The sequence below is a fragment of the Sander vitreus genome, chromosome 1 (assembly GCF_031162955.1).
Source record: "Sander vitreus isolate 19-12246 chromosome 1, sanVit1, whole genome shotgun sequence".
Classification (NCBI taxonomy): Eukaryota; Metazoa; Chordata; class Actinopteri; order Perciformes; family Percidae; genus Sander; species Sander vitreus.
This window is the reverse complement of record NC_135855.1, coordinates 14,179,364-14,251,452: the sequence shown is the minus strand read 5'-3', so window position 1 is coordinate 14,251,452 and position 72,089 is coordinate 14,179,364. Positions and strand designations below refer to the sequence as shown.

General features: G+C 42.2%; 1 protein-coding gene across 12 annotated transcripts; it reads left to right on the top strand.

The window, feature by feature from the left end:
- Nucleotides 1-36,745: 36,745 nt before the first annotated feature.
- Nucleotides 36,746-68,488, top strand: tle3b (TLE family member 3, transcriptional corepressor b). 12 transcript variants are annotated; one of them, XM_078274607.1, is made up of 21 exons: nucleotides 36,746-36,870; nucleotides 37,485-37,585; nucleotides 37,824-37,887; nucleotides 40,488-40,532; nucleotides 48,277-48,339; nucleotides 49,094-49,168; nucleotides 53,345-53,380; nucleotides 55,748-55,953; nucleotides 56,356-56,413; nucleotides 59,086-59,208; nucleotides 59,980-60,030; nucleotides 60,371-60,526; nucleotides 61,397-61,532; nucleotides 62,458-62,630; nucleotides 63,219-63,295; nucleotides 63,398-63,647; nucleotides 64,577-64,824; nucleotides 65,046-65,193; nucleotides 65,902-66,052; nucleotides 67,118-67,194; nucleotides 67,640-68,488. In XM_078274607.1, exons 1-21 carry the CDS (start codon nucleotides 36,847-36,849, stop codon nucleotides 67,745-67,747), a joined length of 2,370 nt encoding a protein of 789 aa, XP_078130733.1. In that variant the 5' UTR covers nucleotides 36,746-36,846; the 3' UTR covers nucleotides 67,748-68,488. The 12 variants fall into 12 exon arrangements, with proteins under 12 accessions (XP_078130733.1, XP_078130652.1, XP_078130571.1 ...); XM_078274526.1 differs by having other exon boundaries at nucleotides 53,342-53,380; XM_078274445.1 differs by having other exon boundaries at nucleotides 49,094-49,198; nucleotides 53,342-53,380; nucleotides 55,751-55,953.
- The last annotated feature ends 3,601 nt before the right edge of the window (nucleotides 68,489-72,089 follow it).

Here is a 72,089-nt window from a genome sequence, read left to right as displayed (position 1 = left end):
AAATGATGATCATTATAGAGTTTCAAGGGGGCTCTAAATCAAGCACAACTAAGCCACACAGCCAACGGACTGGACGCAGTGCTCCACAAAATAAACAAAATATTGCATGCTTATCGTGACACTTCCGATTATTATATTATCACGTTGCGAATATTGCGCAACGTAATATAACAATATTGAGTCGAGGTGATATAACGATATTGAGTCGATATACTGTATCATGCACCCCTACTGTGCAAACACACAAAGACACCGCTCACAATTAACAATGTATTCACACATGATTATTATGTACGTGTACACAAAGGAAAAACACAGACATACACAAATACACACTGGCAGAAACACACCCACACACCTGCTGCTCGTCCTCCTCCACAGTCCCTTGTGTTAATGGATGGGAGTCTAATTACTACTCTCACACTGGGACTATTTTCTCCACACTTGTCTCCCAGGACATGTGTGCATGTTAGTGTGTGTGCATGTGTGAGTGTGTTCGGGAGTGGTGGGGTTAGCTACTGTCAGCACAGAGCTCACACACACTGCTCATTAGCAGACTTTCTCTCTTTTCCTCTCCTTTTTGCTTACTGCTCGACACGTTCGCACAGAAAGACACTCGGCTTCATATAAAACACCGTTAAACACAGTGCGGTGTTCAGATGAACATCTAAACAGGTAGTAGCAGCTTAGCTTTGCTTATACATTATATTCTAAGATATAGTTTATTTCCTTTCTCTCTGTCTGCCTTTTTCTCTCACAGAGATAGCTTGAGAAAGAAATGATTGGTGCGCCTTAAGCAAGACACAACCAGACACTCACTTCCCCATTCAACTAGCACAGTTCTGGTTAAAAATAACGACGAGGAACTGTGAGCTACTGACTCCTCCTTTCACAGTACTAATGCACACATCTGCATGCACCATCACACTCACACACACACACACACACACGCGCACACACACACATGCAAACAACACTGGTGGTGGCTGAGGTATTCTGAGTCTGTGTTTTGACACGGCCTCGTCTGTGACGCAGTCTGTGTTGTACCATAAACTGTCTCTGTACTGGAGTGACCTCCCCCACCACTTCCTCTGTTGTCTGTGTGTGTTTCTTCTCCCCTGTGGCTTTCAGACTCGAGGTCTAAGTGGAGCACAGAGGAGCAGCAGGTCTTCAGAGAAAAGATTACTGTTGAGAAACGTCTTCAGCTCACAAACAAAGGCCACCTGGCTCCTAGCAGCAGGACGGAAATGTGCTCTCCTCGGTGCTACAGCGACAAGTGTGTGCTAATCACAGGGTCCACACTCTTGAGGCCTAATTAGCCCTTCAAATAATGTGGTGATAATCATTCATAAATGCTGAATAGACTTTGATGTTTATGTTTTCAGTAATTGAGTCTGTTCTCAATTGTCTGACCCGTGTGTGTTTTCCATCTGGATTATAGCATGGTAGAGGATAGAGTGGACATTTGTGTAGATTATTGCTACTCTAGTGTGTGTCCTGTTTAATGTGGTATTAATGTGGTATTAATGGTTGTGGTATTGTTGTGGTAATGGCAAACTTGATTCTGAATGCCCCAGTTAAATATGTTTGTTTGTGAGCTTGAAATTTAGGCAAAAAAGCCACAGCACTATATCTCACCTTTTGCAGTATACTGAGTTAGTGCCCACTTTAAAGAACGACCGGTGTCTGTTTTTAATGATGTGATTATTTTTTGTTAATTCATCTTTTGAACTTTTGGCTCAATCAGTTATATTTCTGACCTTAAATATAACGGTCATTAATGTACACAATAGAAGAGAATGCATTATAGAAGAAATGTGGAACTCGATTGAATTTAAAAAGACAATTCTGATTTCCTGCTCCATTTGGAAAACATTACTATGTAAATAAATCTTTACCAGCATCGCGGACAAGTTAGTGGTTGTCTGTTGTGAAGCTACAGTATTGATACGTACGGCGCAGGTTTTGAGGATTTGCTACCGCTGTGCAATTGTTGTCTTCAATCCTTACATTCACCGCGGTGAGCATGAAGATGGCTTTGCTAGATGTGTGTTTGGCTCAAACACAAACAGCCCAAGCTGACCAATCACAGTTGTTGCATTCCCCATTTGGTATCGCTGTTGCCGCTGTAGCCCCGATGAGTAGTTACATTTCTGAGGAGGTGAACGTTAGCTACAACACACCTTCAATGGCTATGTGTATATGCTCCTATCTGTAAATCCAACTTTATTGATTTAATAATGATAGCAGCTTCTGGGGATGGTGGAGTGGAGGTTTGGTGGTTGGATGACACTTTTGTTTATATTTGTATGACTGTGCCTTTAAATGCTTCACATTCATATCTTCTTTGTATTACACTTTGTTTTCTATTCGCTGCACTGTTGGTAGAGCTGCAGCTGTTGTACTTACAACAGTGTTCTTAAAGCACCACATCATCTCTTAAGTGTCCATCAAGTGAACATCAACTGCCAATGTTACAACCTCTGGATAAAATTGTTGCTCAAAGCAATAGTGTTTGGTCTGCAGATAAAAGATGAAAAACAGGAATTGAGTCTTTCAGGCTGCCGTGCAAGCGGAGTATGGATTTATCTCTCTGGCTGACCTCATCGGCTGCTCGCTGTTGACCGGCGATGCAGAAGGAGGGGCAGATGGAGGGTGGGCAGAGACCAGCACCCGAGTGGACCCCAAAGCCGCTCGATTGCTCAGCCAAGTCGAAAATGTGTTCTCAGATCTTTGCCTGACATGCTGTCCTGAGGGGTTAGGCCTCTGCGTGTGTTTGGTTGTGCTTGTGTACATCAGGGAGGAGAGGAAGTACCGTTTGGCAGAAATTCACACTGATCAGCCTTGACTTGACGTGTGTGTGTGTGTGTGTGTGTGTGTGTGTGTGTGTGTGTGTGTGTGTGGTTTAAAGGGCACAGAGGTGTGTTTTAAACAGGCCTGCTACAAATATGACACAGATCACAGGGTCATGTGTGAGCGTCATATGTCATCTGTTTGGAGGTGATGTTGGAGGTATGTTCATATTGCAGGAACATTATTGGTTACACATCAGAAGTGTGTGAAGCATTGAACGTGTATTTGATATGCGCGTGACGTGTATGTTTGCTTGCTGAAGTTTAACCACACCAAGTACACTTCAGACAATTGCAGAAATAGAGGCCTATCTGACTGTATGTAAAAAAGGAGTGTGTCTGAATTGGTGTATTTTAAAAATAAACTTCAGGTATGTGTGTGTGTGTGTGTGTGTGTGTGTGTGTGTGTATATGTGTGTTTCATGTTGTAGTGGAGGCAGTGAAGCCATAATGCCTCCCTGGGCCTATTTCCAACAGGAACACTTTGTCAGATTTAGCGACCTTCGGCTGACAGGCCAAGGAGTTCACTGAACCGTGTTTGTCTGTGCATGCAGCACAGTCTGGGATTGTATGGTCATGCATGTGTGCAATTGTGTGTATTAATATGGGTGAATGCACGCATGTGTGACCGTGTCTGTACGTTTGTGTGTTACACATCCATTGTTTGCGTGTGTCTGCAAATCTCCCAGTGTAGCAATCCATCTTGACAGTCTGTGTAGCCCCATCACATCACTGTCACGCCACTATCTCACTCGGACGAGTGATGGAAGGACTCCGGGGGGTGGGGGGGGGAGAGAGAATGACAAAGAAAACGACAGATCACATCGGACTCATCAGGAAAAAGTGCTGTGACACACACTCTTCTGCATGAAGAGAGGAGGGCTGAGAAAAACAAAACAAACAGAGTCAACTTCCCTCTGATCCATGGATATTGGCCTAATTGGAAGTCTCCACTCATTTGGTTTCCTCAGAGGTAAACAGCTTGCAGCTTGAATTTCCACACTTTTCAATGCTGACACAAGATTTACTTGGGCATGGAAGTGATGACAGCCTCCCTTTTTCTGCAGACACAAAACAAGTATTAGAGACCACAGTCTTCATGTCCTCCAAGGAAACAGTATACGAAATGCTATAGCTCCTTTATGTTACATTTGGTATGGCGAGGAAACCGTTTATGCAATATTGCAATTGTTATTTTTACTGATAGTTCTGCTGACTGGAAAGTTAGCTTCAGGCTAAGGATATATAATTCATACTGAAATATCATGGATTTGTCTGTATTGTAAGACAACATATACAGTTTCATAGAAGGATGTTCTGTCCATGAATATGTTTTGAAATTACATTTCAGTTTTACTGATAATATACACTCAGAAAAAAAGAAAACCGAAGACTTCTACAGTGCTACGTTGAATCACGTGATAGCAGCTGTTCCCTCAAAATGGGACCTGTAATGTGTTAAAACTGACCATGCAGATATCAATCTTAAATGCAACTGCCCAAGCTGATGAGTGAAAACTCCTCTCTGAAGATGCTGTTTTTTTAAATGAATCCCAAACATGCTAAATGGGATTACTATTAGAAGATTATGGTAGCCAGGTCATTAAGTCCATGGGCTCCGATGTTCAACGACCTTCCTTAAACTTGTCATCTTTAAGGCCATTTTTCCATTGCCTGTTCACGTGCAACTGTACCCTCTTTGGCTTTGTTTGTTTTTACACTGAACCAAACAACACCGGCATAATGCTGCTCCAGTGATTTTAGATAACATGTCATACTGGAAGCAAAAGACGCCTGACGTGTATCACAACGGCATCGGCGTCTTGTGTGTGTGTGTGTGTGTGTGTGTGTGTGTGTGTATATCCTTTTCGTCCCACCATGCCAGCTGTCCCTTTTACACATACGTTGTATGTTCAGTTACTTCAACCACTGCCAGCTTAACGGCGGGAAAACTCTGTCCACCCCATTCTGTGTTCATACCTTTCATACAGAACGGCGAGGCAGAATAACAGCATTCCTGCCTTGAACAGGCTGTGTGAAAGGGGCTTGTGATGAGCAATGGGTTGAGTCAGATGAGTGTATTCTTGTTCTAAACAGAATTTTTGAATTGAACCTATAGTGAAAGTCGCTTTCAAACAATTCTTTTGTGATCTGAAGTAGAACATCTGGAACCAAGACAATAACCGATACCGTTAGTAAGCTTACCAAGGTCATTAAAGAGTTATTTGGCCTGTTGGTACTGAGGGGGGGGGGGGAGTATTAATAGTAGTGTATGGGTTCCTGATGTGCTATAGATGTATTGATGCTGAAAATCAAATGTGTTCTACCAAGCCGAGTGACTTGACATCATTAAGCTTTCCTACGATTCAGTATACAAACATGTTAGAATTTTGTCCCATGTGTTTTTTTTTTAGGGCTGTCAGCATTAACGCGTTAATCACGATGCGATTAAGGGCCGAGCATAATGCGTTAATTTTTTTTAATCACATGCCGCCATTTATTAATTTATTTTCACTTCACTCGGCTTTGCATCATGCCTAACAGGCTACTATTTTGCCGTACTTCCTCGTAACACATCCTGCTGCTGCAGGAATAGCAACGCGCATTTCGGTGCCTCATTCTGGTGCCACTGATATGCCTGCACTTCTCTCTGATGCTCTGAAACAGACGTTACAGGCAACAGAAACATTGCTGCACGTGATGCTAGTTAACACTATACTCGACAGCAGCTAACGTTAGCCTACCGCTAGCTAGTAGCTGGATTAAACACGGTTACAATGCTGACAGCTAACGCTAAACGGTGTAAAGTTTGTCTGTATTTCACTGTAGAGGATTCCGACACTGGGATGTAACAAACTGCAGCTGCTGTTGTCGGAAAAACAGACGGTGTGTTCAATGAAACTGGTAATTTACAGCCCGTGGTGCATTCAGAGTTGTTGTTAAATGCCCTTTTCCCATCTGGTAGTTGTTTTTGTCATTCAACAGCTATTTACTAGTGAAATAAGTTATTGTTATAGTGATTACATTATTATTAAACATTTCATTTTGACGATATGGCCTTAGCAATAAACGAGCTGTTCTTTAATGTCGCCAACTGCTTAGTACCCTCCTTTTTTTTTCTTTTTTTTTTTTTTTTTTTTTTTTACTTTCTTAAAAAGTATCGGTTCAGGCACGTTAAGGCACCAATACCGTTTTAAAAGTACCGCTGTGTGACTAGATTAAATATATAATAAACAAATACAAATCTTAAAATCAAGTTCATAAAGTAACTTTCTTTGCATTAATTTGATTCCCAATCAAGATACACTGGTAAGAATTGCTTTCCATTGTTAATATGTACTTAAAAACTGTTCTGAAATGCAAAATTATTGAATTTTAATCATGTGATAAAACATGCGATTAATAGAAATAGATATAGAAATGAATAGAAATTCAACGATTAATCGCGATTAAGAAAATGTAATCGTTTGACAGCCCTAGGTTTTTTCATGCCTAATATAGAACTTTACATATGTGTTTGTGTTTACATGTATCTGCCTTTAACGTGCTCCAAATACATTAGTATCAGTCATACTTATTTTTAATATCTTTGAATAAACGGTGAAAGCTAGAGACGATAAAGTGACAGTGACAGACCATGATATATCTTATTAAAGTAAATATCGACAACTGACCTTTAATGATCGACTTATGCCAGAGGAATTCAAATTGAGTTGGCTCTTAAAGGATCCACTCATGCGAAACACACATAGAGAGCAGACTGGCATTGAGCTGAATACTCAATTTGTGGCAGCGATGAAGCTTATGATATCCTGCTATTTTGTCATTTGTTAGAGATAGGCTTTAGCTATTTACAAGGAGTGAATAGCTTGTCCTTTTGAAATGGCATGAAATTGGTCTCAGCATAATTCTTGAAGACTATTCAAGAGTAATGGATAATTTCCTCCTAACGAGAGATGAATAAATATAAAACTGCAATGTCCCAGTGTTGAAAGATTGTCCGCCAAATAGTCTGAAGTTATGGTGATTAGGAAGCATCTCATTTTTTATGTAAGGACTGCTTTTTGTGGTATTTCTGCTTTATTGGCTAGTTAACATTTTAAAGAGTAAAGATAAGAGATTGTGAGCAGGAGATGTATGTTTGTATTTTTCACATCTTTATGTTTTATTGCTTTTTAGCCACATTAGCGGCTGGACTCTAGGGATGAAAATGTTGGTTGGTTGACTGGTCGAAACTAAAGTATTTCAACGCCCTCATATCCCGTCAGCCTCAGCTGTTCTTTGTGTTGACTGCTAATTAGCAAATGTTAGCATACTATGCTTTGCACTTAAAATTAGGTTGGCAAACATGGTGAGCATTATACTTACACGCTAAACATCAGCATGTTAGCATGCTGGCATTAGCATTTAGCTCTGCCTTGATACAGCTTCACAGAGCAGCGTGCATGGCTGTAGACTTGTTAATACTTCAAGTGGTCATTCAGAATTCAATTTAACCTCAGTCGGTTCAGGTCATGGAGATACATATAGAGAATGTGAAACTAGGGTTCGGCAATGTCTCCTAAATTGGCAGTTGACGATGTTTACAGTAAAACATTGTGATGGATGATGAAAAAGTAGCTTCCACTTAAGGGGCCCTATCTTTCATCCTGCGCAGCACAGCGCAAAGCCCGACGCAAGTGTCTTTGCTAGTTTAAGACCGACGCAGTTGTCAATTTCCCGTCTAGCGGCCACGACTACGATTAGGGTGTCTGACAGGGTGGGGGGCGTGGCATCACGATGGTGGCTCTCCATCGTGATGTCGGTCAGCCATCACCGTCCATCGGCACAACCCTATGTGAAAGAGAGTACAAAGTGGACGCATCCCCTAAGCCTTCATTTTACTTCAAGCAGGATTCGGCCTATTGTTTAGTGAAATATTTGTGCTGTTTTTTCCACTTCTGTGCATTGTCTTGTTATGTAGGAGCCTCCAGACAGCTGTGAAACTATGGTGACACCTGTGCAGATCTCATTAAGATGTCCAGCAGGGAAGCTGCTCACTCAGCCTTGGCAACAGGGCTAAGTACTGCAGCTCTCAAAGGGAACCAAATTATAGTATTGGTGAGTACATCTGAAGGGAAGTTAGCAACCTGCACTGCTTCAGCTCTCACAAGCCTAAGCATTTCTGCCATGCTGAGATTGTTTTCTCATCATTACTTGGGACTTTCTGTCTCATCCATAAACTGCACAATCATTTGACGAAATCCAGCCGCACGCTAATATGAATTCCTTGTATTGTAGATTTAAGTTTATATTTCCCAAATGTGATGTTTGGCTTGGCCCACTCAGCTTATAGCCAGCAAATGTGATTTTAGTCCTCGTTTCAGAGTAATAATTTACAAAATTGCACAGGGTAAACTTTCATGACTTCATTTCCTCTCCTGGTGCGTTGTCACTCAGCTGTAAATGTAATCAGTTGCTTGTCCAATTATGTTCAAACCCAGCCTATGAGTGCTGTTTTGAAAAGCAGGACTGCGGTTAACTGAAACAGTGAGAAGACTCTTGGCTTGTTCGCCTTGTCAGCTGCTGCTTTTAATCAAACTATCTTCTGAATAATATCCAGATTGTGCCTGCACTTCTTCATCCAATCCTTTTATGTGTTGGCTGCTTGAAGCGCGCAAGGAAAATCTCCTTGATACTCATGGCTTTTTCAACCTTTGCTCAAAATGTGGAGCACAGATGGTAAGTGTTGGCTGAGAACCAGGTTTGAAAGGTTGTTGAAGTTTTTTTTAAGACTCAGGATGGTCCAGAAGTTTAATTGACATGCAATAAGTTGAATCAATAAAAGCAAACGTGTGAACATAGCGTGATGTCTGCTGAGTGAGTCTTCATATCTAGTAAATTAATCTTATTAGCCAAAGGACTAAATGTAAGTATTGTTTCCAGCTTTCTTTTCATCATAATTGCTTTTGTTTGTTTGGTGTGTGGCAGCGTCGTAGTGGGGTTGTTTTACAGAAATCTCACGGCACGAGCACATAATTAAAGCATTTTAGGGAAAGTGTTATTTGAGATCTTCATCAGCATAGACAAGCGAGAAAATTGCCATCGCATGCAGTGATTTATTAGTTTCATTAATTTATGTTGATTTGCTTAATCACTCTGAGTGTGTCAGCCTCAGATCACATCAAGATGTTTACAGCCCTGGCACTCAGCAAAGAGAGGTGTTATAATACTGAAGTCAGATAATTAAACTGGAGTGCTGGATGTGTAATAGGGTTAAATCAATTTTTATCAGTCAGGAATTGGTAGAGAATGCGTTGTGTATGATCCTAATGCACGATATACCATAATTGTCTTTTGACTGTTTATGTGGGTGTGAGCAGGACTTGAGGAAAGTGACCTCGTCCTACTCCAGGTTGAATCCCACATTTACTATTGATTAAATGTATTGAGTGTTAATGTATTTATCGTATTTTAATCATTCTTTCCCCCCATCTGTTTGCCCTTTCTACTCGTTTTTGTCAATATAGTGGCTGAAAACTAGATGCATGCTGGTAAAGAAGCAATGGTATTTTTAACAAGGCTCCCTGTGTCAGTTGCCAAGCATTGAAGGGCTCGTATGAAGTCTTGTGCCTGGAGGGACTTTTGGTTGTATCTTTGTGTGGCAATAACAAGTAGAGGAACATCGGAGAAGCCAAAGGGGGATTCTTTTTCCCCAGCAAGGTTGTGGAACTGACACTTAGAAATGTATCACAGGAGGGCCTCCAGAGACAGATAGCCTTTTGTTTTTTGCACTATAGGCAGATGTGGCATGAATCAGCATAGACATACTGCTGCTGTAACTACTCACAGGGGTGCCACCAGGAGTTTTTGGCCCCTTGACAACAGCTCAACAACAGCTCTGACATAATAAATATCTGTGGTCCCTGGTATGTTCCAGCTCTCCTCTCCAGCTCCGGGTTTCCTTAAACCTTTAAGGTTTCATCTGGCCAGAAAGGATATCTATAAAAGGTTAGAGGGAAAATATTTGTTCACATTTTCAATCTGAAGTAGGGCTGCAACCAGTGATTATTTTCATTATCATATTAATCCATTGCCGAATGCACTGTTTGTTAATTGATTAATTCACTTCAGAAAATAGTGGAAAAGCCCTGTCACGATTTTTTTCCTGAGGGGAATGCCAAATGCCAAAGGGAATGGCTTTAAATGAATTGTTTAATCTCAAGTGTTTCAGTATAGAACATCTTTACATTTTAGAAACCCTGAAACCATGTTTTAAAAAAAAATGTCTTTCATGTAATCAAATAAAGCTATGTTTCCATAAACAGATTAAAATAAATATATATATGTATAATCCGTACCGGATTCCATTTTACAGAAAACACAGTAATCCCCCTATTTATACTCATAACCTGATAAAATAGACGACCTAAATAAATGCCCTTGACAAATCTTTCATTATATCCTATGACTAATTGGGACATCTGCATTTTCACTCCTGATTCTCTTATTTGACAATAGTGGAGCACCCCTCCCCCCCGCCCCCCCACACACACACACACACACACACACACACACACACACACGCTGATTCTCTTCTTACTCTGAGCCAGTACAGGGTGTCTTCAGCTCTATCCGCCTACTTCAGCTGCCTACTCACAGCATGATCGCAGTTCTTTAATCTCATTAACTGCTATCTTTGGGAGAACATCTAAATGACTTTAAGGCAGATGATGTGGTTTAGTGCAGTTTTAATTGTTGACCAAGGCTATTGTAACTGCTATCTTACGGTTTTAAACAGCTTGGCATTGAGGCTGAATCTCTCCTCTCCAACTGCCAACTATTTATTCAGTCTGTGACCTTTGGTATGTGTCACCATATAAATATAAACGTGTTTTATGAGGGTCTTTATGAGACACTTTTAGCCACACCAGCTGCCTAGCTATTTGAATGGTAATCTCAGTCAGTCAGTAGACCCACCACTTTGGTCCAGATTGAAATATCTCAACAACTGTTAAATGGATTTTGGTGATGCCCTGACTTTTCCTGTAGCGCCATCAGCAGGTTGACATTTTTTACATTTAGTGAAATGTCTTGACAACTATTGGTTGCCATGACAGCTATCTAGCACCATCATCAGATCAAACTTTCCATCCATCTTCGTCTGCTTATCTGGTATCGGGTCGCGGGGGTAGCAGCTCCAGCAGGGAACCCCAAACTTCCCTTTCCCGAGCCACATTAACCAGCTCTGAGTGGGGGATCCTGAGGCGTTCCCAGGCCAGGTTGGAGATATAATCCCTCCACCTAGTCCTGGGTCTTCCCCGAGGCCTCCTCCCAGCTGGACGTGCCTGGAACACCTCCCTAGGGAGGCGCCCAGGGGGCATCCTTACCAGATGCCCGAACCACCTCAACTGGCTCCTTTTGACGCGAAGGAGCAGTGGCTCTACTCTAGCTCCTCACGGATGTCTGTGCTTCTCATCCTATCTCTAAGGGAGACGCCAGCCACCCTCCTGAGGAAACCCATTTCGGCCGCTTGTACACTGGATCTTGTTCTTTCGGTCATGACCCAGCCTTCATGACCATAGGTGTGGGTAGGAACGAAAACTGACCGGTAGATTGAGAGCTTTGCCTTCTGGCTCAGCTCTCTTTTCATCACAACGGTGTGATAAATGTAATACCGCACCTGCTGCGCCGATTCTCTGACCAATCTCTCGCTCCATTGTCCCCTCACTCGCGAACAAGACCCCAAGGTACTTGAACTCCTTCACTTGGGGTAAGGACTCATTCCCTATCTGGAGAAGGCACTCCATCGGTTTCCTGCTGAGAACCATGGCCTCAGATTTAGAGGTGCTGATCTTCATCCCAGCCGCTTCACATTCGACTGCGAACCGATCCAGTGAGTGCTGAAGGTCAAAGGCCGATGATGCCATCAGGGCCACATCATCTGCAAAAAGCAGCGATGAGATCCCCAGCCCACCAAACTCCAACCCCTCCCTACCCCGACTACGCCTCGATATCCTGTCCATAAATACTACAAACAGGATTGGTGACAAAGCGCAGCCCTGGCAGAGGCCAACCCTCACCTGAAACGAGTCTGACTTACTGCCGAGGACCCGGACACAGCTCTCGCTTTGGTCGTACAGAGATTGGATGGCCCTGAGAAGGGACCCCCTCACCCCATACTCCCACAGCACCTCCCACAGTATCTCCCGGGGGACCCGGTCATACGCCTTCTCCAGATCCACAAAGCACATGTAGACCGGTTGGGCATACTCCCAGGCTCCCTCCAGGATCCTTGCGAGGGTCTGATCCATTGTTCCACGACCAGGACGGAGTCTGCATTGTTCGGCCGAACCCTCCTTTCCAGCACCTTGGAGTAGACTTTACCGGGGAGGCTGAGAAGTGTGATACCCCTGTAATTGGCACACATCCTCTGGTCCCCCTTTTTGAACAGGGGAACCACCACCCCGGTCTGCCACTCCTTAGGCACCGTCCCAGACTTCCACGCAATGTTGAAGAGGCGTGTCAACCAAGACAACCCCTCCACACCCAGAGCTTTAAGCATTTCTGGACGGATCTCATCAATCCCTGGGGCTTTGCCACTGTGGAGTTGTTTAACTACCTCAGCGACTTCCACCAGGGAAATTGACGACAATCCCCCATCATCCTCCAGCTCTGCCTCTACCATAGAGGGCGTATTAGCTGGATTTAGGAGTTCCTCAAAGTGCTCCTTCCACCGCCCTATTACCTCCTCAGTTGAGGTCAACAGCGTCCCATCCTTACTGTACACAGCTTGGATGGTTCACCGCTTCCCCCTCCTGAGGTGGCGAATGGTTTTCCAGAAGCACCTTGGTGCCGACTAGAGATGGTCCGATACCATTTTTTGCTTCCCGATACCGATTCCGATACCTGAACTTGCGTATCGGCCGATACCGAGTACCGATCCGATACCAGTGTGTCATATATTTCATTATGTTTTAACAGCTGTATACTACTATCTCTGTATGGATGATATGATGTGTAACAGCTGTATACTACTATCCCTGTATGGATGTGATATTATTTCTATCTTTGTTGTCAGTCTGGCTCAGGTTAAACTCTATCTGAAACATGAACAATGAACGCCACAGAACCTTCTTTTATTCTGCAGTTTGACAATCAGTTCTAACGGAAAAATAACATAAATAAACTACTTTAACGTAGATTTTCTTTAGGGCTTTATTATGTGGTATCGGATCGGTGTATAATCTCCAGTACTTCCCGATACCAGCGTTTTAGGCAGTATCGGAGCCGATACTGGTATCGGTATCGGAACATCTCTAGTGCCGACCGAAAGTCCTTCTCCATTTCTTCTCCGAACTTCTCCCACACCCATTGCTTTGCCTCTTTCACGGCAGAGGCTGCAGCCCTTTGGGCCCTTCAGTACCTTGCAACTGCCTCCGGAGTCCTCTGGGATAACCTATCCCGGAAGGACGGCTTCCCTGACCACCGGTGTCCACCATGGTGTTCGAGGGTTACCACCCCTTGAGGCACCTAAGACCACAGCTCCCCTCTTCAGCAATGGAAACTTTGAATATTGTCCACTCAGGTTCAATGCCCCCAGCCTCCACAGGGATGCACGAAAAGCTCCACCGGAGGTGTGATTTGAAAGTCTGTCAGACAGGGGCCTCTTCCAGACGTTCCCAATTTACCCGCACTACCCGTTTGGGCTTACCAGGTCTGTCCAGAGTCTTCCCCCACCCCCTGACCCAACTCACCACCAGATGGTAATCGGTTGACAGCTCCGCCCCCCTCTTCACCCGAAGATACGGCCTCAGATCAGATGAAACGATTATAAAATCGATCATTGACCTTTGGCCTAGGGTGCTCTGGTACCAGGTACACTTATGAGCATCCCTATGTTCGAACATGGTGTTTGTTATAGACAATCCATGACTAGCAGAGAAGTCCAACAACAGACAACCACTCTGGTTTAGATCAGGGAGCCCGTTCTTCCCAATCACGCCTCTCCATGTATCTCCATCATTGCCCACGTGCGCCTTGAAGTCCCCCAGCAGAACTATGGAGTCCCCCACTTGAGCCCCATACAGGACTCCATTCAAGGTCTCCAAGAAGGCCGAATACTCCGAATTCCTGTTTGGTGCATATGCACAAACAACAGTCAAAGTTTCCCCCCCCACAACCCGCAGGCGTAGGGAGGCGACCCTCTCGTCCACCAGGGTAAACTCCAACGTAGCGGCACTCAGCCGGGGGCTTGTGAGTATCCCCACACCCACCCAGCGCCTCACACCCTGGGCAACTCCGGAGAAGAAAAGAGTCCAACCCCTATCCAGGAGTATGGTTCCAGAACCGAGACTGTGCGTAGAGGTAAGCCCCACCAGATCCAACTGGTAGTACTCCTGTCGCCTGGGTCTGGTCTGTCGAGGCCCCTGACCTTCACCGCCACCCATGTGGCAGCGCACCCAACCCCAGCGCTTCCTCCCACAGGTGGTGGGCCCATGGGATGGAGAGAGAGGTGCCACGTAGCTTTTTCGGGCTGTGCCTGGCCAGGCTCCGTGGCAAACCCGGCCACCAGGCGCTCGCTGATGGGCCCTCCATCTGGCCCTGGCTCCAGACAGGGGCCCCGGGCTTCCTCTGGGCAGGGTCACTCTATCTCTTCCTCGTTTATCCATAGGGTTTTTTAACCATTCTTTGTCTGGCCCCTCACCTGAGACCACTTTGCCATGGGAGACCCTACCAGGAGCACAACGCTCCAGACAACACAGCCCTCAGGTTTATAGGGACACACAAACCTCTCCACCACGATAAGGTGATGGTTCCCGGAGATCAAACTTACAATTTCTTTAATACTTTGGTTTATGACCATAATACCGCTGCAAATTGAATCATATTCGGCCTCAGATGAACTTTGTGTTTAGTGCTAATTAGCAAATGTTAGCATGCTGTGCTAAACACGACTACACGACAACTAATACGGTGAACATGATAAACAATACATACCTGTAAACCATCGGCATGCTAACACTGGCATTGTGAGCATGTTGCCATGCTGCCGTTAGCATTAAGCACAACGTACCGCTGTGTCGAAATACAGGCTCACAGAGCCGCTAGCATGGCTCTTAGTCTTGTTATAAAGACACTATATCCTTCTACAGTACTCATCTTCTGCACATTATGAAGACATCAGCTGCCAAAGCCACTTAAAAACAGCGCGACCCTGGACAAGGTGTGTGTGGCTCTTTGAATGAGAGAACTGTCTGTTGTTTGAGAGGCACTTCAGTCAGTTTCTAAGGGCGTTTTCACACTTGTAGTTCATTTGATTTGGTCCGAATCAGTTGGTGTGTTAGTAAACTTGGAGCGATTTGCCCTCGGTCGGTTTGGTTTGGTTTCACACCGGGGCGGGAGCGAGAAAGTAAATACAGGAAGAAGGTCCTGTGTTCTGGTCTAGTGGTCAAACCAGCTAATTTCATTAAAATTATCAGACATTGTTTCGCAAGAGACGTGACTACGTCTGCTCTGTTCACCGAGACTTCGCACTGCTCTGCCGGTGTCTGTCTCCAATTTTAGCGGCAGCTGCTTGACTGCAGTCTATTTCTGTGATAGAAACACTGCAAGCTACTACAGTTTGCTGCCCTTCTGCATCGCAGATTGCTAAACACACCTAACTACAGAAGACATTAGCTCAGACTTGCAGAGTACATATAGTTGGTGCGGTTCGAGTACAGATCACGTTCTCATCACAAACGAACCGCTCCAGAGTTTCGAATGAAAGCGTACCTAGACCACCTCTTCAAGCAGGTCTTGGTACGCTTGTCTGGTCTGCTTTTGATGCGCACCAGAGTTCGATTGCCGTGTTCTCACCTGCCCAAACGAACTGCACCAGCGGGGCAAACAAGCTCTAGTTCAATTCAACCGAACTAAAGGCTGTCGGTGTGAAAACGACCTTAAACACATTTGTGAGTGCTGCTACAAAGAGCATGAACTAAAGTACATACTCCTGTAGGTGCTAAAGCACCACATTGTGACCCCTGAGAGGCTGTTGATCACGTTTCGTAACAATCTCATCTTCTCAGGCCTGGAGGATGGAATGGCTCAAGGAGTTGCTCCGTCGTTCTCTAACAACCACTTGAACCTCGCTACCAAGGAGACCCAGGTTCTCCCCATATCCCAATTAATGAGAGAAAGGCTTACAGAGGGTGTTCTTGACTCTGGCTGTGACAGTTTCATTGTAATTTTGGCGAGGCCCCTCTGGCAACAATCTATTCTACTTGACAGCTCTGTGCTCCTGATTGAACTGAAAGCCCTCTTTTGCATATTCATGTAGTTACAACTGAATACAGTTTAGTGGAGGAACATATGTCCACTGAGAGGATGTGTGCAGGCTACGCAGTTGTGTATTTGTAAGCAAGAAGCCATTATGTATCTTTTCAACATGCATCCACGATGGATAATTAAAATGAATGTGTTCATACAGATGACAATGACATAAATGCAATGCTGTGTTTAAGTCAAATCTGATTAGTCCTCTGGAATATATCACTGCTTTATAACCATGTCTTTTATTTGTCAGGTAAAGTGCTAATAATGGCACACTAAGACATAATCCACTTTAAAAATAAGGGAGGACCTTTGGTATCTGTATCCATTGCTGTTAGAGCTATGAGGAAAGCTTTTAAAGTTTACCATTTAATTACTAAAGCCTACAAGTATCCATTTGCTTTTCTCTTATATTAATTCTTTTAAACTATTTCATCACGACTGCAAATAAAAAAATTACTTATAATTATGAACCAATTGAAATTCAACCACTCAAAACAGATATATTCATTTAAGTAAAGCAAATACTCTTTAAAACAAATGCTGTCTGCTCGAGAAGACTTACAGATTGTTTAGTTAGGACACAACTATCCCGCTCTGTCTCTCTCTCTCATATCTTATTTTAGCTTATCTGCTGATACTGAGTACTTATCTGATATCGATGTTACCTTTTCCCCAAATTTAAGAAACAGTTTACATCACTGCGTAGAACTTATTGAAAGCCTTTATATGTAAAGTAAGATGAGGCCAGTGAATGCTGTGGCGCTTAAAGCTGTGACTGAATGAATATATCGGAACGGTGCATCTCTATTGCTTATTCTATCTTAATTGACATTAACACACTGTGACAAGTTAAAATATCAATTAAATGAGTTGAACTAATTAACTAGAAAAATATTAACTAGAAATTCCTGTTTCACACATCAGCCATTCCACTGTAGATATGTAAATAAGACACCTTTTTTCACTATGGATATATACATGCATTGAGATTTCTCCGAATAAATGGGTCTTAACTCTTGAATTGACTACTTGTAAGACATCTGCTGATGTTGGCAGGGAACATGTTCCAAAGAGAGGGAGCCCTGTCGCAGAAGTCTGTGCCCCAAGCTGTTTGCTGCTGAACGTGGGAAGTGATTGAGTAATAATACTTCCTGTGTGAAGAGGGTTTAAGTAGGTTTATATGGAGTGCATAAATCAGTGGTTGTAGTAAGGTCATGTAATGCTTTGTGAGACTGACTTCAATCAATTCATACATTCACTGGGAGTCTATAGTGATGTCAATATGTATTCTGGTTCACCTGGATATTCAACTTTATTGTTGTAAACTTGGATGCTTCTCATTGGATATGTGAAGCTGGGTTAAATGCAATGCTGCTGGGTATTGAATGTGCATGAATAGTTGTAGTGTGTACGTAAATGTGGCGTGAGTATGAGCAGCATGTTCTACGTAGTGGCAGATTGGCTTTCACTTTGTGTCATATATAGTATTTGTCTACAGGGAACTACTGACAGAACTGCAACTTCGTCAAGCAAATATTTCGTATTTATAATATTTATTTCATTATTGGATGCAGTTGTGTCATTTTCTTAAATCTTTTGTTACCTACATGGTTTTCTTTTTATTACTTGACTAAATGTAAACATTCAGAGAGCTGTGAACAACAACAACTCATTGACAAATAATTTTGCTGCTATCTCTACAAGCTGGTGGTGCATTTTGAACATATTTAGCGTGTGTCAGCTTTAGGGGTGGCACGGTTCACAAAACCCACGGTTCGGTTCGTATCACGGTTTTAGGGTCACAGTTTTCGGTTCTGTACGGTTCTTGTTATTTTTTCTTTTAATCTTTAACACTCCAGAAATTTACTTCAGCATATTATATATATATATATAGCTTAATTATCCACAATGTAGGATACATTATTAAATAATTATATAGTTATATCATGTAATCATGCACAAACTGAATTTGACTTGACTTTAAGCACATTATCTCTGAGGAAAGCTAGCTGAGATTTTGATACAGCAAGAGGGAAGACATTGATGATTTCAACAAGCTTTTCATTTATTTGGCAAAAAAAGGAGAATGTGTATTGCCATCTACAGGAACTTATGTGCCTTTTTAGCACATGAAGATTGAAATATTACAGAATATCAATTGAAATAACTTGCATTTATCAAACCGCCAACTTCAGTGTAGCTCTTACAAAAATGTATCCTTTAAAAGAAAAAGAGAGGAACTCTTAAAGCTCCATCTTTTGAATAAGTCAGAATACGTTAAACATAAAAACAGTTTACATTGTTAGTTAATTTCCTATCCTGGCCTGGGCTGGGACACACAGTCATACGGTTTGATAAAGTACTTATTGGACTTATCATTGCACTTACAATAACGAGCGTAGCTGTCAGGTCCTCCTGTATACGTCTCATCTCCGTTTTTTCCTGCATCCACCGTGTGTGTTTGTGTGTGCGTTTGTGTGTGTGTTTGTGTGCGCACGCGTCAGTCGCGGGGAGAACTGAGCAGCCCCACCCGCTGCAGAGACCCGACATGATCTAAACTGCAGCTGCTTCAGCGACTTTAGAGTGAAAAAACGTTACAGTACATTGATGTTGAAATGTTTACAGGTTGGCAAGACGATCTCAAATGTCAGCTAAATGTCTTTAGCTGTACGTTTTGTTGGTACTTGTCCACACCTCTTCTTTCGCGCGAAAGGGAAACACACTGTCTGAGGTCACATACGGGCACCTGACGGGCACGAGGCTACATTGCGCATGTTTCGAACCGTGCAGCACACACGCTCCGAACCGAGACAAGCAGACCGAGCGGTTCAGATGTTTTTTCATGAAACGTGCCACCCCTAGTCAGCTTTTATCATACCTTTCGTTTGTGTTATTTATCTGTGGCTGATGGTGCACAAACTACTTTGCTGCCACAGTATAGTGGAGTTTCACCTAGTAGACACACATGTTTGTAGTTTGTAGCTGGGACTACGTCCTTGGTAGAATGTGGATTAATTATCTTGAGTAACTGGGACATTGGTCCTTAAATGACATGTTGCTGCTGAGTTTTTCAAATGTATTTATTAAATGTTTTAAACAGCACAAACGTATCTCCATTCACCTTCCTTGTGTATATCTCAAATGCAAAATTACTTTATATTGTTGCTCCAGTATTAAGGTCTTCATTGTGGGAGATCTAAGCATCATTATGCATGAAAGACTGTTCCTGCATTAGCATTGCTGCTGTTGCTCAGATGAGCATAGTGTGGATAGCTTGGTGCAGCATCCCTGACTTCAGATCAGATCAGCCCAGATGGGCCATTACCATCAAATGATGCATACAGGAGCAAAAAGGCAGCAAGGTGCATTAACAGTAGTATTTTTTTTGTAGGCACATATGCTTCCTTTTAGGAAGTGCACTATAACTCCTACAATTCCTTTTCCTTATTAACATAATATTAGCTTTGAAAAGACTGGCACTAAATGCATTTTTCTGCATGAATAATGCAAGTAAGAGACATGTCGTCTTCCACGTTTCTTTTCCATGCATTGTGCAGCTCTTCCTTTTCTGAAGTAGATGTCCCTAAAAGCCTTCCCTGGGAGAGTGCAGTGAGGTGGACAGCAAAGCAGAACAAAAGGTTATTTTGTTGAAAGAGGCAGAGTGGTGACAAATTATGAACAACTCATTACACTGAGGTGGCACTTTGTAGAGCAGTGAAACACAATCAAACATTGAGGATGGATCTCTGGGGGAATGTTGGAAGGTGCTAATAGCTCTCTGTCAGTGACAAAATGAATTACATTAAATTTCCCCAAAGACCAAAATCTCATTAATACTTTAGTGCATTTCATCTTTTAGGATAATTTTTTTCTGGTGTTTCTGCTCTGTTAGATACAGTACTTCACAACTTAAAAACCTTTCAAAAATTAAAAAAAATACAGAAAGTGATAAGGGAATCAGAAGGGGTGTGTGTGTGTTTTGATTTTATTTTATTTTTTTTACTAACTTGTCTGTAAATGTATATGCTACTTAATGTTTTTCACCTGTTCTCGTACGTAATTTCCGGTCCTTAAAGGTCCAGTGTGTAACGTGTTTAGTTGTTCATTATCAAAATCTGTGTTGCCCGTTGACAAACTTGTCCTTTTTCATGAATATTTACCACCACCATCAATTCCAAGTATTCTTTTTGGCTTGAAATGTTACATTTGCATTCGCATGAACTGGGGTAGACGCTCCATATTCATGCGCCATCTTGAAATACGTTAGCCGGTAAGGGACATACAGGACATACTGCTCCGCCTTTCGTGTTTTCGCTGTCACATGATAAACTCACAGGTGCTGCTAATGCTGCTAATGGGTATCGTAGCTTCCCGGCACCGGCAAGTTTGAAGAAGGAAACATGGAGGACCACATGTATTCAAAATCCAAATTTCAGGAACAGGAGTCTTCTTCTTCACCCAGAAAAAAGGATATTGAAAAGAGCAAGAGACCGGCTTTTTGAAGCGTGAAGGCTACCGTAGCTGTAGTACGTACTTTGAACTGCGTGGACCTTTAAAAAAAACAAAAAAAAATTCCACCGGAGACCATGGTTCGCTTTTCTGCATCCCACATGTGGTTTGGGCTACTAAAACACTTTGGTTGAGGTTATGGACAGATCGTGGTTGGAGTTATATATTTAAAATGTAAACACGTCCTGTCTTGTGTCACCATGGACTTTTTCAATATTTAACCAAGACTAACATCAATCAACCTCAATCAAGTGCCTCTCGTTAAGTTTTTTAAAACATTTGCAATTGCAAATTAGGATAAAATTAAAGGGATTTTAGTAGTTTTGTGCATTTATTTGCGTTAAAATGTATTGATTGAATAACAGAGAAGCCAAAATAGTTATAGTAGTATAGTTTGACATTTTGGGAATTTCTCTTATTTGCTTTCTTGCCAGGAGTTAAACGAGAAGTATAAAAGGGTCTAAAAGGCTCAGTGGAAGTATTTCAATTTACTGAGTAATTGGACATGCAGTGACAGAGAAAATGCAAACAAATCAATAAATGTGGTTTCAAGTTTCCTACCCCTAACACTGAGGAACTTGATTAGTAAGATATGATTAAGTATAATTAAGCAGCAGTTACAGTAGCAACATAAAATTAGCAGTTTTGGTATCGCACTTAGATCCAAAGCACTTCCCTTTGCTGTGGTGGGAGTAACAGAGGAAAGATGAAAACTAGCAAAGAAAACAATAAAAAGACAATATCATGGAGGAGTGCTGTCTAGGGCTGCACAATATATTGATTTTTTTATCGTCATCGCAATATTAACTGCCGCAGTATACATATTGCAAAAGACACTCAGAGATTTTATTTTTTTCTGTTTTTTTTCTGTTTTCCATTTTAAAATGTAACTTGTATTCTTTTTTTAGTGCTGCCTTTTATATTCAAATTAATGTTCAATTTGTTCAATAAAAGAATGGAAATGATTTCCTTTCAGTTGTTTTAAATTCAACAGGCAATTGCTGTATTTTAGCAGAATACTGAAAGCAGCAGAAAGGCAGAACTGAGTACACTTTAATATCTGTTGATTTATCGCAAGTAATATTGTTATCGCGATATTCAACAACGTTATCGCATATTTTCCTCATATCGTGCAGCCCTAGTGCAAGTCTAGTCTCTACAGTATTGTCACAGAGCTTCATCATTTGGTTTCCTCTTGCAGGGCGGTGGGGTGAAGCAATGTACCCCTCCTCTAGTCTCTTGGATAGAGTTATCAGCTGTTTGGATGCTATGGTGTTAAAGAGTGCCCCTGTGTGGGCCAGCACATGTTTCCCTGGTGGCATCATCAAATCCACTCGGCTGGACTCCCCACTTTGCTTAATATCACTTGTCAACAACTGCTTTAGTTCAGTTCTCGCCTCTGGTATTCTAATCAGTCACTATTATGGGCTAAACAGCTACACTGGCCCCGAGGCCAGCTGCTGGAAATGTTTAGATGTGTTTGGATATGTGCCTGCTTTGCAATGGCCTGCCAGCACCGGGGGCAGCACAGTTTGATAGACCTGTGATGAACACACACACACACACACACACACACACACACACACACAGACATGACTGTGGGTAAAAACAATGACACACTTATTTGTAACAAGAGGCAGCCCGAAATAAAAATGTATTAATATTATGTTGGCTTTCAGGGCATGACGAGTGATGACACATAGGAGCGGCTGGCCTTAATAAGGTCCCCCAAACACACACACAAGAATGCTCGCATGCACCTGCAAATACACACTTCTTTCTTATGATAATTCTGGGCGGTTGGTAAGGCCAGGCGCTATTATTGATATAAACTTTGATATACTATACTTATAAGTTACATTGCTTGACAACTTAGTGACACCCAATCCCATCGCAGTGCTTTTGGAATAGACAGCCCCTTTCCCAAAATAGGCACAGGGGAGTTAGCTTGAGTTAGCTAACTCTAAGTTTTTGGCCAAGTAAATGAGACAGTCCCAAATAGGCTACGCTTCTTGAAGTCTGACACTGAACGATTTGGTGATGTAAAACTGTTAACTAAATCCAAAATCTGTGTTGACAAAGATGGGAAGTATCACAAAGTTAATCGCCTGAAGCATCACCATCTAATAAAAGCGTGCAAAGTGCAAGCACACACCAGGAATTAGACCCATCACCTGGTACAAGTAGCAAGGCTTTCAGAGAAATTCCCAACAACGAAAATACCATCACTGTGTACTTTCCCCGTGTTAATAGACATGGTGCCGATAACTAATTAATTGTTGCTGATCCGAGACGTGAGCTCCAATGCTGTCAACATTTAACATTGTGTGATTTATAAGGATTCAAGTCTGACATGTTTTTTGTTCATTTCTATATAATTTATTTAATGCAGCTTATAAAACGCTTGATAATTTTTCAGACTGTGTATCTACTTATTGGGAATTTAAGCTTAAAGGAACTTAAGTTGTAGGAGTTCTGAGAGAGAGCGGTTTCCTCCATCTGAACGAGAGAATGATAGACATAAAGTGATGGGGAGTGGGCAGCGTGCCAGCCTCGGTGATAAGTGGACCACTGCAGAGCTATGATTGTGGAGAAACCTGATATCAGGATGGCAGCACTCAGCATGTTAGAGGTGAGAGACAGAGGGAGGGAGGGAGGGCATAACACTAACAACAGCATTGCTTTTAAGTGGACGGCTTGAAGATATTAACACGAGATGCTGTTTGGCTGTGTGTGAGTTAATGTCACGTCAGGCAGAAGTGGTGCTGAGAGGAACTCTAACTAGACCTGTGAGTGAAGATGAAACCCTGTCACATACTTCCTTTTTGCACCGTGTGAGCTTATTTGTTTCAAATCCGGTGAAGTCTCTGAGAAAACACAAACCATGTTTGCAACTGACAGTTGGCATTTTTGTGAGCGGTGTGTTTATGACAGTTACTTTCTGTTCTAAGTCATAACCCACGCAGCTTCTATACAACCACATGTTGCTTTGATTGACAAGAGTTTTGAAACAGCCTGTGTTGCTTCCTTAATAGGTGTGTTTAGCTGCTAGCTCCCATTCTCACGTTAACAAACATACACAGCAGTGGCAGAATCTCAGCCCTATTCCAGCAGTCCTGACCTCAACCCCATTGAACACTTTTGGGATCAGCTTGGGCGTGCTGTTCGTGTCAGAGTGACCAACACAACCACGTTGGCTGACTTGCGACAAATACTGGTTGAAGAATGGGATGCCATCCCACAGCAGTGTGTGACCAGGCTGGTGACCAGCATGAGGAGGAGGTGCCGGGCTGTTGTGGCTGTGTATGGTTCTTCCACACGCTACTGACGCTCCTGTTTGTGAAATGAATAAATTGTTCAATGGCCAATATGTCTTGTTTCTTCAAACTTCAATCATCCAATCCACCAAACACCAAACAAGTCAATGGCAGAATAAGCTGTTTGGCATTGGCAGAGAAGATTTGGCAAATTTTTCATGGGTGCAAACCACATACTCAGCGCTGCTGCTCATCCCACAAATGCATGTTCCTTACAAATGGGGCACCATTTGAAAGGGAACTAAACAGGCTTTCTAACGGTATAAGATTTATTGCCAAAAAGCATTGTTACCACAGAGAAATAATCTACCAAACACAAATGTCCTTACTTTTTGTGCTAAGTTTATTATTTTCCTGTATTAAGATCTGGTTAAATAACAACAACACATCCTCATATCTAAACAACAGTATAGGTTGATTTACTTATACCATGTCACCTCACTTCCTCGTTTCTCTCGCATTGATTATTACAGCTACGAGAGGGCCCGGCCTAACAAGAAGCGTTTTCTGGGTGAAGAGGGGCTGTCAAATAAATGTTACTTTGTGCTAATAGTACGCAAGCTGGTGCAGTGTTGACCACTAATAATATCAGAACAGCAGGCTGGATGTGATGGTTAAAGCAAAATCAAATCTTTTCCTGCGATTACACCAACGATACTGTACTTCCCCATTCCAGTTCCTTGAAGACAATATGATAGGTTCTGAATTCATTGCAGTGGGTGGAGCAGGGTAATTAGAGCTATTGATCTGGCTAAATGATAGCCTTCGCCTTGTGCTGAAGGGCATGTGCTCAGCAAGCCCCGGTGTTATCTGATGACCCATGAAATCGATGGCCTGGCTGCAATCTCCCAGGTGATTTCCCTCATTCCATTTATCTCACAAGGCTGAGTGGGTCCACATGCACGAAAACAGCACACAGGGCCATGCACACTATTGCATACTCTCAACAAGCATGCATAAATGCTACACAATTCCCTCTGAAGAAGTATACATGAGTGCAAACACCTCATCTTGCCTACAGTCCTGAGGCACTGCATGTAGGGGCTTGTTCCCTTGGAAACCATATTTTTGCTCTGGTCCATAATGGATTCTGGTTGCCCGCTGAGTGACTGATGAAAAAAGATCATTACATAGAGAAGACATTTGAAATGTCACCAAGATGTCAGTCTGCTCTCACATACTTGTAAATCCTTTTTTCCCTTGTTTCTAATAGAAATTCTATGTTGGAACATGCGGTTAAGCGCTAACCCGCCAATAATGAACACTTTACAGAGCTGCGGCCTCTGCAACTGTTATGTTTATCATTATTATGGTTCCATTGTCTAAGAAGATCACCACCAACCACCATGTGGACCCAAGAATAACAAAATAACACTCAAACTGACACTCACATGATATAACACATGAACATGTTGAGACATCACCACCAAAACTGACACTCTATGAGATATAGCACATGAACAGACAACCAGACAGGGATGAATTGGAGATGAAACTAGAAAAAGATTACAGAGATAATTACACGAATACTTGAATAATGAGAAAATGCCCTACTGGTTTCATATCACCTTTTTGTATGACCGTAAGCAATGATGCAAAGTACTGTTTTATATCCACAAGGGGTAGACGATAAGGACAAAATTAACAATCGGATAATCATGATGGGATGATATTTATCATGTTTTGGCGTTGATTGTGATAACTAAAAACCCTATTTTTTCCTCACCTTAACCTAAAGTGCTTTTGTTGCCTAAATCTAGTCTTGCATTGCCAGACCTATCTCCACAGCGCTGCGGAGTAAGGTCTGGCTCATCCACAAAATTCTCTGGGTTGCATTTTTCTAAAAAACTAATCACAATCGTCCTGGGCAGCACTAAGTTGTGGATGTAGTGACGGTGGCTCTGCAAAATAGTCTCAGGAAGGAACTTGTGAAACATTTGCACCCGACAAAAGAAAACGCCACATACAATATTAAATGAAGTTAACTATTCACACAATACAGTAATGTGAGCTATATAAATTAGCTGATACATGGTTAAACGTCATTTGCTCTTACCAGTGTATCACCGTGTCTACTTTGTTGATAACAATCCTCTCCAATCGGTCCCAAAACATCCCAGTTAGATAGTAAAAGCCGTAAACATATTCTTTGAAAATCTTTACAATCATTCCCAGAAAGAACCGAGCAGGCCTGCCTTGTTGGACAATCCAAATGTTCTTCTAAACTTTCCATTTCGTCACAAAACAAACAAACAAACAGCTGTGACGCAGTTATAATATATTGTAATGCGGTAACCCCGACAGCCCTATGTGGTACATAAATGTAGCACTTCATTCACTCTGCCTGTAAACATAATCCAGGCAGTGATTGTCAGCACAACGTAATTGGTAAAGCAATTCAGTGATATATAAAAGAATTTCTAGGAGAAAGGGTTGCTGGACCAGGCAGCTGCTTTTCTCTGGTGGCAGTAATAGTAGAAGGGGTACTTGGCACCTCCCTGGCTGCGTTATCATTCACTTGGTAAAGGCAGAGTGGGCCTCACCGTCATCACCAGGTTCTCTTTCACTCTCCAGCTGAAGGACAGGATGAGGTCACTTTGTTGACCTGTTTCTTACAGCAGCCACTTGGACGGTAATCACAAAAAATAACACCAACCCACTAAAGAGCCTTACACAGGGCTGGCCTGCAGACCCGATCACAATGAGTGCTGACTAAATGATCGTTAATCACAGACCGCACAAGAGGCAGAGCCATTCTTAATTCATTAATGCTCAGCAGAGCAGTCAGAAAAAAAAGACAATCATGTTTTCGGTGTCAACAACTGTGAACTCCAAATTGACGCTTCGAGGACAACAAATACTATGCACGAGTGCTTAATATTACGTTCCAGGGCAACAGGTATATAGAATATAGAAAACACTACAACTAACCTGCATTTACATGTAAGCTGGTTTACAAAACAAATGACTCAAATTTAATTCAAATGATGTGATTATATATATGTTTTTATATATATATATATATATATATATATATATATAAACAAACCACTTTTTAAGTTTTAAACAATGACTGAATTGTCCTATATTTGTCTTAACAATACTATTTATAAATGGTTAGTGCCGCATAAAATGTGTCAAAGAAAACATCTTTTACATATACTGTACAAGATGGAATAAGGCAGCAGAAATTCAGTTCTGTGTAACTCCGCTTAATATGTTAAATAATAAAATAAAATGTGGAGAATTTTACTCCTGTTTTCTGCTGGTATATCATACTGGTTAGGCAGCCCACTGGCATTGACAATGCTACCTTCTGTAGGCACGAATGTATAACATCTACATGTGTTCAGCCCTACTATTTCTTCTTCAAATGTGTGCAGGCCTACACGTGGACAAACACATACAGTATATACACCAGCCAATAGGACAAACAAATGCATGGACTTTAGCCAAACAAGGTCTTCAGACACTGCTCATGTCTGTGTTTGTCTCTTTTGATAAGGCCCTTTCATCTTGTTTGCATTGATTACAGGCTGACGAGTCACAGTGATACACTTAGGGGCCCTGTTCATGTCTGCACGTCCCCCGCGACACACACTGAGTCCATTGTGGCAAGGAATGTCCTTTCATGGCCTGAAGCTGCCTGTGAAAGCAAGTCAATAATCCCCAGTCAGTGGGTGCTTCACAATACTGCTACCACTATCCCTCCAACCAGACCCCTGTGGAAATTGGCCCCATTTTTGCACTCCTCCATAGAAAAATTGACTGGGATGGTTGAAAGAGCTGACAGTTGAAAAGATGAAGTAATTAATGTGATGGATGCTGATCATCAAACAACTTGACAAAGGTGAGACTACTTACACAAAAAGAAAAGTGTGAATCAATGTTAAGCCTTTGAAGTAGTATGCAATCCCTCTTTATTTATAACCTCACATACCACACCAAATATTACAAGAACAGCTTTATTGCTTTGCACAGCCCGTCCTTGTTTTTCACACTGCAGGCCTCCAAAAGGCGACTGAACAAGGTTTCTCTTCTCAGGAAGTATCAAGATCCTTGTGTACAGCAGAAGCAGGAACAAGCATCAGTTCGCTATAGAAGTTGTGGTCTTGGTACTGAGGAGTTGTTTGAGCAGAGAATGTGATACCATAAGCAGAATAAATGGGATTTGAGTCTTCAGTGGCCACTAAATCCATTGAAAAATATACATCAGTTATATTTATTTTGGGGCTGGTGTGAGTTGGTGTGTGGGGAGGGGGCTGAAGGAGGGTGAAGGAATCCATTGGCCAAGCTCTTGCAGAGATGGGAGTGAAAAGAGCCAATCATTGCTCTGTAAAGAATTAAAACCACCTCTGCAAATAGCCCCAATATTTGTGTAGTGCCTCAGAGTGGGAGTTTCACAGCATCTGGGTTTCCAGTGCAAATAAACAGTGCAGAGGTCTACAAGGGTGGACTGGCCCCCTTATCCCAGAGGTGAAGCCCACTCCTTTGTTGCTGCCTAATCTAGGCCACTCTCTATTGAGTGGGATGAAAAGTGGATCTCTCTCTGTGTGTGTGTGTGTGTGTGTGTGTGTGTGTGTGTGTGTGTGTGTGTGTGTGTGACATATCCACGGTCCTCAATGTGTGAGATGAAGCTGATGATAATGTCTGTTTGTATGTGGTTCTTGAATCAGTCTCTGGCCTGTGGAGACCACTGCTGTGTTTGCCAGTTCCCAGATAACCCACATCCTTACACTGCCTCTACACATACCAATCCCTGGACCCTCAGTGCAGAGCAAACTGACAAATATTAGCACAATTGACCAGCAATTCTGCATAAATCAACAGTACCTGCCCGCTTGAGATATGATGAATAGAAGATGATGCTGATATGCTCGCAGTTGATTTTGGACAGCGTAAAAAAAGTTGTACTGTATGTTTAGGAAAAACTCAGGAGCAGCACAACTCATTTCACATACGTGAAGTTCAATTGAGGAGACAATTAAGCAGGCAGTGCAGTTCAGTTTTACCACGATGTGTTATTGTGCAGTGCTGTCCCAACTCTCTGAAGTTCCCGTCTTCCTGAAGGTGTATTAAAAGTCATGCTGGAGGCGTTACGTTTAGCTGAACCTTTAAGGTAGACAAAGATATTGCAGTCGCCTAAACACAGATGCTAAAGCCTAGTTCAGCATATCTCTCTCTGGGAAGTATGCTAAAGTGTGGCTGGCCCTCTGACCTCCAAAAGGAGACAGTCCTGAGACAAAACAGTCCCTTATCATACAGCTGCCTAGATTCCCTGAATCTGTAGAGACAAACATAATTATACACATGAACAAGTTTGGTTATTAGAGACTGGCTGAATATTCTCATCCCCTGACCTGTAACATATGAATGACCTGATGTTGTCTAAGCTTTCCCTTATGTCTCATGATACCACAACATGGTGTTTCTGGAAATTCCACCACACGGTTTTCATACAACATACACTGCAAAGTAAAGGCCATCACAGGTCCTACCCACAGAGACCTGACCCAGGACCTGAATTTGGGAAGGGTCTAAATTATATTTAGTCTAATTGGGTCTGGTAGTATTCCATTGTATTGCCCCAGATTGCGTGTTTGTGTTTCAATGTATCAAATACCAAAGTGTATCTATCTGATCGTATGTTCTGTCATAATCATCACAGGGAGAAAAATGTGGTTTTTGATGAGAGTGGGAACTGTGATTGCTACCGTTTTAGCCTGTGGCTGCTCGTTAGTGGTGCATCATACTGCCTGTGTTGTTCTCTGTTAGGATCGTTCTGATATGATTATCCCCCAGATCTCTTCAGACTGGGTCTGACTGTCCTTTGGTCCGTTTCAGATCCAGTCTCCTTTTTTTGAAAACTAATTTATGCACGCAAGTCCATTTTAAGACCTCTACTGTATAGGCATTATGTGGATGATTGGATGATTTTACAGCTCTAGCATGGTGGCTCATTTGATGACAGTAGAGAATATCCTAATATACTTTTTTAAAATTCCTTTACAAAAATTGAAATGACAAGATAGACATTTAGTTTTCAGTATTTCTATGCAAAATGTAATAAATCATTCATGCTTTTAGGAGTCTAGATAAAAGGTGTGTCTGAAATACCTGAGTGAAACGTAGGCTTTATAACCGTAAGAGTTACTGTACATTGTTTTTAAAGATAAAACAAACTTCTCAATGTCATTTCCGTGTATAGTGACATGAAAATGAGTAGGTTAAAGTAGTGCATTGGTAATTAAGTGACTTACAAGTGATCGTAAAATACTTAGTCATTTGCTCTCTTTAAACGTGAAAACATCTTATATTTGAGGTGGAGGAAGAGGCATTGCCACTTTCCTTGGGCTCCTCAGTCTGGCAAACCATACAAAAAAAGCTGTGGTTTATTCTGTTTTTAACACCCTAAAGATATTCATTACACATATATACACATTTAATCCTTTCACGCGTCACTAATTTATACCAGAATAACGTGTGTAGAGAGCAGGTTGCCATATTCTTATAGAGACACCTTAACATTCATGGGTAATTTAGTTTCTAATACACATGGCTAGCATGTCTCTGGCATGTGGTAGGAAACTGGAGCACGCAGTGGAAATTCACACAAACAAACTTTACACAAAAAGACCCTGTGTGGGGAAGTGAACCACTGATCTACTGTGCCGCCACACCCTGAAACAATACCTGGGCTACATTTCCCTATAGCGATCGATCTTAGAAGTTAGGAGCATTTTCTACGACTGTTTCTGCGTGTGCTCTTAAATTTCTACCTGCATTTCCCGAAGCCGTACTTAAGAGAGGTTACACACCAACCAGACGGCCGACCGTCGGCAGAAAAGGCAGTCGGACTGATCAGTCGGGTCCCGAGGTCCAAAAAAATGCCTCAGAACATACTGAGGCGACGCCGACTTGAGTGTACGCTCTGCGCGTGCGCGAAATGTAATACGTCTCCATAGCAGCAGGCGGCGCTTCTCTGTATTGTTTCCCAGAAAATGAAAACCGGCAGCTGATTGGACGAACACGTCACGTGGGTCTTTTTTCTCCGGAAATTCACAGCCAGACTGTCATGGCGGCTTGTTCAGAATACGATCTCATATTGTACTAAAATAGTTCACCGAAACGTGTTTCTGAAAACATTTTAAGCGAGAAATAGGCCGTGCAGTTGCTGAATCTGTCTTCATTTCAGATCAACAAAGGTCAGTTTAAAAGATTTTCGTCAGATTTTGAGAGGCTCATCCCGCTCGCCATTTCCCGAGTCCCGACTGCCCTGTCTCCGACTGAGCATGTCAGGTCGGCCAAAATGAAGGCCGGCGGCTCCTCCAACGGGCGACGGCACGGAACACACTGAACAGACTCGAGTCACCGACCTCGCCAGACTGTCCGACGGCCAATAATCGGCTCTGTGTGTCAGCGCCTTAAGAGCCAGTGCATGTGCATGCTGTTAAAAAAAGCTTCTTACGACTGATATATAGTTGTACGTAGGCTCTACACAGAGCAAACAATGGTGACTGAAATTGAGCGGATCATGCTGGAGATGGAGATAATAAATGTTGTTACTTTTACTGAAATTACTGCAAGGCAGAAAAGAGAGAAAACATCAGAGAAGATGGTTTGTACGACCATTGAACTGATTGAGGCAGAAGGAGGGTGAATTGTCTGTGCTTGTTCGGCCACTGAGAGACATGGGCTTTCACAGAGAAAAAGGATCAGCCAGAAATGCATAGGAGGAAATGCAATGTTACCAAGCGGACCAATCACAGTTGCAGTCGGCGTTAACATTTCTGGGGAGGTGCACCTCAGCCACGTCGGCCACGTCAGCCACGTCGTACAGGGTAAATTCAATGCAGAATTATAAACCGGCCTTTAATGTTGGCTACCCGTGGTTCTGAAGGTGATACTGAATGCACTTTAATATAACTGCACATTTAACTTGTCTGTAAGTCATGTTATTTGATAAAAAAAATACATCCGTGTGTTGTAAGACACAAAAGAAATGTCTTTTACTTGGGATGGTTCAGAATGAAAACAAAGCCTGATGTGCAGTCAACAGCCGTCAGCTTGCTGCGCTTTATGATTCATGTCACAGGGTGGATGTCAGTTCAAGAAAGTAAGCTTTGATTAAGCTGCTGCTCGAGGACGACGTTACGTATCAACTCATATGAAACCTAGAATAAGACAGTGATGGTCCCTATACGTTTCACGAATAAGCACGTCATCTGTTTTGATGACTGTGATTTGTGAATGTCAATCTGTCATCATTTCTGCATCGGACTAGCTGTGTGTGTGTGTGTGTGTGTGACAAACACATGCTTGTATTAATACAAAATATACAGAACGTGAAAATATACCATCAGGAAAGTGACATTTCAGTCAGAATAGATTAGGTTAGAAGAGGAAGAGGGAGACAATGACGGCATAAACAATGGTGCAAATGAATTCGCTGGAATTCCTCATGCAAGTTTAGGAGGTTCTAAAATGCCTTAAGCTTCCTACGAGTGGGTAGGATCGTTAATCTACGACCATTTCTAAGAGCCTCTTCAGTTACAATGCTTTTTGGAAACTCCTCTTAAGCTTAAGAAGGTTTGTAAAATGGATTTTATGATCATCTTAGTCTTAAGATGTTTTTGGGCAACGAGGCCTGAGTCTTTACAACGAAGGCTTCACAAAGTTAGAGGCTAAATTGCTCCTGGAACCTGAGTTTGTGTATCTGTTCTTGTCTTGGTCCATTTTTCTCACACGTGAAGCCAGGACTCCTGCAAGTGTGTGTGTTCAAAGTCAAAGGTAAGGTAAGGCAACTGAGAGGCAGAGAGGAAATTAGTTCAGTGGATTTTTTTTTTTCTTATTCAGAAGTAATGAGTTGATAGTCAGATTTTTCCACCATAACTCAATAATGAACTTTTCATACTTTTTTTAATATAAAAACATTATAGCAAGCATATTAATAGATTGGAATATATCATCATATTATAGCTCAGATTACACTTTTGTGCAACCTTTATTTGGCAAGCCTGCATCATACCAAAGCCTAACATGCAACGTCTGTATGTCTATGCCTTTCTGCACCTGCCTACACTTTACCTGTGTTACGTCCCACCAATTTCCTAGACATTCAGGTGCATCACTGGTAAGGATGAACAATTCTCCTAAAATGTCTGTTCGTTGTGACTACAAAGATAAGTGACCTTTTCATATGATAATGATAGGTATTTAATTTCGAACTAAATATATGTGAATCACTTGGTTGGAACTAACATGGTGTTGTTGTTCATTGCAAATCAGTGCTTGTTACGAGCGGCCGAGAGAACTAATGAAGTTCCCTTTCGGAAGCTTGGATTTTAAGAAGTGCAAGAAGTGCGTTGCTCATAGTTTAGTCTGTTCCTACTCAGATGACTATGATTACAACCAGGGCTACTAAGATAATTTATCATCGGGGAAGCTTTGTGTGAAAAATCTTCTTTAAAGTCTCCCAGTGAGTTTGTAGCATACTGACATGCCCTCGGTTTATGAGTTGTTATCCCAACTCATGTCAGAACATCTGCAGGAGGGATACATTTGTTGCTAAGCAACAGCTAAAGCTCACAGCATGCTAGCTACAGTTATGTTGAAAATTTGGTATACTTCTCGGATTTTGGACACTTTGTTGTTGTCTGTTTTCTGCTACAAATGATTTAAAATGGAAGAAAATTGAGTTTAGGTCTCAAGTGGCTGCGTAGTTCTGTCTGCATTTTAGAAATACTTTGCTTAGCGTTAAAAAAAAATAAAGAAAAAATAAAGAATTAAATCAAATTTGTGATACATTTTTCAGGACGAAAAAGATTTTTTTTCATCATTGCGCAGGCACTGTAAAGTAGACCTAGTATTCACAAATAATTAGCATTTTCTAAAATCTGATTTAGTTGTTCTAGATTGTGTCATTAGCAAACATTTATTTAGCGATTTTTTTTTAATTTTTTTTTTAATCATATGAACATGTTTCCTCTTCATTTCTTTAATGACGGGCGCCTGGCTCACCTGGTACAGCAGGTGCCCTAGAGATTTACTCCTTGACGCAGCGGCCACAGGCTCAACTCCGACCTGCGGCCCTTTGTTCCATGTCATTCCCCCCTCACTCTCCCCTTTCATGTCTTCAGCTGTCCTGTGTAAATAAAGGCTTAAAATGCCCCCCCCAAATAATATTCTCTGTTGACATCTGTAAATGCGCCATATACACATAGGCTATGTCACTTTTTAAATCATCTTGAAGTAGGGATACATTTATTTTAAACTAAGAAAAATGATTAGTACCTAACTACTGCTAACCTTGTCCTAATAAACCTATAACATGATAAATGTCATATAGGCTAGCCAAACGTGGTCTACTTGTTTCAGGGAATTTTTAAAAATTCAAATGTGAGTGGACTGAATGGACACCCAGATAAACAAACAAATGCAATTTTAGAAGAAAATGAGGGCAAAAGCAGATGAGTGAAACAAGCCAATGTTTGAGTGAGGTAAAAGCTTTGTTTTGCAGCAAATGTTTTCATGGAGGAGGGGTTGAAGAGGGGGAGAATCAAACTGATATTTAGCCCCTACTGGCTTTTTTTCTCTCCTGCTTTTGTTTTATGCAAGGCTCTTTTTACCACATGGTAGTGACAGATTGTTTGAGCTGAAAGGAAAAGCCATTCGAAGCTAATTAAGCAGCCATTCCAGGCACTATTCGCAGGCAGGAGGGAGAGTAGCACAGGCATTTGTCAGCGCCGTACCCAACGTGGGTTTGATTGACAACGCTGGCTGCTGACTGACAGATTTTCCACGCCTGAGCCAATCGTAAGTCGCGCAGGAAGACAGCTGCGACACCATTGGATAGAAAGCAGTGAAGAGGAAGGAAGAGGACCCACGTGGGGCCGGGCACACTGAGCAACACTTGATAGGCTGATATCCTCACGCGCAGACGTGTTATAGCCTACCTAGTGCTGCTGATAGGGAAGCTTGTAGATGCTTGAGGTCTCGTTAGAAATAGGTCGATCAATTCAAGTCACTCAAAGGACACTCTGCTGTAGATTAAGCAGTATTCACATCCTCTGCGCACTTCAGGTCTTGAATGAATTTCTATGAGCTCCTATTTTTCTTGGCATAGTAACTAACAGGACATTTATTTTTCTTGGCTTCTCTGCTTCTCCTCGAATTAAGAGCAGAAACTGTTATCTTCCTGTTTCACATTGTTTAGGGTCACACTAGCTTCACTTGTAATTGTTCACATATTATAATCACATACCACATTTGCAGCCTAGTGGTTTTATTAAAATGATCAATTCTGTCTTTGGTTAGTGGGGTTACTTTCCTGTTTAGACCAGCATATAGTGTTTGAATCGGCATAGTTTTTAATGATAAAACTCGCAGGTAAGCACTCGTAATGTAACAAACACGGTTTGAAATGCACAGATATAGAAATTATTGTCATTTGTTTTGAACAAGTTGAACGCACCGAATGTCACTTCATATCCAAAATGGCGAACATGTGAGGTCACATATCGCAACCCAATCAGAACACCGGTGCACTGAAACCCCCACGTGGGGGTTACCGCGCTGTGATTGGTCGCCGTTGCTAAACTCCTTCGGAGAACCCCATTGGTTAGAGCAGGGCCCTCTCTCGGCAGTCGGATCCTCGTGTCAGTGCACAGTCTGTGTGTGGTACAGCGCGCGGCAGAGGAACTGCTGGTATATTTCACAACGGCCGTCGTTTTCAAAAGAATAACGCGTTTATTTGCCAATTAATAATATTTGGACTTACTGGAAGATTCGTTTACTAGGCTACTACTGGATCTAATATTCTTTGAAGTTGTATGAGCTCAACAACTCGTCCCGATCGAGGGGTTTCCAACGTCCGACCGGACGGAGAGACGCACTCCGCCTCGGTATCACCAGGTTTTAAAGGACTATCAAGGGGCAAAGAGGAAGAAGTGGATGAAAAATAGAAACTGCGACTGACATTTTCCGCCCTTATCACTCTATGGTGACGGTAACAAGTGAAGGATATTAAGCTTTTTGTGTCTGGATACTATTTTTACCTGTGCAGAAGAGCGAGCGGAGGAATCAGCCCAGACAAAGGTAAAAAAAAAGAAAGAAAAAAAAAAAGGGCGACACGAAGAGAGCCGCTAACAAGACGGGTGGTGGTGGTGTGGCTTTATGGCAGCCGACTTTGAAAGCAGCAGCAGCTCCTTGTTTTCAGATTTTTCCCGGTACACCAAAACAACCCTTTTGCGTGTGTTCATGTTCCCTTTGTGGAAAACAAGTCGTTATATTTACGAGAGAAACAAAGCATCATGTCGTTGAGGTTGTGATCAAAGTATCAACTTTTTGTGGATTTATTTGATACATCGGATCAAACACATTTTGCTGGTAGGCTACTCTTGTCTTCTCCCCGCCGTGTAATGCAAATCGTCAATCGATGCGACAAATTAAGGTTTTTTTTGACAGAAAATGGGGAAATATATGAAGAAAAAAAAATGTTAATGCAACATTGACGATAAAAACAACAACTTTATTTTCATTTTGTCAGGGTGTAGTTCATAAACCAGTCCCGTTAAGTTTATAAAGCTTTCATTCCTGTCGATTTACACTAGGGTCACTTGCTGCTAAAGTGATTCAGGTCCTCAGCAGTGCCTCGTTTTCTGTTTTGTATAGGTACAAAGGAGAGGCCGACGAGGTGATACATCCAGTGGTCGGGGTCTGAGTGTGCGCCTTGCAGCCGAGAAACAGGGCTTTGTCCGCAGCAATCCTGCGTATACAGGGGAGGGGGTGGCGGTGATTTACCGCACCTTCACCGCGATTACGGAAGGAGAGAGAAAACACACCGAATTCCCTTGTGTAAAGAACGCGACATGTATCCACAAGGCCGGCATCCGGTAAGTAGCTGTCTTTGTCACTATTTGTAAATTGATGCAAATGCACCGCCCTTCAAAGTAGCCTAATTAGCTCGTCAAAGTGGAGCTGCTGATCCACACCTTACTATTTATGGTCTGCCTGCGTCGGTGCTGCTGAGGCGCTTCATTCTGGCAGGAGAGAAACCGGGATATCTTGTTTATTGGCGACAAGATCGGAGCTTTTGGTTGAACTCAGGAAAGTAGATCATCACCTCCTGCTGTAATCTGACTTCATTTCTCAGTGCAGTTTGTTCTAGTCTCATTTTTACACTGATAAAAGATGAATTTAGCTTTTTTTTTGCAGCAGCAGACATTAAGTTATATAAAAATATGAATTTTGTTTTTATCCCGCCCTCATCATCCTTTGCCTACCATGTAAAATGACTTTGAGGCTGGATGAAGCGGCTCTTTCCTCCGCCACTCAGGGCTCAAGGGAAATGTGAGGACAAACAATCAAGAGAAAAAAGAAGAAAAACACATTTCACCTAGAAAGAGGAGGAGGAGGAGGTGGTGGTGGTTAGAGAGAGATGAGACTGTTATCTGGACTGTGATGGTGGTATTTACACCTGTGGTATCTCCACCCTTGCACTTTCCAGGCACCTCACCAGCCAGGGCAGCCTGGCTTCAAGTTCACAGTGGCAGAGTCCTGTGACAGGATCAAAGACGAATTTCAGTTCCTGCAGGCCCAGTACCACAGGTAATGACTAGCCTACTGTAAACAGCATTGACTTCCTGGAAAGAAGAGGAAGCTGCTTCTGTCTTGTTCCATTTTTGAAGCCTCATGCAAGTTCACACTGATAAATATCTACCTGTTCTGAATTTTTTTTAACGGGGCGTAATATACCCAAATCGATAACGTGCTTTAATGCAGGTATGTAACAGATATCAAACTCGCCGTAAAAACATCATTTTATTTTTCTCTTCTCTTCCCAAAGTCTTAAAGTGGAGTACGATAAACTGGCCAATGAAAAGACAGAGATGCAGCGTCACTACGTCATGGTAAGAGCAGTCATTGTTAAAGCTGTTAATCTGATTTAATGCCGTATCCTCCCTTTAGCCTCAGGTGAAAAGTCACAGGTGGTGCAGCCCTGGTGTTTTGCAAAGGCCATGCTAGCATTTGTCCCTGCGTTGGTGTTGTTGACTCAGGCCTGTGTTTTCTGTTTTCATTGGATAAGAAGGTGCAGAGTGGGGGTGGTTGAAACTCTAGCAGGGGTCAAATGTCCAACTATTGATTGTGGGGTGTGACGACCCCCCCCTCTATGGCTCTGGGGTCCTATTTATGACCCTCCCTAACCCCTCCCTAACACACCCGACATGACCCACTTGGGGGTTAATGACTGGTCTGCTGGCTTTGTGCATGAATGAGAGGGTTTCCTGTATTATTATTTTTTAACTTCTTAACTCACCCAAGGTAAACCATGGGGTCATTCAGACACTTTTGACACACCCAGGGGTTTCTTAGATATGGGGAGAACAACCATAAAGAAAATAGACTACTTGTTGGGGCCAGGCGTTGTTGTTAAAATCAATATCACAATATACATGAGAATATTTTTCCACTATCCACTACATAAGATTAAACAAAAAAAATTTCATTTTATGAGACAACGTTCTGCACGTGTAACACAAATGTGCTTTGAATTAGGGATGTTAAAGCTTTAGCGCGTAACCTTTTGACATTAATGAACGTCCGTTACATTCAAGCCAAATGAGTTGCTACAAAGCTAATTAAGACTATCAGCTCCACACAACTCTCTCTGTATTTCTCAGTATGGCTATTTTCAGAAGATTGTGGCGACCGGTGACTTTCCCGCGCAGAAACTCAAGTGAAGATAATGACCACTTCTGAAGAGTCCATCATTCACAATTCATCAGGTTTTTTTTTTAATCCTCCGTGTCCTCCTTGGCTACTAGCAACTGCGTGGATGATGGGGCGTTCACGGAAGGCTTGTATCATGTGGACGTGCTAACAGTTTTGTTGTCATTACTTAGACATTCCTCATGGGGGCGGCAGAAACTACGCACTATAGCTTTAACAATGAACCGTTTACCGACAATAAGAATTTTGACTGATTAATGCTATCAGTTAAACAGTTAAAATAATAAAGTTTTTTTTAACTTTAAATGTATAAACAGTTGGTTGCATGGTAAAAGAAAAATTAACCCGCACAATCTATTTCTTAACTGCTTGTTAACTTGCTAGTGCTCACTTAGCACCAGCAAATTGCGCTTAAAGCTCTTTTTTTCTTCTTCTAAGTTCGTGGCTCTCAGCTGCTATATTGTTGAGAACTGGTGGATTAAGTTGGCTGCCCTGTACACACAGCTGGCAAACCTCGCAGGTGTATGTGGTGAGAGAATTTGTCGGTACCACAGAAGCGAGCAAGCTTTTGAGGAAAGTGGCTGAATGTTACCACGACAATGCACACAACCTCGTGGCTGTATGACTGGTAAAAGTCTGCGGCTCTCCGGACGCGGAAATTGTTCCCGAGTGGATGAACTGGGACCCAGTTGCATGCTTGTTGGTTAACGGTTAATGAGGGTCGGCTATCGGTCAGAGAAAAAAAATCTAAACTAGCATCCCTACTTTGAATCACTAATTTGGACAACAAACTTTTTTGTAAGATGACAATGTGCTGTCCTATCGTCATCGTATTTACAAATGTCAAACATTTACTGGTTCCAGCTTCTCAAATGTAGGAGGTTGCCGCTGTTCTTAGTCTTTAGTCCTAGCTTCCCTGATGATCAAATGAAATAAATACCTCTGCTGAGACAACCCAACTCAAAAGTTCTTTCTAAAACAGTAAAATCTGCATTTTGTCTATCTGATGATAGTTGCAACTTAGACCTCGCTCTTAGTTTGTGTATGTGCATGCTTATCTTGTTTATACATGAAAGGAATGACTTTAACCAAACGCAGCAGTACGTTTGTTAAATATTATTTTCCCTGTGAGGAACCAGAAGGTGGTGGGGAATAGCTATAATAAATGGAAGCTGTTTGCTGTGTTTGATAAACAAGACTGACTACTAGGCTTTAGTTTGTATCTGTTGGGTGGCTCACAAGCTCTTGGCAATCATCAGCAGATCATCTTGTTTTAAATGAGTGTTGGCGTTCTCCTGTGTTTTTGAATCCACATACAGTGTTTTCAGCTCAAAGACTGGCAGTGCCCAGTAGAAGTAAATGAGAACAGTAGCCAATCATCTGTCAGCTGTGGTTGCACAAAGAACATGAAGTTGTCAACCGCTTTGGTTAATGTCAGTGTGTTTTTAATAGCTCAACCCCTGTACTGCAACATGAATCTAACTTGTCTCTTTTATTGTTTGGGTGCTTTAGAGGACTAATACAAATGTAATATCAGTCAAAACCCCTCTGTTCCTCAGTAGAGAAAAGTCACAAGTACCTTGGGATTCCTATTTTGTTGTACACAATTAAGAAATATAGATATCACGAAGGATAAATATCTGGGATCATGTCTTGCCTCAAATTACTTATTTAATTTTATGTACATATAAGAAATGCATCATCAAAAGTCTTTGAAACAAAGTTTTTAGGGTAACCTCATTATGTATTAATGTTTTCTATTCTCTCTTCTATTTTACAGTACTATGAGATGTCCTATGGGCTCAACATTGAGATGCACAAACAGGTATGAAGCCATATCAGGGATGGTCTGTGTACAGCCAAAACACCGTTGTTGTTTTTTCCCCCCGAGTGATTGAGGACTATAAACACACATACCTGACCTTACTTTCTACCCTCATCCTTAAATGGCTGTTGGAAGCATGCACTAACTGGCTTCCTGTAGTGAAAATGCTGACAGGCTAAACAACATCAAGGGCACGCTGCCTGATGGGGATGGTTTGATAAGATTAAAGTGAAGTGTTTGGCAGAATGTCTGAGAGGATGTGTGTGTGTCTGTCTGTCTGTCTGTCTGTCTCTGCACTACTCGGTGTCTGCCTCCCCAGTGCCAGCCGGGCTAAAAGCTCATTAGTTCGGCTGCCACCCAACACTGGGGATCATGCTGCAGTGGAAAGACTTCTACAGATGAATAGGGCAAAAATATCTGTAGTTTCCGTGACACCACCCAAGGAGCCATTTCAGTAGTCTGGAGGCATTAAGGAAAGGGGCGACAGATATGTTAAAATCATCTTAGCTTTAGAAATAGTGACCACGTTTCACATCAGGCTTCTAGGGGTGGGCGATATGGACAAAAAATAATATCTCTAATGATAATTAGACGATATCCTTTTAAAAATGTGTTTTTAAAAGTCTGAATTACTTAATCACTGATGATGATAATGGGCAAAATGTTGAATCAAAACAGTTCTATTTATTTTCTTTAAAATGTAAGTATTCAAGTAAAAACACTTCAAAGACATAAAATACTAATTGAACTAGTGTAGGAACATTGAACTCTGAGTAAACATTCAGTTGTACACCTCTGCTGTAATGTAAATTGTGCAGCATACAAGCAAGATGAAATCATATTAATAAACAAAGGGCTCTGTTCTGTAACATATTGCACACAACCATGTGACGCAGTTCTGGAGCTGGGATAGGGCAGTGTCATGCCAGGTTTTGATAGTCCTTCTACTTGGCTGTATAGTCCTTCTGACCGGACTGTATGCTGGGATCAGGAGTAGTTGGATGTGATCTGACTGGCCCAGGTGAGGGACAGGCGCAGTTCTGTATGCTTTCTTGATGTTAGAGTATACATGGTCTAGTGTGTTCTTCCCTCTAGTAGCACAATCTACATGCTGGAAAAAGCTGGGGAGTACAGACTTTAAGGACGCCTTGTTAAAGTTCCGTGCTACAATATGTATCCCCTCCGGGTGATCGCGCTGCAGTTTGTTGACCGTTTGTAGACAGCAGTAACAGTCACTACAGTGTACTCGCTTGGTAAATAAAATGGTCTGCATATTACCGCCAGGTCAGGTGAGCAGTGCAGGGCAACGATCCTGCTGTTGGTACACAAAAATGCACAGTCCTCCTCCTCCTCCTCTGGTCTTGCCGGAGTTCTTGTCTCGATCCTGCCGGTAGCTAGCTCAGCCTGCTAGCTGCACAGCGGCATCCGGGATGAGGGGGTTCAGCCAGGTTTCGGTGATAATCATCACGCAGCAGTTCCGTGTGTAGTTGTTCATTGTTGTTGTCGATTGAGTTCCAGCTCATCCATTTTGTGTGCGATGGATCTCGTGTTGGTGAGTAGGAGGCTTGGCAGTGGAGGTCGGCTAGCAGGCCTGACCGGCATCCTCGCTTCTGCTTTCTCTCCCATCGTCGCCTGCCGCTGCATACTTAGTTAGCTTGTATCCTGTGTACCACCAAGAATGCACCCTGCTGAAGTGTCCCAGAGCAAGACACAAAAGGCTTAGGAGCTTTTCTGTCAGCTGTGCTCTCATATTCCTCTGGATACAAATGAGTGCTTTATTCCATTATTTCTAAGACAATTAATTGATTAATTGAGTCAATTAGACCAAAAAGAATTGTTTTGAAAAAGTCAATAATTCACTCAAAGATTTGCTGTTATTCAGTTTTTTTATATTATTACCTCCGCCAGTATGCCATTTCAGCTGTTGTGCGACCGCTTTCCAAACATGCACGTTTGCTGTGAAAAGGTGCAGGCAACGCAATTTTCGGTTCATGTTAACGGTGCATGTTAAAATCTGGTGCCAATAGGGCACCGGTGCCCGGTATCTACCGGACGAAATAGCAACACGGATTACGGTCCCACTTAAATGTCTGCGCTCTGATGCTCCAAAACAGACGTTACAGGCAACAGAAACATCGCTGCATGTCACGCTAGTAAACACTAATAACACGTTACACAGCAGCTAACGTTAGCCTACCGTTAGCTACAGTAGTAACTGGATTAAACACGGCTAAAATGCTGACAGCTAAACGGTGTAGTGAGACTGTATTTAACTGTTAGAGGATTCCAACAGTCTGCCGCTAAAGCTATGAACTAAAAGACTCAAACTAGCACTGGTCACTGCTGTTGTCTGAAAAACAACACAGACGGGACAAAATGTTGCGTTTACTGGTAAACCTCGTGACGACTTATGACTGACTGCTATCTGTTGTGGAATTTTCCTCACGTTACTCTGTCCTCTGTGACTGTCAACATCTAAACTAAACTGCGCGGTGCAGGGAACCACTCTGATTGGCTCATGGAGTCACGTGATCAGAGAGTGGTTTACGGAGCTTGAAAAAAAAAAACAGTAATACAGAGCGTTCTATGAACGGAATGAAGCATTTTAAATATCGCTCGATCACGTGAATTTGATCGTGGGAAGCCAAAATTGTGATTAAAATTAGATTAATTGTGCAGCCCTAGTTTCAGCCCACGTTTGCATTAAATCAGAAATGCAGTATCGCATAACAGCATGTAGGGCTATAGTATCTTTCATACCTGTAAGATGTCTGGAGGTGTGGATTTTAGCATTTCATATCAAGTGATTAGGCGTGTCCACAGGATAAGGAGTGTGCATGCTGTCCGACTGGTCAATTTTTGGTGCGGTTAGGATAAGACATCTGCTACTGCAGTCACCATAGTCCTAAGTGCTTTATAAAAGTCAGATTACACCTGTAAACAACACTGCAAAACAACTGTTTGTATAAAGATCTGACCTGAGACCTTTTAGTCAGCCGTGTGAAACCCACATTTTCTTTTCTATTAACAGACATTAGCATAATCTTTTATTCGTTTGACTTGAAAAGAGGAAAAAAAATTACTGTAATCTCAAGATGCCCCTCTTTTATCTTTCTACACTTGCATTTACATTTTCTCTGATTCTGTCTTGCCTTCTGTTTCCCTCAGTCACCTTTGCCTCATCAATTCTCTTTTTCCAACTCCCTTTTCATGCCCTTATCTGTTTTCATTGCTTCCCCCTCCTCTGTCTGTACCCCCACCCCAACGATGTGATGTGAATGATGGTCCTTGTGTCATTCGCTGTGTGATATGATGTGTGAGGGTGGGAGTCTGTCAGAGGGGGAGAAAAGAGAGACAGAGAGAGGTGGGGCGGAGGCTTCATGGCCCTCAGATCCAGAAGGTAAATGGCATCAGTGGGAGGGTAGCCCAGTTGGAACAGCAGCACACTGCACAATTTGTGTGTGTGTCCCCTGTTCTTGAGCGTTTTTGGTCAGGCACTTATCAGCAACGGAGGTTGCAGTGTGGGGATGGAGCTGGTTGTTGTGGGTGGATGCTGGTGGCAGTGGACAAAACAGGGGATGGAGACAGTACTGAGAGGCTTTAGGGTGAATGGGTTAATCGACTGGTCCTCTCCTGTACATCTCTTTGGTTTATCAATAAGCCCGACGGAGCATTCTGAATAATCCATAATTCCTGCCACGTCCCTTCCTCTCTCTCCATTCTCCCATCTCTCGTAAATGAGTGTTTGTGATGACATCAGCGAGAGGTAAACAGACAGCCCTTAGCTGTCCCTGTTATTGGTAGGAAGGGAGGGAGGCTGGCTTATTGGATGCACGTAGGCATATTCCTTGTTTCAAAGATTTATTGCAGTGTGGAAAAAAAAGACGTGATAAACTCACTTTGTGTTTTTATCGCTAAGCTAGATTGAAAAGCAGGGGAATGGGCACAAACCACACACACACGTGTGTGGTTTGTGCCCATTCCCCTGCATATGCACATAGAAATAAATACTTATATCCCTTACATAGTAACCGTAGTGTATGTGTGTACACACACACACACACACACACACACACACACACACACACACACACACACACACACACTGTAATTGAAGTTCCAACAGACACACAGCTTCTCCTACGCTACTGCTGAGCTGAATGGTTGCTAGCGAAGGGATCTGTGCAGTTGCCGGGGGGTAATTTGTTTTGACTGTGTCTCTTATGATGGCAAAGAGTGCAGGGTGGAGGTAATCACCCTCGCTTGCTGTCAATAAGTGATTTTAATTAGCGCAGCTCATTAGGCTGCCTCAGCAACATGCCCTGCTGACTTGTGGGTGTGGTGGGGGCTTCTTTGTTTTTTACTACCTCTGTTCTATGTTGTGGTTTATGTTTCTCTCTTGTACGCTTGCCTACGTGTTGATTTCAGTTCTCTCTTTTGGTAAATTGAAAACAAAAGGAACATAAACAGAAGAATTAACCAACAATGGATCCTATACCATACCATTATATTTGGCTGCTTGCACCTTAGGCAGCCATTTTGTGTATCTGTTGTATGTATCCATTTCCTCACTTGTTGATGAATAAGGGAAACAGAGAAAGTGCTTTATCAAGTTAGAGTTGTGTGTGCTTCCTAGATGGAGGAAGAGGTTGAAAGGAGGAGCAGAGGGAGGGAGAAAGAGAGCTTGTGCAAATGAATAATTCATATAGGATTCCTGGAATTGTTTGCCAAGGTGATGATGGCTGACCTATCTCTAAGCCAAAACAAACTGACTACGAGAACACACACACACTCTCAAGGGAGCTTGACGAGGTTATTGGAGGCTGTGAGACTTGCTTTATTTTCATAGCCAGGCTGGAAGGGCTGGTAGAACAGTGTTGCACAAGTGTGCGTGTGCACTCAACCAGCTGATGGCGGCTTTGTGCGTTATTGTTGATGTGGTTAAATGTAAGAAAGGACGTGTGTCTGTACACACAAACTGCATAATTCAAAATAAAATCTATAAAAAAATATTACATGATTGATGATGATCATGATGATTTGAAATCAGATGTAATCTGTTGGAAAACAGCTTATTTCCATATGCTCCCCTGCAGGAAAGGATGTCACTTCAGTTTTGTGTGTATGAGTTTAAAATAGAATGACATGCAAAATATTCTTCATGCATTTGTAATGAACAAGATACCTCTAAGTGCCTCTTTCTTCCTCTGCTCTGGCTGAGAAGATAATTCCCAAAGAGAGTCGTTCTCCCCCCCCCAAAAAAAAAAAAAAACACCACCATCATATGCCTCTTGGTTTCCTCGCCAATTGAATCCTCGTCAGAGACTTTGCTCTCCACTTGGGGGCTAATGCTTGGAGCGACAAATAGCCAAATGGCTTTCAATGCACCATTGACAGAGGGATGCAATGGAGAGAGCGCCTCTCCATGCTCTGGTGCTACTAGACAACCCTGAGTACCTGCAATTGTGGAGCTGCAGTAAAAAGCTTCTGCCAGCTCAAAGGCTTCTGTTTTCAGTGGACAATAAACTATTTCCAGTGCCTGTCCCTGCCACTAAAAGCACTGAGGAAAATAGTGCCTCCAAAGTAAAGCGGGAGTAATTTAAGAGTGCTGCGTGTCATTGGATGTGATGTGTCATAAGTATTTTTCCCTGCCAAATGGCTGTGAAAAGGTCATGTTACTAAGCCATTTGCCCTCCCTAACATGTGTGAACTTAGTCAGAACAGAAGGGATTGACTGAATTTTTAAAGGAAGGACTAGATGTAGCTGACAAAGGCAGCGATGCCCGCGTTTCAGTTGACGGCTTTTATAGTCGATGCGGGAGTCATGCTTGTCCTTTTAAATAGTAGCTGAGATATGACAGGTACAATGTACGGCGTCTATAATTCGGCCACAAAAAGAAAAATGGATGCAAAGGAAGTCTGTTCCATTGTTTTATATCCTGGCTCCAGAGTAATATTTTGACTCTGGGGTAAATTTCAGAGGAAGCTATGGGTTTGGGAACATTTAACCTTAAAAAAACCGTGAACACAGCTCAACATGATCTCAGCTCTCAAAGCACCTGGCGCTCCTGCTCGCCTTTCAGAATAAACTGCTGAGAGAAACCTTTGTGTTTTTAGCACAGCGAACTAAACACTTCAACACAAAAGCCAGAGTGCACCTGAATTCCATGATTGTTTGCTCTGGAGTGGTGATTTGCTATGAACAAATGGATGCCTTTCTTTGTGAATCGGTTTGTGATGAGGGTTTGTAATGTTTTTGCTCTAATAGTTGAGTGTATCAGCATACCGCTGTTTCCTACAAGCCCCATGTTGCTCCCCTTGCAGCCATTTCCAGAGAAGTGGTGTGATACTGAAACAATCTAATCCTACTGTGTGTCATTGTATCCAACCCCCGCTAATGATGATGGTTTATGAGTCTCCATAGAGATCCCTTCCTCTCTTTCTATGTCAGCCCCCCCCCCCGTGGAGCCACCTCCCCACTCCCAGTTATCCCTCATTAATTTCCCGTGCCGATCAGATCGACAGGCCGAAAATTCAATTTAATGACCTGCCTCTTTGCTGCGCCTAATATGATTTTACAGGCTGTTCTGGTCAGGCCCCCAGCCCAATTTACATAACGATCAGCCGTGCCAGATAGCGTTGCCCCAGCAACGAGAGAGAGAATATTAGCAGGGAGGGGTGTGAAGTAGTGTTGGGAGAAGGATGGAGGGGGCAGGCTGGATGGAGAGAGAAAGCACAGTGTGTCTAAGGTCAGACAGAGGGTTGTGAGATAATTCCAGCAAAGGTCTGTCCCCATGCTCTTCTCTCCTTCTTTTCCTGTCTCCCCTCCTCCAAAATGAAAAGAGTGACCCAGAGAGCTGTGCAAAAGGCCACCGCCACCTCCTGTCCCCCTTTTCCACTTTCTTTCTTCTCCCCTCTCCTCCCTCCCCCTTTCACAGTCAAACAAGGTTAAAGGAGAAAATGAGTGGAATGCAGCAGTGTATAAAACGGCGGGAAGGACCTCTTCACCCCCACACACCTGCTGGGCCTCCACCCCTAATCTCTCAGAATCAATTAGTTCACCTCCCCCGGTTCAGTCAAACTACATTACGTTAGTGTCAAATCAGAGCGTTTCACTTCACCATTTATCACCCCCACACACTCTACACCCCCACTCCTTTATTCTGATTTCTACTTTTGTGTTCCTCTCCCCTCTCTGTGCAAAGTACAGATTTAAAAAAAGGAAATGGGTTTGGCAAAATGTCTTGGGACATTCAAGTGCGGTAGGTGGGCAGGGCAGTGTATCCATTTGTCCAAATGCAGCTCTGTAAAGTGCTCTTTGTCGAGCCCTGCAGTATCATCTTACACTCCCAGCTAATATTCTGTGGTCGATACCAAAGATGCCTCTGATAGATGTACCAGAGAGTTAACCTGTCAGCTTCAGCCTGCCCCACCCCCCTCTCTATGGGCTGTAACTATGAAGTATGGACCTCATTATGGTCTCCCCAGCCAGATGGTATTAGCATATTTCAGCCTCGTAATGAAATAAGGCCTTAGTCTAATGGAGGCAGGAGAGTAAATTTGTTCTAAGGCGGTCCCAATTTAGTTACAGGTTCTATCCAGATAGACGCTGCAAACATTTGTGTGCGTGGGCACAAATGCACACCCTTTTGTTTTATAGGTAGTTTTAACTGCTTGATTATAGTGTTGCCTGTGGCATGCGGTATACTTATTATTCTAACATTTTCTTTCTCTTCTCCTATAGACTGAGATCGCCAAACGTCTCAATGCAATTCTTGCTCAGATCATGCCGTTCTTGTCACAAGAGGTGAGTGTCACTCCGGCTTGCAGCATTTAAGAGTGAGAATAATTTCGTTCAACATGCACAGTAACTGTACAGGAAATAGTGAGGCTGGCTACTGTGCAGAGACTCTGTCAATATGATGTATAGGCATGACAATGCATCTTATATTGTACAAGACATGCATTCATTGCATAATAGGAATACAGATTTTTAAGCAATTATGTTAACCATGAAACAGTCGTTGAATTTTATCAGCACAAACCCACTCAAATAATTTACTTTGTATTTAATTTATGATTGAAATGCATTATTCAGTCACTTGCCATCACTAACTGCTGCTCTACACTGTGAGTCTAAACATGCAAGGAACTTAAAACAAGCCTGCAAATGCCTTTTATCAAGTAGGAAGCTGAAATTGGCTGTTCCCATTTTCTGACAAAAGATTTCAGTTGAACTGGTTTTATTAATTTCTCACGGCAAGGCATGGCACAGTTATCCTAACTGTCACTCTAAGAAATTAGTCCAGCTGCTGGAAACACCCACATGGATGGAAATTATGCCTCAGGGAAACACAAACACTATTGGTTGATATATTCTTGATTAAATTCTTATATATCACATTGTACCAACTATGAGTCTTTTTATGGGACTATATTCCCCCTCAGCCCAAGAGCCTGTTCCTAGACTTGTGTAGGTAAACCATCAGGTCTGGATATGTGTGTTTTTGGAATGAATTCTTCTCCATGAGGAATCTAATCTTTGCATTTGTGTCCTGCAGCATCAACAGCAAGTGGCTCAGGCTGTTGAACGGGCAAAGCAGGTGACGATGACTGAGCTGAATGCGATCATCGGGGTACGTGGACTTCCCAATCTGCCTCTCACTGTGTGTATATCCCCTTTTCTTCCTTCATTTGACCTGAGGCCAGGGGCAAAACTGCACGCATAGAGGAGGCCGGCACGCCAGTACAGACATATGGGCTATTTAAGCATGCTACATTACGCTTACAGGTTTATTTCACCTTTATGCGCCTTAGCTGAAGTTTTGTGTGTCAAGGATAACCTGGGAAAGGGTAATAGATTCAGAAGGAAAATGGGGGTGAAAAGGGAATAGGAGTGGTTTATTGTATTAATGTGTGACCATTTTCTTCCTCCTGTCTTTGGCATTTGAACATTCAGACGGAATACAATCTAGCATGTCCTTTTCACGTGTGCAGACTTGCCCCCTGTCTCCAATGGTTCATTATGTTTTTTATTTGAATTTGCAATGTTTGCAATGGTACTGTCAATATTGTCTTCACTACTGTAAATTTCCTGATTGTTGGTTAACTGTGACCTGTCAGCACGCTGGGTGCAGTTCCTAACAACAGCAGCTGTCCTCAGGCTGAGTCAAAGAACATCTGAGATACAGTCCAGGCTGAGTTTAGATCATGGTGTTTCTCAGATTTCACTTTGGCTGCTCTTTAAATTTTTGATAAAAGGTTCCAGCCAACAGGCTTACCCTTCCCTCTGACCCAGCAGCATGAGGAGGAATTAGAGCGATCAGGTTGGGACAAACATTGTGGATGTAACGGGGCACTAACATTTGTAAGATGTAGTGGACGAAAGATTTAGGCTGCATTCAAACAACGTTGGCAGAAATAGGAAGAAGTGGAAAAACTGTTGTTATTCTAACTTAGGAGCATTCACACACTGCTAGCCTTGTAGTCTCACCATATGAATTGCCTAAATGAGCTACTTTTGTTGTTGTTGTTAGGGCTGCAACTAACGATAATTTTCATTGATCAATGGTAATTTTGTCTCTCGATTAATTAATGAATCATTTAGTCTATATAAAATGTCAGTAAATAAAATGCCCATCACTGTTTCCTAAAACTCTGGGTGCCGTCTTAAAATTGCTTATTTTGTCTGACCAACAGTCCAGTAGTTCAATTTACTGTCAAATAAGACTAATTTATCACATTTAAACAATTAAATTCCCGTTGAAGTGAAACCAGATAGTAGAAAATAGTATATAGCTCCTTTTTAAGTAGCCATATTGATTCTGTTAGTGTTGATATTGGATTTTATTTATGTGTAACATCCAGTGATGATGGTTTTGCTAGGACGGTTGGCTTTTAACTTGCCGTTTTATTTTACCCCAATTATATTAAAAGTATATTTTCTCATGTTTTATTCAATTGAGAGCATCTGCAGTGATCTAGTCTTTAATAGAACAACCGAGCACACTTAAAAATAAAAACAGTCATTGACCTTTTAATTGTAGCCACAACCCTCAACACAACAACACTCTGGCCAAATGTACTTTTTAGTGATTTGGTCTTCCATCTGCCTTTTTATTTAAAAACCTTCGGCCGAGATGCTCTTTAATAGCCAGCTTGGGCGCAGATGGATAACTGACCCTTTTGATTAGCCCTCTGTAGTAAGAGGCTAGTCAGCGGTTAGCTAGTCCCACTAGTGGGAGGTCAAGTCTAATGAGAGGCAGATATTGAAATTCGATTAAGGTAAAGGAGCCAGGAGCACAACCCCCAGTTTTCAAGGTAATTACTTCCTCTTTCCCTTTCTTTCTTTTTTTTCTCTCAACCAGCTCAGTGAAACAGGAGTGACCCTGCCTTCTTTAAGGGTGGGCAGGGACACACACACACACACACACACACACACAAAAACAGACACACACACAAAAACAGACTTTAATTATAGGGGCGATTACATGGCAGGTGATCAATCCCCCCCACAGTGGGAATGGGGCAGTGCTGCTGGGGTGGTGTTGTCATTAAAGTCTCTGTGATATTCAGAAAGCATCAGACTCTGGCAGCTTTCGACAGCAGCTAGATCAGAAAATAGGTTGAGTCCAGAAACACACACGATAGATGTTTGCCTATGTGATGCAATATATACACATGTACATTAGTTTAAAGTCCCCCAAACACCCAACAGTCTCCCAACCCAACTCTCCTTCCAGCTGGAGGTGACTGAGAGACCCAATGTGTGGTCACTTGATATGCAAATAGAGGTTTTCTAGGACAAAATATTGCTATTTTACACCAGGCTGAAATGATTAGTCAATCAACAGAAAACTAATCGCCTACTATTTGGATTACTGATATAATCTTCTAAATCATTTATAAAGGAAAATGGCTAGAAGAATTTCCAGATCCAGCTGCTCGAAGGGTAGACGCTGTGCTTTTCTCGTTGTCAAATTAAATATCTTTGAGTTTTAGCTTATGGTTGAATAAAGCGAGCAATGTGAAGACGTCACCTTGGACTGTGGGAAAGAGATGGGCATTAACCACAAAATAATCACACATTTTTTATCTGTTCCAAAGATACTTAAGTTTTTAATGCTCTTATCAACATGGGAGCGGACAAATGTGCTTGCTTTATGCAAATGTTTATTATTATTGCAACAATCCAAAACAATGACAAATACTGTCTAGAATATTCTCCAGAATAACCTAAACGTTACTGTATGCTAAAAAACTATGCTGAAAGCATAATATGGCAAACTCGAGCCCATCAAACGACAACAGATGGGCAAACTGACCTCAACGCAACGTTACTTGGTAATACTAACAGAACTTATTACACAGCTTGGTTAAATACTTGATTCAGACTGGTCAATCGCGGAATTCTGCAGTCTGCTTTTTCTGTATAACAGACCGTTGTCATGGACATGTTCTGATCATAGACTCTGGAGGACCACTTTTAAAACAATTTTTTTTAATCATTATTTGTGCTCATACCACTGATCAGCGGATCACCAAGCGAGAGAGAGGGTGGAAGAAACGGGATTGCTAACAGAGCTAATGGGAACGGAGCATTAGATGGCTCCATCTTGGTTAGCTCACTCACCGGGGCGACCTGGCTTCCGTCGCAGAGCCATGCTTATCAGTGGTAAAGTTAACCGTCTCGACCGGGATGCAGCCGTCATCAGCGGGGTACCTCTGTATGGGTAGCCGTGTAAAAAGCTGTGGGATAAAGTAGAGCTAGCCGGTCATTATGGCAAATTTGAACCCGACAGGGGGACGCAGGACCCCTGATTTCCCAAACTATGGAGCGGCCCGAAGCTGAAATCACAGAACGTGCATGCGTTTGATCACGTTCATTTTGACCAACATTGTTTCTATCATACTAAACAAAAACATAAGTTACCAACAACTCGAGCAGGCTGAACTGTGTTAAGAGGACTGAAAAACTAAGTAAAAAATGCAAACTAGTCTCGTCCCTCCTACACTATGTTTTGCATGATGAGTTTGATTTGACAGGTCAGCGGTGCTGTCTCATTTCCATGCTCCTACACTCATTTCCATGATTTCCACACAGGGTGAGATTATACTTCAATAATGTTAACAAGTCAGTTACAGTTGGTGTGCTGTTTATCACCAACCCTTATTCAAACGCACAATACACAATGTCAATTATACTGCCTAGTTTTGTTTATGCTAACGGTGATCTCTGTGAAAAATGTGCATGTTTTATTTGCGTGTGCATATTTACCTTATGAAAAGCCTACACACTCAAACCAAGGAAATGTGACATTTTGTAGTAAAGTAAGAGCCGACACATGGTTTGACTTCTCAGCATCTACACGTCTTAATGTCTGAGGTTTTGTCATGTTTTAGGTGGCTGACATTACATTTTTAGTTCATGTTATTAAAAAATAAGATTTAGCCTGAAATCACCAGCTTTGTTTTTAGTTAAACAATTAGTAACTAAAAACTAAAAAAAAGATCTATTTTGATAATTGAATTGATCTTTTTAGAGCAAATCTGGTCAAAAATCCCTACTTCCAGCCTTTTAAAATGTGAATATTTGATGGTTTTCTTTGGTTAGTAAACAAAAAGCAGCAAACAAAAGAGTATTTTGGGGTTTTGGACTGTTGATTGGACAAAACTAGCAATTTGAAGACATCAACTTGCACTCTGGAAAATCTTTACTTTATAGACCAAAGTTTCTATTGACCTCTTCAGTTTTCTTGCTTGTATCATTTCTGGCTCAATCTCTCCTCTTCCTCTCTCCTGTGACTCAGCAGCAGCAGCCGCCTCATAGTGTCTACCCAGCCTTCATGGTCAGTGTTCAGGTTACCAAACCAAACACAGTTACACAGAGAAACAACTTGTTTTTATCAAGTGTTTTGAAGTGCTTGCTGGCAATCTAACATGTGTCTTTGTGAAGGGGAGCTGATGCCTTTTTGGAGACAAAGCATGACTTGGGTGTGTTGGGATATTTTTGGCATCCTGTACTTTTGTCTGCCTCGCTCAGGTGTCACAGATTTGACGGCACTTTTTTACTAACCTTAAACAAAACGTTTCCTGTTTCTTAATCCTTATTCCAATACTAAACTCACTCAGGTGTGTTTTTAGCGTAGGGTGTAGTCTAATCTTTGTCGCGACAACTGAAGAAAATATGATGAGCCACAGAAGCAGTTGTAAAGCACAGAATTAGTAGGTAATGTGGCTATCACCGCCAGACTTATTAAGCCAGTCTGCCAGCTGGTTTGTGCTGGTGCTGTTGACGCTTGTTCCACCTGACAGTCTGTTCTGTAGGGAGCCAGCTTCGCCTAGTTAACTTTAATTGCCTGTTTCCTGTGGAAGTTGCCTGAGCTGTGGCGGCATTTACACATAATGAAAAAAGATAAGTGTGAAAGGAAGCCAGCTCTTTATCCATGAATATTGAATTGGAAGCAATTTATTTTCAGAATTTTTTTTCATCTCTCTCTCTCTCTCCCCCCACCACTCCCCTCCCTTGCTCCTCTCCTCAGCCATAGCTCGTTAATGAGGCTTCTTGATAATGATCCCTGCACGCTTTTCCTCATTAGGCACACTCAATAGGGATGTCCCTGCCTCAATCCCTCGCTCACTCTCTCTTTCATTCTCTTGTTATTTTCGTATTCTGCCTCTCCCTCCTTTTCTTGTTCTGGATGCCCCTTTCTCTCTTTTTGACTTGCTTTTCCTTTTTCACAACAAATAGGCTGCTCAGCACACCAGTACAATATCGATTAACAATGCCGCCCCTCAGTTGCTTCTATCATCGTACGATTTCAGGTCCAGCTCGACATAATGAGCCGACTGAATAATGGCCAGCTGCTAAATAGACCTTTTTTAAATGTGGTAAACCACTAGATATACCCTCGTCTAGTTTCTCCATTTTATGTAATAAATGTATGGATGAGGCTATTGAAGTTCTATCCAGCAAGCAGAACAGCAATCACGTTTTTTTTTCTTCTTTTGAGAGGCAGTTGATGGATGTGCTAAGTGTTATTTAACCTTGTTTTAAAGCACTTGCTTCCCTCTTGCCTGAGTGGCTATTTAACTCCTGTCTATCTACTCACTCCTCTTTGGCTGCCTCTCTCACACAGGCATCCGTGGCCTCTTGGGAAGTGTGTGTGTGTGTGTGTGTGTGTGTTCCACTGTGTCTGTGCTTAACAACATTTTGCTGGAGGGGTGGGCATGCTTGCTTGGTTTTCCAGAGTGTTGAAAGGTTTTGAGGTTTTCAAGTGTAGAACTATTGATTTTTAACCATCCCAACTATGATTTGAAGCACGGTGGTTTGGGAGAGAGCAAAAACACTTGGTATAATTTCTGACAACCAGAGGTAGTACATAGTTGTCACATAAAGGTCTCGTACCATAAATAAGAAACTATAAACAATTTGTAAAACAGTGTAGCAGTGTTGTAATAAGTGAAGAGCACGCTGTCAAAAGAGTATCATGTCTGTAGTATACACCTGGAGGCACTCGGGCACAGCTCATTCATGTGCAAACCTTTCCACAGAGCTGATTCATCAACAGCAATTTTGATTTGATTTGTCAAGCAAATATTCTCTGGTTCCTGCTTCTCAGATGTGATGATTTGCTGCCTTTCTTGTTTTATATCTTTGTATATTTAATACATTTGTGTTTTAAACTGTTGGTCAAATAAAACCAACTGTGTGAAGACATCAGTTTGGGTTCTGAAGAGTAGTAGAAATACATGACAGATGTTACAGCCCCTAATTTGCATGGATGTCTTAGCACACTGATTATTTAATTCATATTATTATTAGTGTAATTAATGTGATAAATCAGCTATAATGTGGTTTTAAGTATATACGTATTGCTGCCTCATGATGTAAAACAGTATTGGGCTAATACTGCACAGCTAAAGATAAAGTAATAATTAATGTATTCTGTTTGTTACCTAACACTTTCAGCCAGATGATAACCGCAGTGTACATCTACAGTTACGAACAAAATCCGTTTTTCCTCTGACATCGAATGTGCTGGATCAGCATGTTGGCAGTCACTGCCAGTCTGCTATTATGCATAAACGGTTTGGCCTTGAACTAAATGATGTCAAAGCCAGCTCTAATGCATGAGTAGAGTGCGGTCATTCATGGATTCCCTTCCCAGCCGACCCACTTGTCCTCTGTCTTGTTTCTCTTCGTTTGTTTACAGCAGCAGCAGCTTCAGGCTCAGCACCTCTCTCACGCGGCCCACGGCCCCCCAGTCCAGCTGCCCCCACACCCCTCAGGCCTGCAGCCGCCCGGCCTCCCCCCTGTGACGGGTGCTGGCTCCGGCCTGCTGGCTCTAGGTGCTCTTGGCAGCCAGGCCCACCTCCCTGTAAAGGATGAGAAGAACCACCATGACCTGGAGCACAGAGGTGAGGAGCATAGCCTAACACACACACACACACACACACACACACACACACACACACACACACACACAGACACACACAGCCTGCAACATGTTGGTACTGATGGGTGGCTGTACCGGCCAAGAACTGCTTTTGATACATTCATCATACAAACATGTTTTTTAGTGTTTATGTACAGAATTACTGTGAGGAAATATTTATACAGGTTTTATGTTTTGCGTAATTATATATTTGAAGCATTTATGAAGCTATTAGTTAAACCCTTTTATTAAAAGCACCTAATTAATAAGTGTTACCAAAGAGTTGCAGACATTAAATTAGCTGAATAATAATTGTATAATCTGATTGGAGTGCTGAGTCGTGGTGACACCCATACTAATTTGTGTTTTGCTTGTCTCTCTCCTGGCCCCTCATCTTTTCACTCGCCTCTGGCCAATCCTCTGAAAGAACGTGAGTCGAGCACGGTACGTTGACTCTCCATCTTCTGTGTGTCTCTTAACTTTGCCTGTCTGGCTCACTGTGTTTGGTGATTAGGTGTGCTTTACGTAGTCTTAGGCCCACCGTTCAATAGAAATCCGTGCTCTCTGTGGGTCACTGGAATCAAAAGATGAGGTCTGGCCAAATACGCCTGTGCCATCTTATCCAGGTGGAAAATGACTCCAATCACTAGGCAAGGATTAGTAGTCAGCTGCCTCCTTTAATTTCAGTACAATTAAAAGCGACTTTGACTCTCCTCTTCTTTCCTCGCAACTTCAGAGGATTCACTGTTGCATGTGTCCAATACGCCACTCCTTTTATCTACCATCCTCTTTTTCCTTTGCTTACACTTTTCTGCTCTCTCTTCTTCTTCTTCTTCCTCCTTCTCTCATTCATTTACTACTTTCCACTTCTTCTCTCCCCCTCTGTCTCTTACTATCTCTCTCCCTCTCATGTTAAAGTCCTTGTTTATTGGACTGACTTAAAGCTCCGTTAGCTGGAGCATAACGCTCTGTTGGATCTGCTCGGCCAGATTGAGTTCCAATTGACTGGCCATCCTGAATGGGACCGCTCATGTCTGAAGGGAACCCAAACTCTTCCCCCATCTCGTATGGTGACGAGTGGCTGCCAATACTGCCTTACCTGATCTCCTCATTCCCCCCCTCCACTGCACACACGCAGAGTCTTCCTTTCCTGTTGTCTCAGGTCATCTGATACCAGAGTTGGAGGCAACTGCAGGGTTATTGAGTCTAAGCAATCCTTTAAAGGTCACAGGCTCAAATACACAGACAGGCTGTAATGCTGTAGGAGATCTTTGTCCGTCAGACAATATCTTCACACCAAGCCAGACTAAAACTCTCGTGGCTTTCTTTTCCACAACAGTAGCTTTCCATATTCTGATCTGAGAAGGAGGGATGTGGAAATGGCAGAAGGTGTGTGTGTGTGTGTGTGTGCCATTAACTGCCCAACCACAGTGGGCGCTTTTTTCCCCGTCACACTCCACTCTCCTCGGCTCAGGATGTCTTAAGTCGTCCTTTCACTCAAGCTGTTACCTTTCTCTGCTGCTGCTCTTTCTCTTACCTCATTTGCAGCCAAGAAGTCAGACATCTTTCTTCTCCCTCTTTCACCATATCTGTCTGTTTCTGATGAAGGCAGGGATTTGTTGAGCTGCCTGACAGTGTCAGCTGGCCTCAGGGATTGCTCGCCTTCACCCCTCCTCCTCCCTCCCTCATTGCCTGTCAGCCTGTTTGGCAGTGACACCTCACCACACCAGTGACCAGACTACAAAAACCCTGTTTGCAGCTTCTGAGAGAGTGCCAGCTTGTCCAGGCATTCCCACTAGTGGGGAGAACTCATTGCCACACTGCTATGCTCTCATTACTTGCCAAGTTCCTTTCCTGTTTTGCTCTCTTGTCTTTCTTCTTTTTTTCATCTTACTTTCTCACTCTGCCTTTCATGGCTCTTTTCTCTGCTGGCAACGCCCTCTTTGTGTCTTCACATTGCACTCTTATCCAGGTTCCCTCAATGGCCTCTTTCTTCCCTTCCTCTTTTTTTATTTTGGTTGATTTTGTTATGAACTTATACTGTCATTTCCTGCTGTTTGTTTATATATATATATATATATATATATATATATATATACACACACATACACACACACCCGCAGACTCTCCAGCAGTCATTAACGTGGGTTTTACAGTTACACAGTGCGATTTTGGTCACTTTTAATTTTATTTGCATGTACTTTCATGTCACAGACAGAAAGTCAGGAATGCAAGCTGTGTTTGGTTTGAATGGCTAATGTTGCTTCAAGCATGTCTCTGACCAGGTCACTGTGAGGGTTTACAAGAGGATTAAATGTTGGGTTTTGTGTGTGTGTGTGTGTGTGTGTGTGTGTGTGTGTATATAATTATATACCAAATATCCCATGCTGCACTCTGCTCCCACCTCACATGTTATCTCCACCTCTCCTCAATCTGTCCTGCGTATCACCTTGCTTGCAAATTCATGCTTTTGTCTTCCAGAGGTGTTTGTGGGTTTGCTCAGCTGCCTCGTCTGTTTCCTTCTTGCTCCACATTGCCTTGGCAGCAGTGCTAAGCTGTCCCTGAATCTGTACCTTCTATCCCAAATCAGTCCAGCTCAATCCATGAGCATTGTGTATTTTAGCTTTACAGTCAATATTGTCACTGCTCTGACAAAGGAAAGGGCTACAGAGCTATGCATGGACTTAAACACACCATTTGGTCGTTTCTGAGGGTTTGTCACTTGCTGCATTTAAGCCCCAAAACATTGACTTGACTGAGGGCATATGCTGGTAGGGCAGTACAGCTTACTCAGTGCTTACTACTTAATATCTTGCACTACGTAAATGTTATTTTTTTTTGCAAGAGTCACACCTTGCAAAACATCTTTACATCATGTCAAGATGGGTTCAGATGGAGTAAGATCACATTTGCAATATTGCTAGACTTCACATCCTCACATATTGCTGAAGCTGCAATTCTGCAAGATACAACACAGTAATGTTCATAGAAAGCGTGTCCTTATATGGTGCAGTATATTAAGGGATTATTGACAGTATTTTGAGAATGCTAAGAGTCAAAGGTGTAGCACACTCAGGATGAACTGATGTGGTCTGGCTGCATGTTGTTGTTGGCAGAATAACTCCGTGTCGCCATCAGACAGCCTGCGGGCTGCGAGTGAGAAGCACCGCGGCTCTTCAGATTACAGCCTTGACTCCAAGAAACGCAAAGTGGACGACAAAGACAGCATGAGCCGATATGTGAGTGTTTATTAGCTTTATTGTTTGTAGTGTTTGCATTCATGAGTTTGTAGCTGTCTTACTCTAGCTGTTGGTGGGGCCCTGAGCTTTGTTTCTGCTTATATTTTAACTTTGATTAACTAGATTAGGCCACTCTTGAAAAATGTTACCCTTCAGGACAGAAGTTAAATACAAGCAAAACAAAATACAGCACAAATATATATATACTATAATCCATACAGTAGTTTGGCTCTAATTAAAGGTCAAATAGAGACAGTGTTCAATTGGTACACTTCCAATGAATTAATAAATTCCAATCAAATGCTAAGCTAGTGCATCCTTGAGTCTTTCAGTCAGTGCACAGCATGTCAGCTGAACATTGTCTACAGGTCAGTATACAATTCAACATAATATGAAGAGTATAGTTTCCAATAATATATGTATAATATAATTTACTTGTATTCAAATGGAGCAGTTCTTTTAGTGAAATTCCTCTGGATATGAACTACTGACTTAAATAATTACAGAACTGTCTTTATTTCCCCTATAATTACTACCAATTTACACAGTTCTTTCCAGAAAACCTTCAAGAAATTGGAAATAATGTAACTTTACGTAATACAGTATCGAAAGCAAAAAAAGAAAAGAAAAAAAGAAATGCTAAAAAGAGGTTAAAGTCCATAAATCTGGTCTTTTGATGTTGATCTAGTAGTCAAAGATTGGGCTGCATTGGTTTATGTGTACTGTTATTGGTCTCCCAGTAATGTATAGCCCGCCACTCCTTCGTTTCAGGACAGTGACGGAGACAAAAGTGATGACTTGGTAGTGGATGTTTCCAATGAGGTAAGACTGCGTTTGAACTTAGCTGCTCCGCCACATTCCTATGTGAACACTGCACAGAAACTAAACACAGTACTCTTTTGTCATGTGTCTGTAGAAGCCTCAACACCTTTCACAGCGTTGCCAAAAAGTCTGTCACAATATTGGTTGTGTGTGCCTACTTGCTGTATTTCTTTTGCCATTCATGCAGACAGGAATACAAAGAATACAAAGAGAAAAGGGAGTGACAGTGTGTGTGTGTGTGTGGCCCCGGTTTGTTTGACCTACATGTACATGCCAGTGGCTTTCCTCCGATCTGTTTGCTCAGTCTCGCTCTCTGTCTGTCTCCTTTTTAATTCTGTAGGATCCAGCCACTCCTCGAGTCAGCCCCGCTCACTCTCCTCCAGAAAACGGCCTGGATAAATCACGAGTCCTGAAGAAGGATGCTGCCCCCAACAGCCCCGCCTCCGTCGCCTCCTCAGGCAGCACGCCGTCCTCCAAAGCTAAAGACCACGCCCATGTGAGTGACACTGAAAGACTAGAGAGAAGATGAAATAAGGTGGTTGCAGTGGAGGGTGAACTGACAGACTAAAGGGCATTTGTCAAGTGAAGTGGGTGTCTGTGTGAGGGACTAATACGCAGGAGGCTTAGCAGTTGGCTGCTATGAGGGGCTTGAAGGGGCAGAGATGCACTCTCAGGAAATCAAACCCTGTGGCTCACTCCTCTCAATCTCCTTTATGGCTTACCCAATAAATGGTCATTTCTTCCTCGGCCTGAGGCTGTAAATAATCAGAGACACAGCAGCAGGGGAACTGCTGTCTCCCTCTTTTTTGCTTGGTCTCTCACTAACTGGGCTAAAACAATCCTCGTGCATCGGTTTTACATAAACCATTTCACTGAGGATTAGGATAGATTTATAGTCCACATCACTACCCTCCACCTCCCATGACACCCAGCCTCTCTCCGTATCTCATTAGAGTGTGTCACCAGACTAAACCCCCCCACTCCTCTAACTCCATCTGCAAATGAAGAAGAAGACGGATTAATTATGATAGAAGTGTTTGGGCCACCAAGTTGCTTGTCTAGCCACTCTTAACAAGCTTGACTTCTAAGCAAAGGGTGATATGCCCCCCCGCACACTGTGGCTGTAATGAAGTGTCAGTGTTAGATTGGATTACCTTGAGCCATCCACTCAGATTGTCACTCTGGATTCTCTGCTAGTGGGGGTATTTTAGACTTACTTGGGGATTTTTAAAATTTATTTTTAACTCTGGCATGTTTCATTTTCATGTGTGTTTGTGGCTGAGAGTGAGAATAAGTGAACTCAACTTTCAGTAATCAGATACAAAACAAGGTTTCCCCAAGAGGTTAAAGAGTGTTTCTGTTTTAGAACGACAAGTCGTCCACACCGAGCCTGAAGTCCAACACACCCACACCGAGGAATGAGGCCCCAACACCAGGAACCAGCACCACTCCAGGACTACGGCCTCTCACAATGGGCAAACCACCCGGCATGGAGGCATTAGGTATGTAAACACTTGTGCACACCTTCACTGTCATACTTATTTAGATCTGAAGCATTGACAAACAAACAATAAGCTATTTTGAAATTTAATATTCTTGCTTAATAAGTAACTTAAACAGAATTATGCTTCTCCAAAGATGCATACGATGTGCTTTTCTTCTTCTTCTTATATGATAATAAACAGAATATTTTTAGGTTATGGAGTGCCTGTTACAGGCCAGGCAATTAATCAAGAAAGTAATCTGTGGATTAGAGATGCTAATTTCTGACCGATAGCCGACCCTCTTTAACCGATCATTAACCGGTAACCGACAGCATGCAACTGAGTCCCAGTTCATCCGTTCGGGAGGTTAAGAAATATCCACTTCTGTTGACAGCTGCGGACTTGTACCTGTCGCGCACCCATGATGTTGCGTTCACTTTCCTCGAACCGCTTTCACGTCTGCACGACCGACACAAGTCCGTAGTTGTCTGTGGAGCGTATGCCCCAGCCTCTCTCCACCGCTTCCACCTGCAAGGTTGTCAGCTGTGTGTCTGCCTGGCATACTCGGTGTGTAGGACGGCCGTTTTTAAGCTTTGGTAGGCAATTTGTTTTTGGCATCGTTGGGCAGAAATTCCATGATAATCTTTCAGCATAGTGTAATTCAACTGGTCTTTTTATATTACTTTAACATTTCTTTTTCTTTTTTTTTTATATTGTTTTTAACCGTTTTAGTAATACTTGGTCAAAATTCTTATTGTGGGTAAACCGTTATTTATTACCATCCCTACTGCAGATTAATTGATGATAAAATTGAAAGTTCATGATTAGATTCATTAGTAGTTGTTCTGGAGCTTTCGATCAGTAATGCGCCATGGTTTTGTTTTGTCTCTCCTGTCTGCAGAGTTTCTACAAATCAATTAAAATGGCCTTTTCTTTTCTCTAGCCGCCCCAGCCCTACGTACAACTCTGTCCATTGCGGGTACCTATGCCTCCCCGTTTGCGATGATGGGTCATCATGAGATGAACGGATCCCTGACCAGCCCGGGCGTCTATCCGGGTCTTATTTCACCACAGATGAGTGCTGCAGCTGCTGCCGCTTATGGACGCTCACCAATTGTAACTATTCCAGCTTCTATATAGAATTTATGAATCCAATGAATGAACAAAGCTCCTCTTCTTCACATAAATTCATTCATATACTCCATCAGTTTGACACAACAAGCCCTCACTTCACCTCTGTATGAAGTGCCCTCCACGGCTGTAGGTTGTAGAATCTGTTAGCAAAATGACTTTGAGAAACTTAAGCATTCGTCCTGTATTTCCATAACTCATTGTGAATATTTCTGCTTGGCTGGCTGCAACTTGTTGTGTGTACATAATGAGAAAGTACAAAGACGGCCTAGCTCCTTTACTTTGATGTTAGTTAGTTAGTTAGCATTCTAAAGGCTTTAAAAAAAAATCTCCCAGGCTTTCATTAGCATTAGCAAGTGGGATGTTGTAGCCTTGTGTAAAGCTTCTCTGTATGCAATGAAGCTGAATCTGCGCCTTTTCAAGGGATTTGCCTGGAAACGATGGTACGAGAGTTCCTCAGGGCGTTAGCAGAGAAAGTGAGGCATAGTTTTTAATTTGAATATTAGCTTAGTCTAATTTATCTTTGCAGGTTATTGGTTGGTTGTTAACTCTTGGCTCTTCTTGCTCATGCAGGCTGGGTTTGACCCTCATCCTCACATGAGAGCTCCGGGCCTGCCAGCCAGTCTCACGTCCATTTCTGGAGGAAAACCGTGAGTATCAGCAGCTTTGGATTTAGCTATTTTATTTATCAACAGATAGCATATACCTCTTGGCTCACACTGACCATCTTTCCCTTCCTCTGTCCCCCGCAGAGCTTATTCTTTTCATGTGAGTGCAGATGGTCAGATGCAGCCTGTGCCCTTCCCTCCAGACGCACTGATAGGCCCGGGCATCCCGCGCCATGCTCGCCAGATCAACACACTGAGCCACGGGGAAGTGGTGTGCGCTGTCACCATTAGCAACCCCACACGTCACGTCTACACCGGTGGCAAGGGTTGTGTCAAGATCTGGGACATCAGCCAACCAGGCAGCAAGAGCCCAGTGTCCCAACTCGACTGCCTGGTAACTAGTTGTTGGTTTTGTGTTTGTGCAAGAGTTTCAGATCTGTGCTATTACTGTGGATGTTTGAAAAGGCATCGAACCAGAACAGGAATGTACTCATGTTTCATGAGGTCTCTGCAATCGGCCCACCTTCATTAAGATTTTCTTGAGCATCAAATGTAGCGTGACTCCACATCCCACCGTAGCTTTCCCCCAGATCCCAACAGACAGAGATGTGAATTATTCAGCAAAGTGTCTCACTGCTGTGCTGAAATAATCCTTGGTGAGAAGAAAAGCCTGCTGAGTAATGATGTTCTGATTGGCCAACCCTGTCTGCCATTACCCAGCTTATTACTTCCTCCCAACAGCCTCCCATTTCTCATTTTGATACTGCGGCTTCATGCCATTCAACTCATATGGCCTCCAACACCGTTAAGGTGCGTCCAGAGTGCAATTGGGTCTTATAAAGCCATCGGGGTGCTGTTTTAATTTGAGCAAGAGCTTTCACAGTCCTATTGATCTGTCTTCCTGCTCTCTTGGAGCCTGGCCAACAGCTGCAGCCCCACTCTCTCCCGACATCTCTTGTTAAAGCTGACATCCACATCTTCACTATAACACAAAAGAGACGGCAGCAGCCTGAAAACTTCACCTGTCAAAGAAAAGCTCCTCTTGAGTTTAAGTAGAAATGGTCTTGACGTGGACCCAGTGATGTATGCTGCTAATCCCTTTTTACTCATTTAGAATTGTAATTGAGTTTGTTCTTAACCTCAAATCGCCCTGTTCACATAGATATTTCAGAGCATTGTTTGTATGAGCGTGTTTTTAATCTACTGTAAGGTGACCGTGGGTGTCCTGAAAGGCGGCATTAAATAAAATGTATGACTATTATTATATTTCACGTTTACAGATCAATTACATCAATATCGTGACGATACTTGTTTCTGTTCCAGAACAGGGACAATTACATCCGCTCCTGCAAGCTGTTGCCTGACGGCCGCACCCTGATAGTGGGTGGCGAGGCCAGCACGTTGACCATCTGGGACCTGGCCTCACAGACGCCGCGTATAAAGGCCGAGCTCACTTCCTCTGCTCCGGCCTGCTACGCACTGGCGATAAGCCCTGACGCCAAGGTCTGCTTCTCCTGCTGCTCGGATGGAAACATCGCCGTGTGGGATCTCCATAACCAGACCCTTGTTAGGTCAGTACTTTGTATGTTTACCAATATGGTTTGCTTTGAGCACATACTGAAAGACTCAATTGACTCACTTTGGATGTGTGCTATAGGCATTCTTTACTACACAGCTCATTGTGTTTGAAGAATAAAATAGTTGGCCACCAACACAAGGCAGCCTTATTGTTAGAGTTGGGAAGGCTTTGTCCTCTGTTCCTGACTTTGCTTGGTGTCTTATGGTGTTTCAGGCAGTTCCAGGGCCACACAGATGGAGCCAGCTGTATCGACATCTCCCACGACGGGACCAAACTGTGGACCGGAGGGCTTGACAACACTGTTCGCTCCTGGGATCTGAGAGAGGGACGACAGCTCCAGCAACACGACTTTACCTCACAGGTAGAGAGAAGCCTGTCTAAAACAAATGCATCTACAGATGAATGCATTCAGGGCCCTATTTTAACGATCTAAGCACACAGCGTAGGTGCGTTTAGGGCGTGTCCAAATCCACTTTTGCTAGTTTGACGGCGGAAAAAAGGGTCCATGCGCCGGGCGCATGGTTCAAAAGGTTTGTACTTAGTGTCTTCATTAATTCATAGGTGTGTTTTGGGCGTAACATGCAATAAACCAATCCGAGTGTCATCTCCCATTCCCTTTAAAAAGCCAGGCACATTTGTACCTTGGCGCTTTGCTATTATGATGGCAGCTTTGTGCCGTAATATTTTTATTTGTAATCTTTTGTAATGCGCACGCTGTGCACGAGCCTAGGCACATTTCACTAATGTGCTGTTAAAATAACAATGAAATGCTGCGCTATTGACTTTAGACCAGGTTTTTGTTGGTCAATGGCGCGATCACTTCCCGCTGACTCAAGATAGCAATACACCAAGAATGCACCTGAACACACCTCCCTGTAAGACCAGCACGCCCATGGGCGCAGGTGCATTTGCTATTTAAATGACGTGGGCGCTGGACGGGAAATTGACGACTGCGTCGGTCTTAAACTAGCAAAGACACTTGGGTCGGGCTTTGCGCTGCGCCGCGTGCAAGATAGGGCCCTCAGTGTGTCTTTTACTTTTTGCTGATGACTTTTGATCCCTGTTGCAGATCTTTTCGCTGGGCTACTGTCCCACTGGAGAATGGCTGGCTGTGGGCATGGAGAGCAGCAACGTGGAGGTGCTTCACCACACCAAACCGGACAAGTACCAGCTGCACCTGCACGAAAGCTGTGTCCTCTCACTCAAGTTCGCCTACTGTGGTAAGTAGCAGGCTCCTTAACACAGACCTATAGGGAATAACAAATAATATTTAGGCATTCAATAGCTAGATGATTTAAGGGTTTCATCTTTGGTTAGGGATAGTGTGGTCAAGAGCACACTGGCTGACTGCCATTAAATTTGGTGTTTGAAATTAAGTGGATGATTTTTTTTTTGGTAATATTTTGATGACATCATGACCGGGGATCGCAGTCAAGGCCACATCAGGCAAAAAAAAAATTTACACCAGTCTTTTAAACTTGATTTTAGGTAGATCTATTTGGATGACATGGAGGTCATATCCATGGTAGTATTGTTGGGGTTTAACTACACCCATATATCACATATGTACGAATAAACTAGAAGGGCACTCTGAGAGTGCAGACCTTTGCCGAGGCATGCCCTCGCAGTGTTTCTCTAGTTTTTGTCTTGACAAAATCATTTTGATTTTGCCAATGTTAGAAACCAGATCCTTGAGTCATGTCTGGTCTGATTTTTACAGTCTAGATGAGTATTAGCTGTAGTATCAGTATTCGACTGGACATATAGCTGCTGCAGTTGGTTACTGGTGGGTTGTGTTGGAGACAGCTTTATCTAAAATACAGTGCATTCCCAAGGAAGCTGTATTTTACAAATATGCTCATTAAATTTGTCATTGCTTTTTCAGTTCAGATCACTGTGCCTGCTGGGCAGACCAGCTGGTGTCAAGTTTAAGGCTCAGACAAATGAGGTTTCACTATCGCCTCGCGCCCCCCCCCCCCCACGAAATGTCAGTATTCATTTCTCCTCACGAGACCCCCCACAGCACGGTCTCATATCACTGCCAACGCAGAACTGGTTAATTCAAATGACGCTCACTGCTTCAGAGCTCTTACTGCCACTAATTAAATAATTACCCAACTAGTCAGTGGGTAATTAATCAGAGGGTGATTTAAATAATTACCAGAGTGGAATGGTTGTAGTCTTCTTCATTATGTGCATTTTATGTCTATTGATAAGGTTATTGCAGAGCCGTGTATTAGCTGTTGTTGTGGGCTGGAGGATATAATGCAAATCTCTGTTTGCAGGTAAATGGTTTGTGAGCACAGGGAAGGACAATCTGCTGAATGCATGGAGGACTCCTTATGGTGCCAGCATATTCCAGGTAAATGCAGACACACAATTAAATCAATCCATTAGAGCCAGCAGTGCAGTTTGAGATTTTTGACAGACAAATCTTTTTTTTCCTTCTTTTTTTTCCTTCTTTTTTTAAGTTAGTGTCGCTGTTACTAACTGGACCATAATGCTTTTATAAAGAGGTTCTAACATGCTCTGGTTTCTTATTTGCGTTAGTAGACAACAACTGTACCACTGACCATTTAGAATTTATATTCTGCATGTGCTGAGAAAAAAACCCTAATTAGACAGTATTCAAGCTAATTCAACAGTAATTATACCGAATTCTGAATAAATACACATCCCTGTCCACCACTGATTAGTAGGTTAATTAAGCATCTTTCATAGAACTAATGATAGGCTCAAGAAGAACAAACTACTATGTAAATACCACAAATAACTGAGAACTTGTACCCTCCTTCTTACTTCCACAGTCGAAGGAGTCGTCCTCCGTCCTGAGCTGTGACATCTCAGCAGATGACAAATACATCGTGACAGGATCCGGTGACAAGAAGGCCACCGTCTACGAAGTAATCTACTAGAGAGAAAGGAGGCTTCTGATGGAATGACTTTTACTTTCCCCGACCGACTGTGGACTACAACACGAAGAGACAAACTACAGATTTGGCAGTTTCACCTGGCTGAAATCGATAAAGCTGTTGGCCCAAGGATGCTTGTGCTGGAAAGAAGTTTTTCTGTCCTTTTTTGTTTCGGAGGGTTGGTTTTTTGGGTTACACATTTTTTTTGTGACTTCAGAATTTGTTCCTGTTTTTCCTTGAATATTTGGGTGTAACCCGATGAAGCGGCGCTTCATTTCTGAGAAGCTCGTTCCACCAGACATCTTGTGAAAAGTGTATATATCGGATTAAATAAAAGACATTTTATATATATTATAAAAATATATATATTTTCATGTCCTGGGTGTACTTGTGATGATTTTTTCTTTTGGCCCACTCTGTCTAATGCCATGATATTTGAGTGGGAGAGAAGAACATAGATTAGAACTTTTTAACAATTTTGATTTTCTTAAAGCACATTCTCCAGACTGACCTTTTCAGAAATCAAAGAGGAGCACGAAACTTGTAAGTAGGACGTTTTGTGGAGATTTTAAATGGCCTTTTGTCACAGTGCTCTTACCGGACGATGAAAACGAGGAGTCCTCTGACTCCAGCAGAGCCTCTGCTGGTTTGGACCACTGTGGGACAGAGCGGGACACTGATTCAGGAAAAGAGATGGATGTAAATTTAATTCATATATATATAAAGACTTTTTTTTAAAGTGTACTGCTCTGTCTGTGTTATCTTTCTCCCTATTTGTTTTACCTTGTTAGATTATGGGCGATGGGGAATGTTTAATGTTTAGCCTAACCCTTGGACCTCAGTTGGCAGCAGAAGCACTGCAGCAGGCACAAACTGGATAAAATGTACTTTTAGTTAACTTGACGTAATATGGTTGTTGAATTGCACCATTGATTTCTTGGCTTCAGACTAAACTCAAACATTTTTGGAATCCTTCTGCCCTTTGTATTTTATCAATATTCCTGGAATATTGTTGGCAGATAGACATGTAAATGCTCATGGGGACGGAAGGAACAGCACTTAAATGTAAACAAAAATTTGTGAATCACGTCTCCTAGGTTAAGACAATGAATAATTCTGGTTTGTACACTGTGCTCCTGATCCTGTCAGCATTTCCTACAAGAAAATAAGGGGCCAAATGCACCAGTCCCTCTGAATCACACCAAAGTATGTAGCTAATGCTGTCAGTGCTGACAAGAAATGTACAGTTGTTAATAAATCAATAAAACAGTTTTTGTAGAATGGCCTAGTTCCTTGTGATTGACCTACTGACAACATTTCATCAGGTGTTAATACAACAGCTACCATTTAGGACACTGAGCTACAAAAAAACAAAATATCAATGTTCAGCTCTTTAAGGACATTTGTGATTGTATGCAACTGTTTTCTACCATTTATACTTTTTAAAATTAAGCTTTTTTTTACATTGAAAGTCAATGGCGCAGTCTTAAATCTTCAACTTTGAAATGCTACTTTTACCTACAGATGTCATTCAAACAAACTATTCACAAAACCTTCAGTTTTTTTATATCTTTTACAGTTTTCGTGTGGTATCACTGTTTAAGTTTAGTGCTTCTTTCAGGCTTTTTCTGCATTTAATGGGTGTATATTGCATGACTTAGACTTTGTGGTTTACAGGTTCTTCCAGACTTTCTTTGACATACTATATTATGACTTTTTATCACTTTTTTCGACATGGTATATTATGACTATTTGCAATATACTATACTATGACTGTTTCCAACATACTACACTATGACTTTTTCGACATACTATACTATGACTTTTTCCACGTACTATGACTTTTCCACATATTATGGCTTTTTATCACTTCTTTCGACATACTATACTATGGCTTTTTATCACTTTCATACTAGAGATGCACCAATTGCAATTTTCTAGGCCGATTCCCGATTTTTTGACGATGAGTTTGACCAGCCGATACCGATTTTAGCCGAGTCCGAGTTCATTTTTTCTAACCACTTTACAGCACACACAAATATTTATTTTCTATCTTTTCTTTAATAGAAAATTTTACATTTTGCATAGAACATAGAACATTTTTTGAATAGATAATAGATTGCTATAAAATACAACTATATAAATTACTCCTGGTGTGGGAAATTCACACACATCTAAAGTGCAATGTTATGGAAGAAACATTTCCTTCTTTTCACATCCAATATCCAACAAAAAAAAAAGTGATATATTTAGCAAACTAAACTTATGTATGTGTGAAAACAGGGAAAACAGGTAATGGCAATAAAATAATATATAGCCTTGCAGTATAAAGATATTTCACCTGAGATCAGTAGAGCAGACGGCTCTGCCTAGCCGTGTATAATTACGACTTTATGACATTTCATAAACAGCTGAATGAGCGATGGTGCTCTGCTGCTACATGCATATAGTGTAAACCCTGCATGTGCATGTGTGGTGCTGATGTTGAGCGATGTTAATCATGCGGCGCCCGAGTGAATTTGACATGGCATAAAATCGACATATGTCAGACTGACCGGCAGGTCGCTGGTCATGGCCGATGACGTGAAAATGGGCCAATTCCGGTCACCAGCCGGTCAATCGGTGCATCTCTATTTCATTCTATGGCTTTTTTATCACTTTTTTCAACATACCATATATACTATACTATGTTATACTATTAGTACAGCGGTTAAACATTGGGCTGTGGCGGCTCAAGAAACAGAGCATGTTTTCCTTTAACCACAAGGTTGACAGTTCAATCCCCACCTCCTCCTGTCTGCATGATATAATGTCCTTCAGCAAGATACTGAACACCTCTGAGAAATGTAAAAGCACCAATTATGAGCATATATATCCCATTTTTTGTCATACTATGGCTTTTATATGCCTTTTTGCAATTACTATAACTTTTCTGACTTTTCCAACATACTATACTATGACTTTTTCAACATACTATATTATGACTTTTTATCAACATACAATACAATGACTTTTTCGAAATACTATACTATGACTTTTTTTTCGACATACAATATATACTATGGCTTTTTAATGTTTTTTTTTCGACATACTATACTATTACTTGTTTCTGACTTTATTCAACATACTATAGCATGGCTTTTTTATCACTTTTTTCAACATATTATACTATGGGTTTTTAATCACTTTATTCAACATACTAGATTATGGCTTTTTCGACATACTATACTATGGTTTTTTTGAGAAACGTAAAAGCACCAATTATAAACATTTATGTCCCATCTTTTGTCATATTATGACTTTTTGCACTTACTATACTATAACTTTCATGACTATTTTCGACATACTATACTATGGCTTTTTTATCACTTTTTTCAACATACTATACTATTACTTGTTTCTGACTTACTATACTATGACTATTTTCTACATACAATACCAAGATATTACAATGACATGTTATACTATTAGTACAGCGGTTAAACATTGGGCTGATGTGGCTCAGGAAGTAGAGCATGTTTTCCTTTAACCACAAGGTTGACAGTTCAATCCCCACCTCCTCCTGTCTCCATGATATAATGTCCTTCAGCAAGATACTGAACACCTCTGAGAAATGTAAAAGCACCAATTATAAACATATATGTACCATTTTTTGTCATATTATGGCTTTTATATGCCTTTTTGCACATACTATACAATAACTTTTCGGACTTTTTCGACATACTATACTATGGCTTTTTTATCACTTTTTTCAACATACTATACTATTACTTGTTTCTGACTTACTATACTATGACTATTTTCTACATACAATACTATATTATTATGCCTTAAATGTCCTTCAGCAAGATACTGAACACCTCTGAGAAATGTAAAAGCACCAATTATAAACATATTAGGGCTGTCAGCGTTAACGTGTTAATCGCGATGCGATTAAGGGCCGACGCGATTAAGCGCATGCCGGCATTTATTAATTTATTTTACACTTCACTCGGCTTCACGTCATGCCTAACAGGCTACTATTTTGACCCTTTGCAGCACCGTTACTTATCATCAAGCTGCCTCTTCCTCCTAACACATCCTGCTGCTGCAGGCTGCAGGCATGATGGAGAAACACAGCAGCAACACAATCTGAATGGAGCTTTTTATTTTCCAAAACTCCCGGACGGCTCGTAGACAAGTCGAAAGCCATATGCACATTGTGTAAAGCCAAATTAAAATATCACGAAGCACGTCAAGCTTGAGCTACCACCTACGGAGCTAAGCATATAGTTCAGTTAACGTGATGCTACCAGCTAGCATGCTACCCACTCAGGAGAGTGCTACTTGCCGACCTGTGGATGAA

Bases quoted from the DNA above. Each gene is read 5' to 3' on its own strand.
- tle3b (XM_078274363.1), top strand. From the start codon at position 36,847: ATGTATCCACAAGGCCGGCATCCG. The intron at 37,586-37,823 runs GTAATGACTAGC...CTCTTCCCAAAG, and splicing joins CTGCAGGCCCAGTACCACAG to TCTTAAAGTGGAGTACGATA. The intron at 65,194-65,901 runs GTAGAGAGAAGC...TCCCTGTTGCAG, and splicing joins AACACGACTTTACCTCACAG to ATCTTTTCGCTGGGCTACTG.